Raw genomic sequence first — 72,089 nt, 5'->3', positions numbered from 1 at the left:
TAATAAAATTTATTGAGACAAATGAATGATAAAATAACTGAACCTTTATATATTTTCCCAGGACTTGTAATACAAATCATAAGCTGGTATGAAATAAAATACATAATCTGTTTGAAATATACATGAATAGATTAAAAATTCTAAAGCTACCAAGATCAAGAGGCAGCTATGACCGGAACGCAGGTACATCTTCAAATCCAGCTCCCGTCATACACAGCAACATCAACATCCAACATCTGCACGCAAGGTGCATAAGTGTAGTATGAGTACAACCGACCCTATGTAGTCAATATGTAACAAACCTAACCTTAGGTTGAAAGAAGTGACGAGCGTGGAAAGGGGTCAGAGTCCAAAACCAACATCCAGGAACAACTCATAACAATATAACTAAAGGAGTACAAGTAATAACTCAAAGACATAATGCTCAGCTCATTCGCAGTTCCGGAAAATAGGCATGATTTTCAAGTATAATAGTAGAAACCCAAATCTTTTACCGAAATCACCAAAATATGAGTAAGTTTGTAAAACGGTGATTTTTTCCAAAACTTTCAACAAGTAAATATTTCATTTATCAGATGGCATGAGTAAAGTACATCTCTATGTCTACATTCCAATGTGTATGTGAAGTCATGAATGACACAATACCGTACAGTATGAGGAAAATGCATCTTTATGCCTGTATGTCAAGTGTGCATGTCAAATGCAATGCAACGCAACGTAGTGATAAAACCATATGCACACTCTCAGAGTATCAGTTCGCTCAATCCTCCCAGTCACTCAGTCCTCCCAATCACTCGGCATTCACTCTCGGCACTCGCACTCACACTCGACACTCGCACTCAGTAGGTACCTGCACTCACTGTGGGTGTGCAGACTCTGGAGGGGCAGATCTAGCCCAAGCGCTATAATAAGCCAATCATGGCATAAATTAATAAAGCATGTTGTGGCGTGCAACCCGATCCCATAAACATCCTCATAATCAGGCTCTCAGCCTCACTCAGTCATCAATCTCTCCAGTCTTTCGGTCTCACAAATCTCATGCCAATCGGCCCAAACAATGATAATATGATGTGAGACAAATGATAACGGAGACTGAGATATGATATGAAATGTATGAGTGTGACTGAGTATGTAATTGCAATTTAAGCAAATAGCTCAACAACAAAAATGACCTCAGTGGGTCCCAATAGGATAATTATATATCCCAAACATAGTTTCTAATATGGATCACAGCTCAATTACACTAGCACGTAGAAATCTCATGGATAAAGACAAGATTAGGTAACTACATAGCACCACAGAAACAACCGAGTCATAATTCACACGGTGCATGTCCACACACCCGTCACTTAGTATGTGCGTCACCTTAACACTAAATACATAACACGTATATTCGGGGTTCATACCCTCAGTACCAAGTTTAGAAGTATTACTTACATTGAACAAGCCGAATTCAACACCGAGCAAGCCAAACAATACTCTAGAAATATCATCCCATGCGCATCAACCTCCAAACGGCTCGAAACTAACCAAAAGCAACTGAAATACATCAAATAATGCCTAAGGAAACAAACCCAATCGATAAAGGTTGATTCTTTAATCAAAAATCCCAAAGTCAACCAAAAAGTCAAATCTAGGCCCGCACCTCAGAACCTGACAAAACTTATAAAATCCGACAACCCATTCAATTACGAGTCCAACCATACTAGTTTCACTCAAATCCGACTCCGAATCGACGTTCAAAACTCAAAAATTCACTTTATGAAATTTTAGACAAAACCCCCAATTTCTCTTTTACATTCACCATTTAAATACCAAAATCAAAGATGGAATCATATAAAATAATCAAAACCGAGTCAAAAATACCTATCTCAATTCAAATCCGACTTCAAATTAACCTCTAAATCCATAAATTTTATCCCCTTAAGTTTTAGGGATAAAACTCACAAATCTCCAATCAAAATATTGGTTAATTCATAAACGAACTAGAATAATAATGTTAAAATAAAAAATCTGAGTTTAGATATTGACCGCCATGACAAAAAAGAGAAGAACGCTGCAAAAGTCACCTCAAACGGAGCTCTAGAACTCAAGATATGTTCAAAAAACTAAATAAATGTAGTCTGATTTTTTTAATGCACAGGAAAATTCACTTCTGCGCTCAAAATCCACACCTGCGGTCTGCCAACTGTAATTTACGCATTTGCGGTCCATTTTTCGCACCTGCGGGGTCACAGATGCGGACCCAACTTCGCATCTGCGAAACACAGCACTAGCTTTCTTCTCCGACTCTAAAATGGGCATAACTCCCTCGTACGATGTTCGAATTCGATGATTCTTTTTGCTATGGCTCCGTAATTATGATACAGATCTAATGCTTCAATAAAAACATAAATTGGAGCTTATTTTCTTAATACGGTACTATTTATGCTTTAAGAAACGACGTCGAAACATAAAAAACGAGCGCAATACAACCCAAACCTATCTGAAACTCACCCGAGCCCCTCGGGACCCCGTCCGCACATACCAACAAGTCTCATATCATAACACAAACTTACTCGAGGCCATAAATCACACATAAAAATATCAAAATCACTAATCGCACCTCAAATTAAACTTAATAAACTTTTGAACTTTCAACTTCTAAAACTCGTGCCGAACCATATCAATTCAACTCGGAATGGCCTCAAATTTTGAACACAAGTCCCAAAATGACATAACGAAACTATTTCAATTTTCGAAACGATAATTCGAACCCGATATCGTCAAAATCAATTCCCGGTCAAACTTATAAATATTCCAAACCTTTAAATTTTTAACTTTCTCCAAATAATGCCAAAACCTTCTAGAAATATCCAAATGCAAATCCAGACATATGCCCAAGTCACAAATCACCATCCAGACCTAATGGAACCATCAAAACTTTGATCCGAGGTCAAATATTCAAAAATTAAACTTGGTCAACTCTTCCGACTTAAAGCTTCAAACATAAAATTCATTCTTCCAAACTAATTCCGAATCACCCGAAAACCGAAAGTGACGATGCACACAAGTCATAATACATGATACGATACTACTCAAGACTTCAAATAGCTGAACGGAATGCAAATGCTCAAAACGACCGGTCGGGTCATTACATTTGGTTCCTTAGGACAGACATGACCAAATTTCACACATTTTTTGCAGAACAGAGGCTTCCAATCGTACTCAATGTTATGAGAAAATACTCTGCATGTTGGATCTTTGATGTCCAACTCCTCTGGCATGGGTTGAGTGACATCCATGTCAACTAGGACCCTGGCATAAGATATAAACTTGCAAGTTAAATTGAAGTATTATTATGTAATAAAAATATAAAATGAAAACCTTTGAAGTTTGATCCTTACATACGGTCTTATTAAATAATTTTATGTAGCCACTTAATTTTAATTTTCAAATTTTTAAATTTAAATTTCAAATTTAACACTTTAAAGTTCAAACTTTAAACTTTAAAGTTTAAAAGTTTAATTTTATGTCTTAAAATATGTATTTTATTATTAAGAAGTTTACAAACACTTAAAGTATCAATTACATGGAACAAGAAAACATTATACACTAAAAATAATGGCCCGAATCGAACCGGATAGGCCCGAACCCGGATGGACCCACTAGAACCCGGAATTACCCAGCTCACTACCAGCCCGAAACCCCAGCCCACTAACCATCCCGTCTCACTAACTGGACGGGCTATTTTTTTCCATGACCAGTCCGGTCCAGCTCATCCGGTAAACACCCATAGTTGTAACATCCAAGCTCTTATTATCTTCAAGTGGCAACAACTGCCTCCCAAAATAACATTTTGGTATGGTAATTTTTGGAACTTTTAAGAGAAAATTTTATTTTATATGTATCAATTTTTACAATATATAATTTTGCATTGTAATTGTTGTAGCAAGTAATCTACCTTATTTTTTACGTCGCTAATTCTACCTTTTGTGGACAATTATCAGCTATAGATATCTTTTAGGTGATTTGATAATGAATGTTTTTTTATATTATCAATATCATAGAAGTTAAATTTTCTGAATATATATATATATATATATATATATATATATATATATATATATATATATATATATATATATATATATAAAATCTATGTATAGTATATGTATAACTATATATACGTGTCTAATTTATGTATACCGATTAAAAAATAAACAGTGAATCTGATTGGCTATTTGCGGAAAGATCTCTTCTCTTTTTCTTTTTTCTTTTTTCTTTCTGTGGTCTAGTCTCAATAGTTTTCAAATGGACTGGTTAACCCATGGGCCTTCATCATTTGAATGACAATTAGGATGTGTTTGCTATAATGCACGAAGTAAGTTGATATATGAGTCTAAGAAATACTTTTCTTATTAAGACATAAAGGTCGATCACTTCATTACGTGAAGCCAGGATTTGTTAGGAGGTCTGAATTAGTTGTGTAGCTATAAAAAACGAACTTCGTTTCTATCTAAAAACAATTTAAGTTCTATACACCTAGAGGTTGTCTTGTTCGCGTACTAGTTATGAAGATAAACGTCCAAATATTAGAATTTGAAGATTATCATTGAAAGTTAACCCTATTTTTTTTCCTTATATATTAAAGATGTCCTATATTCCTGATTAATTTCATAAGATATATATATTTCCAAAAGGTACACTAATTTAGTTATTTAAGTAGTAATTTAGTCGTCGATGGTAGGAGTGTCAATGGATTTAAAAACCAACTAAATCGACCGAACCATACCGCACTGAACCGATGTTTAGGTATTTTTTAATAAAACCGTAGTAGTTTTTTATTTTATGAAAATAAATAAAAAAAATACCGAACCGTACCGAATAAATTTACATGAAAAAAATATATTTATATATTAAGTTTAAAAATAATAAAGCATTAAATTTTTTCATGGGCCTTGAAATTATGAAAATGGCTACAAGCCAACAAGTAATTAAACTCAAAAACCTAATTCCCAAACCTATTAAACTACTATTGAAACTAAATTATTTCCAGCATATTCACTCGCAAGACACAAGGTATTCTAGCGATTATGAGTAACAAACTACAATATAATGAATATTTTTTCTTTCGTATGATTTAAATTTATATTTTCAAATATTTAATATTCTATAGACTTTATTCTTGAGTCCCAGCTTACTTAATATCTTTTCACTCGTGTGATTTATATTTTCTTTATCTTTGTTTAGTTTCTTTTACGCTGTTGTAGAATAGTTGATGAATCTATACTCTGGCGATCTTTCATATTTTCTTAATTCATCACTATTTAAATAGTAAAAATGTCAAAAGAGTTTTGCTAAGTCCTATAAAAGTACGTATGTTGTTACATTCTACTTCTACTAGTTATTTTTATGTGACATTTAAAAAAATACCGAAAATTAACCGAACCGTACCGATACCGAAGAGAAACTGACATGATTGGTACAGTTTTTAAAAGTCTAATTTTGGTTATAAATAATAGAATAACCGAAAATAGGTATGGTACAAATTTTATAAAATTATCAACATAACCGAACCATTGACACCCCTAGTCGATGGCATGGGAGTCACGTAGTCAGGGGTAGAGGGAGATTTCAATCAATGGATTTAACTAAACATACTCTTCTCAACACGAAACATAAATTTATAAAGCGTCTCGTACCCGTCTAAATTGAATTATACAAGATGAAACATATGATGGAATTGTTGATGAAATTACAAGTAATTACATTTGAAAAATAATATGAAAAAAAATAAATAAATATTCTCCAGGCTGAGGCGCGGATATCTCGCTCTATTTAAGGAGATTCAAGCCTACTGCAGAAGTATTTTCACTGGTCCACCAGTAATACTCTTGACTTGTTCCTTCCAGGATACAACAGCCCGACAACGTTGTATGACTCGAACAAACTCTGGACAAGTTGTTGAGTCCAAAGCTCCATCAAAATGAACACCCTTCAACAAAAATAATACTCCTTATGTTTTAATTTATGTAAACCCATTTGACTGGGCACAGAGTTTACAAAAAGATAAAAGACTTTTGAACTTGTGGTGTAAAATGAGGTACATAAATTTTGTGTGGCTATAAATCATTGCATAAAGGTAAATTATTTCCAAATAAGGAAAAGAATCATTTTTTTGGCACGGACTAAAAAGGAAATAGGTCACATAAATTGAAACAGAGGGAGTATTCTCTTTTGTAGAGAATAAGTTGGAGATTTAGATTTTCTCCTTCTCTTAACTCTCTTTTTCACTACACCAAGTTTACTTTTTTCATACACACTACCATACTTTCACACACCAAACACAAGGAAGAAACACCACTATTTATAGGTATAGAATCTCTTCCATAAAATAAATAATAAGGTAGTGGGATAATAAAATTGTAGCATATGGTTCGTGGTTATAAAATTTAATCTTTAGTGAGTAACTAGTGGTAGATCATGGCATTAGTAGTTTCATGAGTTACACCAAAATAATGATCACTTTCTTGCCAATTTATAATCACTATCTCAGATAAAATAATGTACTTTAATATTATAATTTTAATATTAAAATGCACTAACACCAACATTCTCCCACTCATTTTAATATTAAAATAAGAGAGTTTACCAGTTGAAAGAAAACTATTATGCATAATGAAGGTGTGCTCTGCATTGAACCTCCACTTAGTGAAACAACGATCTCTACTCGAGAGTCAATAGTGGTCTCAGACTTGAACTATGACTGCTTTAGAGAAATAATGTCACGACCCAATTTTCCCTCCGTGTGACGTCGTGACGGCACCTTGTCTCTACAAATAGGTAAGCCTAATATTTTTGCAGAATAATAAAATAAAAATATAAATTTAACCAACTATTCAAAAATACACAACAAATCCCAAAATTCGGAACATCGTGAATCACAAACTATAGAAGGAAAGATCTAGTGTCTCTATACATCAGAATCTAACAAGGAAAAATACAAAAGATAATAAACATTGAAAAGAGTAGAAGGGGACTCCGACGTCTGCGGACGCGGCAGATATACCTTGAAGTCTCCAAAACTGTCCCGACTCACTGATAGTGCGGCTGATAAGGTGCACCTGGATCTGCACATAAAAAATATGTGCAGAGAGTAGCATGAGTACACCACAATCGGTACCCAGTAAGTGCCAAGTCTAACCTCGGTCGCGTAGTGACGAGGTCGGGTCAGAGCCCTACTGGTAAATATATAATAAAATAATATAGAGTGTAACACCGCAATAAAATAAAGGCTGAGATTTAACAACAATGAAATCATAGAAGGTAACAGCTCAGTACACAGAAACACAACAGGGGATCTCCCGAGATACCGTCTCGTAGTCCCAAACGTAAATGAGCAGGGGGATCTCCCGGAATACCGTACCGTAGTCCCAAAGTAAATGTGCAGGGGGATATCCCGGAATGCCGTTCTGTAGTCCCAAAGTAAATATGCAAGACAGGGGGATCTCCCGGAATACCGTTCCGTAGTCCCAAAGTAAATATACAGTACATGAGGGATCTCCCGGAATACCGTTCCGTAGTCCCAAAGTAATTATGCAGCGCGAATGATAGAAATACAACTACATCACAAAATTCTTACAATTTAGAGTAAGTACCAGTCAGGGAAGAAACAGGAAATTGACTAAGCATGCTGCACATAATTCACATAAACAATTAAGACACGTAGACATATTGTATTAGACAAAATATGATAGCTACACATATTGGAATAACTCAATTAAGAATAAAAATAGATTAGTACTCATTAAAATAGTATAACTCAAAATAACAGGAAAACATGTTGCTGCTCGGTAAGAAATCGGATTTTACCACAACTAGCCTGTGTACGTACTCATCACCTCACGTACACGACGCTCACATAACACAATAGTTCCAAATCTTAAGGGAATTTTCCCCCACACAAAGTTAGGCAAGCCACTTACCCCGAGTCAAGCTCAATTAATCGGTCACAATGCCTTTCCCACGAATATCCGGCTCCGAATGGCCCAAATCTAGCCAAAAGCAATTACACAATGTAAATATAACTACAAGTAACTAATTTAACTAATTAATTCGAAGCTAAAACGTGAAATTAGGAAAAACGCCCTAAAAGTCTCCCGGGCCCACGCCTCGGAATCGGGTAAAAATTATAAATTACGAATACCCATTTACTCACGAGTCTAACCATACCAAATTTATCAAAATCCGACTTCGAATCGACATTCAACTCTCAAAACCCATTTTATGAAGATTCTACTATTTTCTCCAATTTTACACCCCCAATGTACGAATCAAATGATGAAATCAGTGATATAATCATGTATTTTAGCCAAAACTAAATTAGAATCACTTACCTCATTGGTTTTCTTGGAAATCCCTCGAAATATCGTCAAAACCCGAGCTCTCTAGGTCAAAATATGAAAATAAAACCCTGAATCTCATATTTATAATGCATTTCTCGGATTCCAATTTCGCTGACCGTGAAAAACTCACCGCCCCCGCGAACCGCGGTTCGCGGAATTTCCACCGCGGCCGCGAAAAGCATTCCGCTGACCGCAAAACTTTTTCGCCCCGCGGAATTCCACCGTTGTCTGCGGAATTTTCGCCGCCCCCGCAAACTTCCACTGTTGACGCGAAATTCCGCCGCGGTCCGCGTTCCCAACTTCAAAGACCAATACCTGAACACCAGTAGTCTTTTCAACAGTGTTTTCAACAGCTAATTTCATCCGATAACCATTCTAAACATACCCTAGACCCTCGGGACCTTAATCAAACATTCCTAAAACATCATTGAAGCTTAGTCGAATCTTCGAATCACTCAAAACAACATCAAAATACCTAATTACCTTCGAATTCAAACTCAAAGAATTTGAAACTTCTAAATTCGACAATCGATGCCGAAACCAACCAAACCACGTCGATTGACCACAAATTTCGCACACAAGTTATATTAAATATTACGGACCTACTCCAACTTCCGGAATCGAATTCCGACCCCGATATCAAAATTTTCACTACCGGTCCAAAACTCCAAAAATTCGACTTTCAAGAATTTAAGCCTAAATAAGTTACGGACCTCCAAAACACAATCCGGGCACGTCCCTAAGTCCAAAATCACCTAATAGAGCTCGGAACCGACGAAAATTCCATTCCGGGACCGTCTTCACACAGTTCTGACTACGGTCCAAATTTTAAGACTTAAGTTCTCATTTAGGGACTAAGTGTCCCAAAATACTCCGAAACTCAAAACCAATCATCCTGACAGGTCACAATAATAGAAATAGATATGGGGAAAGCAGTTAATAGGGGTTCGGGGCTCTAACTCTCAAAACGACCGAGATACGCCCAAATACAGAGCAAAATAAGAGGACACATAAGAATATGTAGAGCCTGGGTCAAATAATACCGACGCATCTCTATGACAGACCAGAACAATACCTGTAATGACAGAATCAAAAGCAACTGCCTCTGTATGAGCAGGAATTACATAATATCTGGCCTGGCCTCCCCCTCTAGGGCGACCTCTACCTCCCCGACCTCTACCTCGAGCTGGTTGAGCAGGTGGGGTGGCAGCTGGTGCTGTAATCATAGCCTGAGGACCCGGTGGAGCACGCTGTGGGTAAAAAGTCTGTGGAGGTGCACCCCTCCTAATCCTGGGCAATCCCTCACCATGTGGCGAGTGTCGTCACACTCAAAACAAGCTCTGGGAGGGCGTGGCTGCTGTGACTGGCTCGGGCCAGGTCTGCTGGATTGGCCGCTAGGAGCACCCCGTGCAGGGGGCACACTAGATACTGGCGGTGCATAATAAGGCTCCTGGGGTCTAGAAGGAGCTGGAACACCGCTGGAGGTTGGAAGAGCTGAATGAACGGGGTGGCTCACATAACCACTACCATGGAGAGCTGCTGGGGCACGAGCTCCAGAATAATAACCAGCCTCTCGAGACCTCTTGGCCTCCCTCTTCTCTCTATCCCGGGCAAACATGCCCTCGAATCTTCTGGCAATACCCACAACCTGATGATAAGAAATATCCATATCCAATTCCCTGGCCATACTACTTCGGATGTTAGGATGGAGACCCTCAATAAACCGTCGGACCCTCTCTCGAACTGTGGCAACTAAGGCCGGTTCTTGTCAGGCCAAATCACTGAAGCAAACTGCATACTCTGACACAGTCATAGCACCCTAGCGCAATTGCTCAAACTCCGCGTGCCATGAGTCCCTGAGGCTCTGAGGGACATACTCTCTCAAAAATATGTCCGAGAACTGAGTCCATGTAAGTGAAGCTGCCTCAGCCGGACTACTTAACTCATAAGCACGCCACCACTGCTAGGCTGCTCCTATAAGCTGGAATGTGGTAAAAGAAACCCCGCTCGTCTCCGCTACGCCCATAGTACGGAGAATACGATGACACTCCTCTAGAAAACCCTAATCATCATTTGTAGCCAATTCGCTGAAAGTAGGTGGGTGGTACTTATTATACCTCTCAAGTCTGAGTTGCTCTGCCTCAAAAGCTGCTGCCCTAACCTCGGGCTGAGCTGGAGCTATCGGCTGCATTGGTATAATCTCTGGAACCTGGTCGACCTGAACCCGCTTCTCTGGAGTACCGGCGATGGGAGTCTGTGCTCCTCCCCCAGCCTGAGATGTGGCAGGAGCAAGTGGAATCAATCCAGCCTGAGCTAAAGTGCTGAACATGCTCAGAAACTGGGGAAGAGTCTCCCGGAGGGCTGGTGCAGCAACATGTATCTCAAGTGTCTGCCCTCTAGCTTGAGCTACCGGGGGCTCCTCTGTAGCAGCTTGTGCGGGTGCTCTGGCTGCACCACGTGGACGTCCTCGGCCTCAATCCCGGCCCCGGCCTTTTGCGGCTCTAGCAGAGGGCGCGGGTGCCTGTTCATCAGATCCGCTTGTACGTGTCCTCCCCATCTGTGAGAGAATAGAATACAGAAATTTAGAATCTCTAAAGTCATCAAATTTTTGCACGACAAGGAATCAAAGTTGTGAAATTTTCCTAAAAATTTCATAGCCTCCCGAATATAAGTACGGACGTCTCTGTACCGATCTGCGAGACTCTAATAAATCGGTTTGTGACTCACGACACCTACGAACCTAGAGCTTTGATACCAACTTGTCACGACCCAATTTCCCCTCCGTGTGATGTCGTGACGACACCTAGTCTCTACAACTAGGTAAGCCTAACATTTTTGCAGAATAATAAAATAAAAATAAAAATAAAAATTTAACCAATTATTCAAAAATACACAACAAATTCCAAAACCCGGAACATCGTGAATCACAAGCTACAAAAGAAAAGATCTAGTGTCTCTATACATCGGAGTCTAACAAGGAAAAATACAGAAGATAATAGACATAGAAAAGAGTAGAAGGGGACTCCGAGGTCTGCGGACGCGACAGATATACCTTGAAGTCTCCAAAACTGTCCTGGCTCACTGATAGTGCGGATGATGAGGTGCAACTTGATCTGCACACGAAAAACATGTGAAGAGAGTAGCATGAGTACACCACAATCGGTACCAAGAAAGTGCCAAGCCCAACCTTGGTCGAGTAGTGATGAAGTCGGGTCAGGGCCCTACTGGTAAATATATAATAAAATAATATAGGGTGTAACACCGCAATAAAATAAAGGCTGAGATTTAACAACAATAAAATCATAGAAGGTAACAGCTCAGTACACAGAAATACAACAGGGGATCTCCCGAGATACCGTCTCGTAGTCCCAAACGTAAATGAGCAGGGGGATCTCCCGGAATACCGTTCCGTAGTCCCAAAGTAAATATACAAGACAGGGGGATCTCCCGCAATACCATTCCGTAGTTCCAAAGTAAATATACAGCGCGAATGATAGAAATACAACTATATCATGAAATTCTTACAATTTAGATTAAGTACGAGTCAGGGAAGCAGGAAATTCACTAACATGCTGCACATAATTCACATAAATAATTAAGACACGTAAACATGTTATATTAGACTAAACATGATAGCTACACATATTGGAATAACTCAATTAAGAATGGAAATATATTAGTACTCATTAAAATGTATAACTCAAAATAACAGGAAAACATGTTGCTGCTCGGTAAGAAAATCGGGTTTTACCACAACTAGCCCGTATACGTACTCGTCATCTCATGTGCACGGCGCTCACATAACACAATAGTTCCAAATTTTAAGGGGATTTACCCCACACAAAGTTAGGCAAGCCACTTACCCCGAGTCAAGCTCAATTAATCGATCACAATGCCTTTCCCACGAATATCCGGCTCCGAATGGCCCAAATCTAGCCAAAAGCAATTACACAATGTAAATATAACTACAAGTAACTAATTTAACTAATTAATTCGAAGCTAAAACGTGAAATTAGGAAAAACGCCCTAAAAGTCTCCCCAGGCCCACGTCTCAAAATCGGGTAAAATTATAAATTACGAACACCCATTCACTTACGAGTCCAACCATACTAAAATTTTCAAAATACGACTTCGAATCGACATTCAACTCTCAAAACCCATTTTATGAAGTTTCTATTATTTTCTCCAATTTTTCACCCCAAAGTACGAATCAAATGATGAAATCAGTGATATAATCATGTATTTTAGCCAAAACTGAATTAGAATTACTTACCCCGTTGGTTTTTGTGGAAATCCCTCGAAATATCGTCAAAATATGAAAATAAAACCCTGAATCTCGTATTTATAGTGCACTCCTCGGATTCCAATTTCGCTGACCACGAAAAACTCACCGCCCCCGCGAACCGCGGTCCGCGGAATTTCCACTGCGGCTGCAAAAAGCATTCCGCTGAACGCGGAACTTTTCCGCCCCCGCGGAATTCCACCGCTGTCCGCGGAATTTCCGCCTCCCCTGACAACTTCCACCGCTGACGCGTAATTCCGCCGCGGTCCGCGTTCCCAACTTGAGAGACCAATACCTGAACACCAGCAGTCTTTTCAACAGCTAATTTCATCTGATAACCATTCTAAATACACCCGAGGCCCTCGGGACCTCAACCAAATATACCAACCATTCCTAAAACATCATTCAAGCTTAGTCGAATCTTCGAATCACTCAAAACAATATCAAAATACCAAATTACCCTCGGATTCAAACTCAAAGAACTTGAAACTTCTAAATTCGACAACCGATGCCGAAACCAAGCAAACCACGTCGATTGATCCCAAATTTTGCACACAAGTTATATTAAATATTAAGGACCTACTCCAACTTTCGGAATCGGATTCCGACCCCTATATCAAAATTTTCACTACTGGTCCAAAACTTCAAAAATTCGACTTTCGCCAATTTAAGCCTAAATAAGCTACGGACCTCCAAAACACAATCCGGACACGCCCCTAAGTCCAAAATCACCTAACGGAGTTAACGAAACCGACGAAAATTCTATTACGGGACCGTCTTCACATAGTTCCGACTACAATCCAAATTATAAAACTTATGTTCTCATTTAGGGACTAAGTGTCCCAAAATACTCTGAAACTCAAAACCAATCATCCCGACATGTCACAATAACAGAAATAGATATGGGGAAAGCAGTTAATAGGGGTTCGGGGCTCTAACTCTCAAAACGACCGTCCGGGTCGTTACAAATAAAGTATCACTGCTTACACATAATAATCAAGGTGTTGGCATGATCTTTATTAGCCAGTACATTACGGCCTTGTGTTATCCCGATTTTCATGAGCGTTTTTGAGAATCAGCCCAATTCTCATAGAAAGCGGCCTACTTCCACACTCACATAGGTGAAATTTTTCAAGGGTGCTCTTGTAACTCTAACACCCTACTCATATGAGCTATAGATTTTCATTAAGAGTTAATAAAACTCAACCTCGCAAATTAATACAGGATAAATGCATTCACACCATAGGGATGGAACAATAATAAATGTAATAATGCAATTCAAACCAAGCCATCATATGATTCGTTTTTCCCATTGAATCTGGTTATAGGATCTCTAGTCCACAGATTGGGTTTCCTCATATATGACTTATGAGTTTATGGGCTTCGATCTCATCCCCTCGATGTACTCCAGACCCTTTTCTGTTGCCAAGGCCTTGGTTAGTGGATCTGCAAAATTATCACATAATCAACATTAATAGTACCACTTGTCAAATATCTCACAAAATTATATTTCTCTCCTTATAGGTCTGGACTTACCGTTGTAATAACAGTTTTGTACTTTACCAATAGCAGCGGTGCTATCACAATAAATTAAAAGAAGGAATTGGTTTTTTTTAAAATAAAGAATTTAAAATAATAAATCTCTCAATCAATTCGCTTCTTCACTAGCTGAAGCTAAAGCAATTAGTTCAGCCTCTATGGTAATTTTTATTTAACTTTCAACAAATAGCACTACCTCCCAAAAATAAAAATATAACTTGTAGTAGAACATGAATCACCAGATAAAGTATTCCAATCTGCATCAGAAAAGCCTTCAAGTACAACAGGATATCTTTTATAAAATAAGCCATAGATTTTTGTACCAAGCAAATACCTCATAACTCTTGGTATGGCATTTGGCTTGCTTGTAAACCTGCTAAGTACTCCTACTGCGTATGCAATATATCTAGCCAAGTGCAATCAGTCACATATTCTCAAGCTTCCAATTAAGCTAAAATATTCCTTTTGATTTATCACATCATTGTCACTTTGTACAGGAAATAAGTAAACACTTGAATCAAAAGGGGTTACAACATTCTTGCCATCAATAAAATTATATTTTTGCAAATTTTCTCAATATAATGTGACTGGTCAAGGAAAATTCTATCACATGTTCTAGTAACGTTTTTTCCAAGAATGAAATTTGCCTCACCCAAATCTTTCATATCAAAATGGCTACTAAGCATGCTTTTAGTTTCTCCAATAATATTCGTGTCAACCAAATATTAATAAATCATCAATATAGAGGCAAACAACAACATATGAATTATTCCAAGACTTATGATAGATGCAGTTATCACACTCTTTTGATTTAATCAATATTCACTCATGCATGAATATTCAAAATTTTCATGCAAGAATATTTTATTTCTTTTGCCCCCACTATTTCTAGAATTATGAAAATTCATAATCATAAATAATATAATCACATAGTCATAAAAATATAAGGTAAAAAGTTTTTACCTTTTCTCCGCTTGAGCTAAACAAGTAGAAAATTTTTTACCTCTCTATGAATAGAGTGAACTTCCACCTTGATATCCGTTATTTTTTTAACTGCATAAAAAATTTGAATCTCCTTAAAATTGTTGGTGAAATTACAAATAATTACATTGAAAAATAATATGAAGAAAAATAAAAAATATTCTTCAGGTTGAGGCGCATATATCTCGCTCTCTTTAAGGAAATTCAAGCCCACTGCGGTAGTATCTTTACCGGTCCAGCAGTAATACTCTTGACTTGTCCCCTCTAGGATATAATAACCCGACAACGTCGTATGACTCGAACAAACTCTGGACAAATTGTTAAGTTCAAAGCTCCACCAAAATGAACACCCTTCAACAAAAATAATATTCTCTTTTGTAGAGAATAAGTTGGAGACTTAGATTTTCTCCTTCTCTTTAACTCTCTTTTTCACTACACCAAGTTTACATTTTTCATACACACTACCATACTTTCACACACCAAATACAAGGAAGAAACACCATTATTTATAGGTGTAGAATCTCTTCCATAAAATAAATAATAAGGTAGTGGAATAATAAAATTGTAGAACATGGTTGGTGGTTATAAAATTTAATCTTTGGTAAGTAATTAGTGGTAGATTATGGCATTAATAATTTTATGAGTTACACCAAAATAATGACCACTTTCTTTTCAATTTATAAACACTATCTCACACAAAAATACATAGTAGGACACAACTTTTTTATATTAGATTGCCAATTCAGTCCATATTTCCCATTGAGAATCTAAATTTTCCTGCTAATTAAGACTCCAGCGTCTATTTATTTTATAACTTTTACATAACATATATAAAGGTGCAGCATAGCCATAAGCCAGGGAAAAGGGTGCAAGAGACATAATATCCGACTAATCCAAATACATCAAAGAGTAAAGCGCTCCCTATCAAGAAGTTTTCCTTCTGAAACTCGAACCTGAATCAATCTCACCTAATTGCTTTCTCTTCTTTGAAACCTTTTGTGACTCTGTAGATAAGCCAACAAATTATCCACAAAACGTTGTTGTACATCCTTACTACAAGACTCTTTCATCTCTTTAACATTTTGGCTATAAATTTTTCCTTTTTCCTCCACCATTACCAGCCTCAGAGATTTAGCCACACATTCTTTAGTAAATGATCCATCCAATTCATTTCTAAAAATTGGATATCCCAATTTCTTCTCAGTCAAGTGGCTACAAATCATCCCTTGATCGCCTAAAAAAGGCAATAATATCAACGGTTTCTCAAATTGTACTGCCTCTATTACTGAACTCCATCCAGAATGCGTCAAGAATCCACCTATTGATTCGTGATTCAGTAATTTTAATTGAGGTGCCCAACTCGTACATATAAATCCACGTCCTTTTGTTCTCTCTTCGAATTGTTCAGGTAACTCGATCACTTTTGAATCTGCACATCCACGTTGTTTTCTAAACACCCAAAAGAAAGGCAAGTTTGAAAGTTCTAAACCTAATGCTATGATTGTTAGTTCATCTTGGCTTGGCTTTGTCTCGCTCCCAAATGCAATATAAACTACTGAACCTGTTAGAATAATAGAGTAACAAAAATAAGAACAAAGAGATATTATCTGTATACTTTAAGAAAATATAGACAAGTATACAAGTCGTATACATACTGCAAATTATAGCCATTGATTAGAGAAGACCTGAATTCATAAAACTGAAAGAATGGTATAATTTAGAATAGCCTTCTTATTTCATAAACAAACATGTAAAATATAGACAAGGATACGAGTCGTATACATACTGCAAATTATAGCCATTGATTAGAGAAGACCTGAATTTATAAAACTGAAAGAATGGTATTTAGAATAGCCTTCTTATGTCATAAACAAACATGTCCAAATTAAAGTTAAAACTTAAATTTATTTTTTCAATTCAAATTCAAGTTCTAAATAAAATAGAAATATCAAGTCTTTTAATGGATAAAGCTGTTCATCAGTTTTGCCTCTCGATGCTAGATAATTCACTTCCCCCTATCCTAATTATGTGATGTATTATTTTTGAAGAATTAACCCAAATAGCCACCCACCTAACAGGTTAAACTAAAATAGCCGGTGAAGGTATAACATATGCATAATTTATGTATTATGAATGTATAATTGTGTATAATAAATGTTTAATTTACATATATGGCTAGAAAAAATAAATAATGAATATGGCCGGCTATTTGTGTAAAAATCCCCTTTTTCTGTAAAAAAAAAAAAAAGAATAATATCTTTTTGTCTTTAGAAACAATATAACTTTAAACTTTTTATTTTATCTTTAATGAGATGATTTATAATCATACAAATATCTATAGTTTGTTTTGAACCAAAAAATTTAAAAAGTTATTCTTTCTTAAATTTCATGCTCAATCAAAGTACATACATAAAAGGGATCTTTACATAAATAGCGGGTTGGATTCAGTGTTTACTATTCCTAGCCAGTATATATAGATTATGCATTGACTATATATCGTTATACACACACATATATATATATATATAGCTATTTTTATTTTAAGCGATTGTATGATCGGCTATTTAAGTTAATTCTTCTACATAAAATGAGATGGAAGGAGTACAGTCTATGTGAGAGTACCTTTTTGTTGCATATCTAGCCATGCTTTCATCTCTAGCCATGTTTCATTGTTATCTTCTTCTCCATCATCATAGCTAGTTGTGGGAAGCAAACCAATTGGAATAATTGGTTTCTCGTAAATGTTTTCTATGACTTGTAACCACTCGCCTTCGAACTCGTAACAACTCCTTATTGCCACTACATCAACGCCTTTCACGGTCACTGCGAGGCGATAAATATCGGAAACATTTCCTGTCGGAACAAAATTTTAAAATAAAAATTATCTTCTTTCAGAATCTATCATGTTAAATTATCAACAAAAATTTTCTTCTTTCAAATGACGTTATAACACATAGTTACATTTTTTTTCTAATTTAGTCCACTACTAAACTAAAAATTACGCCAAACTATCTACACATACAAACATATATATACTTTATGAGGCGCCTTAGATCCATTTAACGTTAAACTGTGGTATTAACTCAGTATACCACTTTAAATCTGAGTCAACCTTTTCCTATAACAATAATATAGGAACAAGAAATAAGCTCAATGCATCACATCCGTCGCAGCAGAACCCGATCCAACCTCAATATCGTTGTGGCATGCAATCCGGTCCAATCTTAATACGGTTGTGGTGTGCAACCCAATCCAATCTTAACACCGTTGCAGCATGCAACCCGATCCAAACCTCAATACCAATCCATATGGAAACACCCATCAAACAACATGGCAAGGAATATAACATAATACCGTGGAGAAAATGAGTAAGCATAATATACTAAGGATAAATATGACTAGAGCTTAGTAGCCAAACAACATTTCAAGAGACAACTCGCTCTTATATCTCATCAAGGCCCCAAGCATGGCTAATAACATGTACAAGGAGTCTCACAATCAACATAGCATACAAGAATAACACAAGAAATAAACAAAAACATGAACAAAACTACTTCTACCCACATACTTTAACACATGTTAAACGCATATACACTTGTCACCATAAGTTTAAATAATACATAGTTACATTTTTTTTTAATTTAGTCCATCATTAAAATAAAAATTATGCCAAACTATCTAGACATAAAAATAGATATATACTTTATGAGGCGTCTTAGATCCATTTAATGTTAAACCTTGGTATAACCTCAGTATACCACTTTAAATTTGAGTCAAACCTTTTACTATAACAAATAACATACAAATATTGCTAATAATGCATATACGTACATATGCAAGTCTATAAATTCTAATAACTAGAGTTATAATGGAGTGGTAAGTACTCATTTATACTTAATCAGAAATCTCGGGTTCAAGTCTTAAGTATGAAGTCATCTTTGTTAATGAGGACTTTACCCCTACGTGAGATTTTCCGGCACGAACCAAAATTTAGTCGGATCCTAATGCAGGTACGAAAACATTGGATGTAAACAAAAAACAAAGATCTATAAATTCTAAAACATTACCTCCATCTATGACCAAGTCATTGAACATACGTTGAATCTGATAAAAACTTGGCCTTACATTGGTTTCAAAAGTTACCCATTTAGGTTTCACTGTAAAATCTTCAGGCTTAACACGATCATTATCTCCATTTATAATACTAGAAGGAATTCCCCCCAGACTTAAACAAGTTGCAGGAAATATGCTGAAATAAATAGTGGGGATTTGTAATTTTTCAGTAATTGGAACTAACCAATAAGAAGCAAAATCTTGAATTACAAAATCAGGGTAAATGGATTCTATTAATTTGGGCATGGATTCTTGGAGTCTGTCAAAGGCAATTTTGAGGTACCTAACTTTATTATAAGGTAAATCACTTGTAGCTTCTGCATTTTCAGGGAGATTTTCAACATGGGGTAATTGAAGAGTAATAAATTCTATATGGGGTTTTAAATTTGGAGGCAATTTAGGGAGTCGTTGGATGTTTTTTGGAGTGGAAAAAAAGGAGATTTTGTGACCTTTTTCAGCTAAGAGTTTAGCTAGTTCTACGTATGGTATCATGTGACCAAAAGCTAACCAAGGAAACATGAAAAAATGAAAGTTCTTGACATCCGACATTGTTTTAGAGTTTGAGATTCAAAGTACAAAATGATATGAGGATTTTGTTGAAATTTAAGGTTGTGTTGTAAAAGTTATTGGTGAGAGGTAGCCGTTGCTTCAAATATCAAAGGAATACTATATAGTAAAACTTAGATCTGTTCTTGGTCTGTGGAATCTTTCAGATAGTGCTTAAATGGTTGTAGTATTTTATTTTATTTTTGTTGCATTATTGATTACAAAGTGGATTACAGTTTGCACGATGGGTCAGTGTGTCAATTTAAAAAAATTTATAATAATCTTAAGCTACAGTTGTAAATGTCTTATCAATAAAATTTGGAATATTTTTGTTCTCATACAATATTTAAAATTTATTTATTATAATTGTTCTAGATTTATATATTACCCAATATAACTATATTTTCTTGCAATTTATATACAATTCATTATTAGTGTCTTAAATTGGGGAATTCAGTTACATTGTTCTCATTTTTTCTCTTCTCTCCTATTTCCCTATTCTCTACATCCTCTCTCCATATACAATTCATTATTAGTATCTTAAATTAGGAGATTCAATTACACTCTTTTTCTTTTTTTCTCTCCTCTCCTCTTTCTCTATTCTTTGTCGTCTCTCCCTACCCAAAAGCGTGGATAGTTAAATATTGAATCATGGACGCACACAGTGGCGAAATTAGAATTTTTCCCAAGATTATTCAATTTTGAAAGAAGTAAAAAAATATTCCCGACAAAGAGTGTTCAATATGTGTTATATGCCTCTAAAACGTAATATTTTACCTATATACACAATATAATTTTTTGACAAAGGATGGTCAGCTGACCACCCTTGTGACCATGTGGCTTCGCCACTGGACGCACACCTCCATGAAACTCGAAATTTAAGTAAAATTTTCAATACCTCCACCTTCGTGGATGTAGCACCAGCGGCAGCAGCAATAGAAACTCGACGATGATAAATTGTATAGTACAACAATATACAAATTAAAAATAAAATTCCGTATAAATTTGATTCATCTACAACAACATATAAACAAAAAATAATAATAGAACTAATTATATAATATACAATTTTTTTATAACTTATTTACAACGTTCATACATCATTTTTACCTAGTTAAATACAACTACAACATCAAAAAATTTAAATAAATTTTCATACAAATTTTATACAATATGTCTTTTGTATATGATTTGTAATATTTTGATGTGGTGTGTTCTTTTTCCTCTCTGAAATTCCAATCAAAACTTCCTCTCTTAATACAATTTTAATACATACCAACAAGCTTATGTAAAAAGATAGTATTTTTAACTTAAATACAAATTTCATACAATTCATACATTATACAACAATTTTTCAACTTTCATATAACATTCAATTTTTTTTTAAAATATAACTACAACAGAATACAACTTAAATACAATTTACATACAACTTTAATACAATTTTGTATATATATTGAATGTCATGTGTCTTCTTCTTCGAGTTTCAATCTGAAATTCAGGCAAAATCAACTCTAATGTTCACCAAACACCACTCAAAATTGAGATATAAACTCCAAAGAATATTCTCAGTTATTTGTAACAACACTCAATCCAAACAAATAATATTTTTGAAAACTCAAATTCGAATTCAAAGCTTTTTAATGGTTTTCAATGATGGAGAATCAAACACCTTCAAAATTTAATGATTGACAATTTCAATTCGAACACCAATTGTGCAACATGAAAGGAAATTGCTAAGTTAAAACTCTATAGTAAAACAATTGAAATATATTGATAAATTCTCTAAAAAAAAAAAGGATAAAGTAGATGAGAAAATAGAGAAAAACAGAGAAAATCGAAGAAAAAAAAATAGAGTTGGGGAAAGAATAGAGAATGTGTGTGTTAGATAGAGAGAGAGGTGATCGAAAAGAGAGAAGGTAAAGAGAATAAAAGATATTCTTTATTCCGTTCTTAATATAAAAAAATATTTATTAATACTAATTTATATATAATTGATATATTATATATTAATTTATAATTAATTTAAAACATTAAAGGTGAGAGTAAATAAGTGTGCTTGTCCAAATCACTAGAGCTATAATAAATATGAGATGAGGATAACCATGCCTTAATATACGGGGGACTCATGGGAAATTGTGTTGGATTATTGTGAGAGATCACACTGTTATGTGTGGTTATCCAAATTTCTAGAAATTATTTTAACCGAACGTACCCTCTTTTTCTTTAACCATTCTGATTTGTTGGTGTTCGTCAATTAGATTAATTCAAATTCACCCCTCTCTATAATAACCTTGTTATACACATATATTAGCATTTAACGATTAAATATTTTTTGACTATTATAGATAAAACATATCCAAAAATTAAATATTTTTTCCTTTTTAATATTACATATAAAAGATTAAAAAAATATTCAAATTTAAAATTTTAAAAGATATGCATATTTCACTAGTTAAATATTAAAAAAAAACTAATACATTATTAGTAAATTCATAGTTAAACGTATAAAGATTTAAACTCTGAGCCAGACATTTTAAAGTTACCTAGACAAATAAATTCTTTCAAGATTGATGGAAGAACTTTGTAATTGTAGCTTGATCATAGATTTTATTCTTTTTAACAGCGATATAACGCTTGAATTGGCGAAGATTCGTATCCAAATTTTCAGCAAAAAAGTATCCAATAGCTTTTTCTTGAAGACAGTATAAGAGCTTAATAGTTAAATTTTCTATCTAAATATTTTTTGGAATTTGACCAATGGAAAAGATATCAAATGCACATTTTCAGACTTCAGATCTTATATTTTTTGCAAGATAGAAACTTTGTTTAATGGAAAAGATTATGTGCATATTTCTAGAATTATTATTAATAATCTTAAAGATTCTATATGGCTGTTACAGAGGGATAAATTTACAAAGAACGTTTTACTCTAAATATGGATGTTGTTGTTATGGTAAAAAACTGTTATAGAGAGGTAAAATAAAACTTAAAAAATCGATTCTGAGGAAAACTTGACTTTTATAGTGAATGGCTGCTATATAGGGATGTTGTTATAGAGAGATGTGATTGTAGTATATTATTTATTAAAACAAGAAGTATAAACTCAAAATCTTTAATCAAAAAAAAAATTCATTACTATTTTTTATTTTTTGTAATATAAAAAAAATATGCTAGCAAACAAACTTGTCTTATAACTAGGGGTGTCAATGGATATTTAAAAATTGACTAAACCGAACGAAATGTACCGTACCGAACCATTTTTCAGGTTTCTTTTAATAAAATCGTAGGTTTTAATATACATTTATAATTGTACCTATAACTAGGGTATGTTTTTTATTTTATGAAAAATAAATTGAAAAAATACTGAACTGTACCGAATAAATTTACACGTGAAAATAATTTTTATATATTAAGTTTAAAAATAATAAAGCATTAATTTTTTTCTTGGGCCGTGAAATTATGAAAATAGTTACAAGCCAACAAGTAATTAAAATCAAAATCCTAATTTTCAAACCTATTATGCTAATCCTATTAAAATTGAATTATTTACAGCATATTCACTAGCAAGACATAAGGTATTCTAGCGATTATGAGTAGCAAACTGCAATGTATTGAATATGTTTCCTTTCGGATGATTTAAATTTATCTTTTTGAATATTTAATTTTCTATAGACTTTATTCTTGAGTCCCAGATTGGTTTATATCTTTCCACTCATGTGATTTATATTTTTTAGTATTTTCTTAGTTTCTTTTATACTGTGTAGACAATAAATTTGCGTCGGGAAAATAAAATCGAGACCGAAAAATATTGCAACAATCGTAGTATTTGATTTCAAATAATTTGAGTGTACAATCTCTATGAATCCTCTAATTCTTCTTTCCAATAGTAAATAAATCCAAAGGCCTTTGAGCTTGATCTTGAATATATAGTTGTTGCCACGAATGATGATCTTGAATTCAACTAGCACGACCTTTGATTTGAACTCGTACTCCTTGAATCTTGATTTGTTCTTCGTTCTTGAGCTTGAACTTGATTTGTTCTTCGTTCTTGAGCTTGAACTCGAACTTGTGGAGGAATTTGCAGTGTTTGATCCACGAGCTCTTTCTTGCTTCTTGTTATAACTTTTGGTGTCTTTTCTGGGTTATGAAAACCCCTATTTATAGTTGTGTTGGGGAGGGGGGGGGGAGGAAGTTATGATAAGAACAAACGCTTTTCGACCAATCAAATTAAAGTGTGACATGACCGCATTTGATTGGCCAGAACATGTCACTTGCACATGTGGCGCGATTTCATTGGTCTTTTAATGTGACTTGGCATGCCTTGTCATTTTGACACATGGCATGATCCGATTGGCTCTTTCGCTTGACTTGGCGTGCCACGTCATATGACATGTGGTACCAAACTAGGCCTCTAGGAAGATGACATTTTGGGGTTAATGAAGTGGGCTCATCACTTTAGCCCAATTAAATGGGCTACCCCAATGGATTAAGACTTATTTATTTAATTTATATATATTTGACTTATATAAGTAATTCAGTTATATTAGCCCATAATATTTATTTGGACCAATATATCTTGAATTTTAAAATATAATTCAAATTATTTTATGAATTTAATTTTAATAAAATTTATATGCCTACAAATGTTCCCTACTTAAACTTTTGAAGGCTATTGACTTGAAGTACTAACATAGCACTGAATTTGGAGTTCGAATCGAATAAAAATTGCCCCTGCAATCTATTCCTTGAGACTTTTGATATTAGTTCATATTCGTGTAGAAATAATACACAGTACGTAGGCATCTAATTCTTGGCACTTGAACCAATATTGTCCAAGATCCCCTCCACGTATGACTGGAAACAAACGCATCAGCTAGTCTTAATTATCTTGCCAAAGAATTAAGTAGAACTTAGACTAGTACCAGGAAACTTTTCAAAACCATAGTGGACAATTATATAAGACGACTTTCATGAGACATAGGAGTTTGTATTTTACTCGAAGACAAATTGCTTCAGCTGATATCTACTTGATCATGGAAGCATTAAATCACCGCCTTTACCTTTGTTATGTGGGCCGGGCCCGGTCCTAAGTGGGCTTCGCGGGCCCGGTTCTAAGTGGACCAGTTCTAAGTGGGCCGGTCCTAAACGGTCCCGGACTTTGCGGGCTTCTTGTTAGAATCGGTTCGGGACCGGAACCACGAACTAACGGTCCCGTGTTAAGTGGGTCGGTCCCGGTCCTAAGTGGGCCCAAACGGTCCTAAGCGGACCCAACAGATACTTTTTATTTTTTAAATTATTTTTATACAAGTTAGAGAAAAAAATGGTAATAAAAATATCTAAGGCAATTCCTAGTAAATTATATTATAGAATTGTCACCTAAATTTTTTAATTGAAATTTAAACACAAAAATATTGTAAAGAGATATTCAAAGTAATGCGTTAATATATATATATATATATATATACTATATTATACTATATGTATAGCTTAAGATATATAAAAAGATAAAAATATTGTAAAGAGATATTCAAAGCAATGCGTTATATTTTTATTATAGCATTAAAACATCATGGCAATATCTTTCTTAGTCTTCCTCCCTCCTATGGAATGAGCACAAAAAGGTACTAATACCACCATTGAGAAGAAAAAGAAACTAATCAAGATGTGCCAAAATACAAGTTACATATTAATTTACATGGTATCTCTTACAAATTTCATAAATCCTTCAAGGTCCGAAGGAATTTCCGTTGGTGGTGGCGGAAATGAAGCTTGGTCATCACCGCTTCCAGGCGAAGCATCATCCTCCGCAAGTTCAGCTAGCATTTCTTCGTAAGCTTCGTCTACCTCTAGTTGTGATTCAGCAAGTCCAAAATTTCTTCTTTCCGAACGGATCCAATCTCTGAAAAATACTGATTTTTCCAAGCTCTCCCTCATAGACGCTCTATAATCACCGAGTTGAAGTCTTGCTTGACTGAAAGTGCTCTCTGATGTCACTGTTGAAGCTTGAATAGTTAAAATGTCTCGGGTCATCCTTGAAAGAATCGGAAAGTATTTTTCTTTGTCCTTCCACCATTCCAAAATATTAAAGGAGCCGTCGGGATTCACTTCCTCAATTCCCTGTGACAAATAAACTTCAAGCTCATTTAGTTGTGAAAAATCACTAGTACTAGAACCTTGAGAACCCCTGAACCCTACCCAAGCACTAAGTGCTCTTACTTCCGCAGTTCTTTTAGATGATTGAGAACTACAAGAAGAAGGAGTTGGAACATTTGGTCTAGCATGATCTAATGCAACTTGATAAGCATTATAAATAGTTTGAACATTTATTTTAATTGAGACTATTGCGTCTGGAAGTTTAGACAACTCCTCATCTTCAAGTGCTAAACCATTATAAACAGTTTCATACCAAAATTGAGGACCTCCTAATTTCATAGTAGGATTTAACAATGCAGCAATACCATAAATAGGGGGAATAAGGAAAACATATTTTTTAAAATAAAACTATAACTTTCCAAGATCAAACAAATTTGCAAGTTCTGCAATATAAACTAAACAGTTAGAAATAGTATGATAATATTGCCCAGAAAATTCATTTGTAGCAATATAAAATTTTTCTAAAAAATTTACAAGCATTTTAACATGAGCCCAATCCGCATTTGTAAGGTGCTCATCATCATCACTTACATGAGCATTAAACGTTGAGTTTATGGGGTTTCTATATTCATATGCAACAACTAAACTTTCATACATGTAATTCCATCTAGTTGGACAAGGTTTAGGAACCTTTCTTTCTCTTAGGCCAAATTCATCGCATCTTTTAAAATATTCTCTAAGTCTACTTCTACGGTTTGAATAAAAAAGCCAATTAAGAGCCATTTTAACCTTTTCAATTTCAACATTTAAAATTCGCATACCATCACCCACAATTAAATGGTAAATATGACAAATACATCTAACATGAAAAATGTTACTAAATGCAGGACTTAGTGTAGTAGTAAGCAAGGCTACAACATTTGTGTTACTAGTAGCATTATCCATTGAAACTGATATTATTTTATCACTAATGCAAAAATATCTACAAATATCCGTAATCGTGCTAGAAATAAACTGCCCTGTGTGACGTGAATTAATTATTCTATAAGCAATAATGCGCTTTTGCATTATCCAATCCTCATCAATCCAATGACTGGTAACAGTAAGGTAATCACAGTCATTGAAGGCGCGAGACAATCGAGCTTGATAACATTCAAGACTCTGTTGAGCTTCCAACCTCTTCTCATCAAGAGCCTCCAAATTTGCTAATCGAAGTTGAGCATTTTCTTCATCAGTGATCCCTTCTTGAATAACCAGTCGTAATGAAGGTATTTGACGCTCGAGTGGGAAAATGGCTTCGACTTCATAAACGAGTGAATAAGGAGTTGCTTGTGTTGGCGTGCGGTGAGTCATCCTATATGCCCATAGAGCTTCTTCCATACGGTCATTCCAATCTCGTTTGGATTTAGAGATGACTTTCTTTAACAAGTTGCATAGAGTTTTGTTGAATGCCTCAGCTAGACCATTTGCGGCAGCATTGTACATCGAAGAATTACGCTGCTTGAAGCCAAAAAGATCAAAAATCTTGTTCATCAACCTATTATCGAATGGCTTTCCATTATACGTTATTATGTAACGAGGAACGCCAAAGAGATATATTATGTTTACTCGGATGAAACTTTCAACATTTTTCTTCTTTACCTCCTTAAGAGCAACAACTTCAGCCCATTTTGAGAAGTAGTCAATTGCAGCCAGGATGTATAGGTGCCCACCAGAGGACTTTGGCAGTGGTCCAACAACATCCAATCCCAAGCGTCAAACGGCAAGGATGCCACAGTCGGGTGCAACACTTCAGGAGGTTGATGAATAAAATTCGCATGGAATTGATAAGCCTTGCATCTTCGAACGTAGTCCAAGAAATCTTTTACCATCGTTGGCCAATAATATCCCATCCTTTTTATATGGAAGTGGAGCTTTGGTCCAGACTGGTGTGACCCACATACCCCAGAATGTGCCTCTTGCAAAGCTTGGAGTGCTTCTTCTTCCCCTAAGCATCGCAAGAGTACTCCCACGAATGACCTTCTGTATAGAGTATCTTTGTGGTAAAGGAAGCGAGGTGCACGATGACAGATTTCAGTCCTTCTCCTCGGATTTTCTGGAAGTATCCCATAGCTTAAGTAGTTGATAATGGGTTGTCGCCATTCTTCTTTCTCAGCTTCAGAAACAGCGACAAGATGCTTGAGATCATTTCCTTCACATTCAACCTCATTTGGCAGCGGTACTACCCATTTTTGGCAGACACTAACTTGCGCTTAATCAGGCAGGGTTAACGATGAAGCTATGGCAGCTATGGCAGCTAAAGCATCATCTTTCTTGTTTTCTTTCCTTGGCACATGTTGAATAGTCACGTCACCGACCCATCCCATTAATTTTTTAGCGTAATCATGATATGGGCGTAGTTTAGGTTTCTTGATCTCGTAACTACCCAAAAGCTGGTTGATCACCAACTGAGAGTCACCAAAGACTTGCAATTGCAACCGTTTCATTTCGAAAGCCATTGTTAGATATTAGTGCTTGATACTTAGCAACGTTGTTAGAGTAGAGTTGCGTCAACGTAAAAGAGTAGGGCAGAACTTCACCTTGAGAAGTGACAAATACCACAGCAGCATCATCTCTTTCGCGATGTGCAACACCATCAAAGTACATCTTTCATGGAGATTGAACTTCAATGACCATTGTGTCCTCATCGGGTAGTTCGTCAGTTAGCTCCCAATCATCAAGTATAGGGTGATCTGCCAATTCTTGTCCTTTTACAGCCATTTGAGGGATGTACAAAGTCTCGAATTGTTGAAATTGGAGATACTATCTCGCTAGTCGATCACTAAGAACAGGTTTTGACATCACGAACTTGATGGGATTTTCTTTAGAAATAAGACGAACAGCATGAGCTTGAAAGTAGTGCTTCAACTCTTGAATTGAGAAGACTAGCGCTAAACACAACTTTTCAATTGGCGAATAATCCAGCTCGTCTGGTGTCATTATCCCGCTCAAGTAGTAAAGAGAGTTTTCTTTCCCCTCACTATTTTTATTGGGCCAACAACGCTCCAACAGACCTTTCTTGTGCTAAAATATATAGTATCAACGGCTTTCCAAGTATAGGGGATGCTAAAACCAGAGGCTTCATCAAGTAAGATTTAATGCTCTCAAAGGCATTTCTACACGCTTGGTCCCATTTGAAAGGGACACATTTTTTCATAAGGCAACTGAATGGTTGGCACCTCCCAGCTAGGTTTGAGATGAATCTCCTAAGGTACGCTAATTTTCCTTGCAGACTTTTCACTTCGTGAATATTCCAACTCTCAGGCATTTTCAAGATTGCATTTACTTTGGCTTGATCAATTTCAATCCTCGATGTCGGACAATGAAACCAAGGAAATTTCCGAAAGTAACTCCAAAGGCGCATTTCAATGGATTCATCCTAAGTTGGTACCTCCAGAGCAACTCAAATACCATTCTCAAGTCTTTCAAGTGGTCGCCTCTCTTTCTTTATTTTACCACCAAGTCGTCCACATAGCATTCGACATTTTTGTGTAGAAGGTCGTCAAACATATTCTGCAAAGCCCTTTGATAAGTAGCACCAGCATTCTTCAAGCCAAAAGGCCATTACCTTGTAGCAATAAATACCCTTGGGGGTGCGGAATGCAGTAAGCTCTTCATCTTTTGGTGCCATGCGAATTTGGTTATAGCCTGACGAACCATCCATAAATAGCATTGCCTCATACCCAGTAGTAGCATCGATCATCAGCTCCTGAATAGGAAGCGGGAATTCATCTTTGGGACACGCATGGTTGAGATCCCTTAAGTCGACGCACACTCGAATCTGGCCATTCTTCTTCCTTACAGGGACAATACTTGAAACCCATGTTGGGTATTTAACTTCACGAATAAAGCCAGCTTTGATGAGTTTGTTAACTTCGGTTTCAATCAAGGGAACCAAGTCCGGCCTAAAGCGCCTTTGGGGTTGTTTAACAAGGAGAGCACCATTCTTGACATCAAAGTGATGGATTGCTACTTTCGGGTCCAAGCCAGGCATCTCTTTGTAGCTCCAAGCAAAGACATCCCTGAATTTCTTGAGTAACTCAATATAAGTGCTTTCTTCATCCACTTCTAGTAAAACACTTAGGTAGGTGGGTCTTGGTTCTTCATCAGTGCCAAGGTTAACTTCTTTTAAGGCATCAACTGTAGTCTTCACTCCTTCTTCAAGTTCAGGTGGAGCATCTTTCGCATCTTTATCTTCTTAAGAGTCTCCATCGTTGAAGGATATGTGATAACACGGTTAAACATCGTCCAATTTCTCGTCATCCTCCATTAAAGATAAAACACCATGCTCGCCTTATACAGTAACATGATACGAAGAACCACACTTTCTTCGTCTTCATCACGTTCTTTAGTGTATACCACAGTGTATGGCTTCACCTTTAGTACTTCATCACACGAAACCATGACTTTTGTTTGTCACTTCATTCTAGAAGGAACCAAACTTTGGAAATCTTTAGAGATCTTCTGAATTTTGGGCAAAGCGACTATTTTTGCAATTCGATAATTTCTCTGGAACTTATTCCCCTTCTTTAATGGACCCAATCTCTCAAATACAGAAGTTCTCACAGTTGATTTTCCAAGTCGATCAAAGACAGAAGGCCTGTTAGAAGCGGCAGATTCGTCTTCTACAGTGATATAATTATTGCTCGCCCTTCTTATGGAGATGTGCACTGGTGACGGTTGCTTGTATCCCAAACCTTCATGTGGTTGCCTCATCGCATCTTCTGATGGGAGCTTCCCTAACTTTGACGGCTCATTGGGATTGTATCCAGCTTTTGCAAATAGCATGTAAGCATTAGGATCAAACCGTCATTTGTTCGCTTTGTAGGGAGTGCCATATTCTATAAATGATTTTGGGCTACAAACCCTGCAAGTGGCTTTGAGGACAACTTTACTGCCTCAATTCATTTTACCGAAAGAGTTAACTCCTTTAGCATGTTAGTTTGGAGATTAGATGATTCACCTTCATCTTTCTTTCTTTCTTATAGGGACATATTGGAGTGCATGACTTACTTTCTTGCCATAAGATGCAATATCCACTCGATGATATTTATTCGCATTGGGTTGTACCTCATCAGTAATGCCTTTGGCTCTACCAGCAATCACCTCAGCTCTTTTAGTTATGGGCTCGTCATTCTTGCTTTTCATGCCATTATCAGCTTTTAGCTCCTTCACAATGCGGTTCTTCAAGTAAATCTTTTCATCGGCGAAGTGTGACTCAGCCTCGGTGAATGGCTCATCATCAGCAACTATCTTCTTCTCGACTTCACCCTCATAGTACTTCAAACATTGATGGTAAGTAGATGGAACCACTTTACTCTCATGTATCCAAGGCCTTCCGAGGAAGACGTTGTGTGAAGTCTTTGCATCGATCACATGCAGCCATGCACTTGATTGCATATCTTCAATGGTGATTCCCAACCTGATCGCACATATGGCTCTTTGCCCCCCTTGGTTGAATCCTTGAATCATCACACGACTTTCTGAGAGTTCGTTCATGGGAATAACAAGTTCTTTCACAGTGCGAATTGGCAAAATGTTCACTGAGGATCCTCCATCAACCAAAATTCGATTTACCCTTTCATCACACATATAGCCAACCAGGTATAATGGACGGTTATGAAGAGTGTCACCTACAAGAAGATCGTCATTTGTGAACGTGATTTTTTTCTCACAAGCATTAACTTCTTGAGGAGTGGACTCGATGAGCTTTTCCGAAGATGGTGCCAACGGTAGGTCATCACTCTTTTCTTCCCCTTCGTAAGCATGGAAACAAGAGGCATCAATACCCCCATTGGAAATCTTTGTGCAGAACCAACTTGGTAAAAACTCCTCCAAGGTCACTAGATGTCGTGGCTTTTGAGGGTGGTGCACCTCCAATTTTGCTTTATTTATTTGCTTAACTGGATTCCATCTCTTTGGTCTTTTTACCATCATTTTCCTTGTTGGTTGTTCTACTGATTCTTTTCGTGGGCTCCTTCTGTGGTGCCTACGACGAGTCACCAACATCCAACCTTCGTCATCCTCAGGTTGATCGTCTTCAACTTTGTTGTTGTCTATTAATTCTTCATCTTTACTTTCTTTAAAACTACATAATTCGTCTGGACTAAATGAGCCAAATGTGATAGAGACTTGGTTTGTGCTTGCTTTCTCATCTTCAAGCATGATCTTATTTTAACGAGCCAAGTCCATAACTTTGTCGTTGAAGACAAAACACTTCTCCAGAGTGTTGCTCACAAGTCGATGATATTTGCAGTAATTTGGGTCATCAGTTTTCCCAGCTTCATTTGGCCGCTTCATCTACGGAAGCTCAATGAGATTTAACTCGAGGAGTTCTTCGAAAATGGCTGGCACATCAGAATCCAGAAATGGGTACTCTTTCTCTTGCATTTCTTTTAGAGTTAACTTTCCACTTGGCTTATCTTGAAACGAAGTGGATTTCATACTCTGCCTTTTGCTCACCTTCGTCGTGAACTTCACAGGTGATGTGTTGACATTCATAGCTTCTTTGTTTTCAGAGCTTGGTACAAACTTGCTCTATTTTCTGACTTCTTGCTTGTCGTTCCCTTTGCGAGGTTCATAGATGGGTAGCCTTTCATTTCCAGCGGAGGCCATGCTCAATTCCATGTCATGGGCACGAGTTGCAAGTTCTTCAAATGTGCTAGGCTTTATACCTTGCAAGATATAGCGCAATCCCCAATGCATGCCTTGGATGCACATCTCTATGCCAGAAGCTTCATTAAGCCTATCTTTACAATTGAGGCTTGCGTTCCTCCAACGATTGATAAAGTCGATAACTAGTTCACCCTTTCGTTGACGAGTATTTGTGAGTTCCACCATGCTCACAATGCGCCTTGTGCTATAAAAACGATTGAGGAACTCTTGCTCTAGTTGATCCCAACTATCAATAGATCCCGCCTCAAAGTTTGTATACCAATCAAAAGCATTTACTTTTAGAAAGCGGACAAACTGTTTGACAAGGTAATCTCCATAAGTCCCAGCATTGTTGCACGTCTCAACGAAGTGCGCCGCATGTTACTTTGGATTGCCTTTACCATCAAACTGTTGAAACTTTGGAGGTTGATAGCCAGCAGGCATCTTCAACATATCGATCCTTGTAGTGTACGGCTTTGCGTATGTAAGGGAGGACTTGGAAGCAACTTCATATTTATTCTTAATAGTTCCTTCAATGAACTCATTCAGTTGATCGATGGGAATCATCCCTTCATATGAGACATGGATAGCCTTAGTGGATGCTACTCGTATCGGGGGAGAATCAATCTCTGGAACTTTTGGGAGCCTGCCAGGTGCATGGGTGGATTCTTCTTCCATCAAGATTCCCACCATGTCTGTTAGCTTGTCAATTCTAGCTTCTTGATTTTGCATGCATTTGGTCAAGCCAGCGATTGCTTCCGTCAAGTTCGCCAACTGTTCTTCCACCGATTAAGTGTTTGTCACCATAGGTTGCATGATTGTTGTAGATGATGAGGAGTAGCATGGATTGTCATACAGATTGATTCTCGAATGGCTCACGCTACGCTGTGTAAGTGGGGAGGATCCATCACTTAAAGCATCATCATCTTTCTTCACAGCCGAGTTCTTGGATCCGAAAAGGTCAAGCAGAGCAAGAGTTTTTTTGAAGCCATTTCAATGTTCTTGAACTTTGGTGATTTGAAAAGTTGAGATGAAAGGTAGAGATTGTCCCACTAGGCGTGCCATAATTTGTAGACAATAAATTTGCGACAAAAAAGTAAAATCGAGACCGAAAAATATTGCAACAATAGTAGTATTTGATTTCAAATAATTTGAGTGTACAATCTCTAGGAATCCTCTGATTCTTCTTTCCAATAATAAATAAATCCAAGGGCCTTTGATCTTGATCTTGAATATATAGTTGTTGCCACAAATGGTGATCTTGAATTCAACTAGCACAAACTTTGATTTGAACTCGTACTCCTTGAATCTTGATTTGTTCTTCGTTCTTCATCTTGAACTTGATTGCTTGAACTTGAACTTGTGGAGGAATTTGCAGTGTTTGATCCACGAGCTCTTTCTTGCTTCCTGTTATAACTTTTGGTGTCTTTTCTGAGTTATGAAGACCCTTATTTATGGTTGTGGGGGTGAAGAGTTATGATAAGAACAAACTCTTTTCGACCAATCAAATTAAAGTGTGACATGGCCGTATTTGATTGGCCAGAACATGTCACTTGCACATGTGGCGCGATTTTATTGGCCTTTTAATGTGACTTGACATGCCTTGTCATTTTGACACATGGCATGATCCTATTGGCTCTTCCGCTTGCCTTGGTGTACCACGTCATATGACACGTGGCATCGAATTGGGCCTCTAGGAATATGACATCTTGGGCGTAATGAAGTGGGCTCATCACTTTAGCCCAATGGATTAAGACTTATTTATTTAATTTATATATATTGGACTTATATAAGTAATTCAATTATATTAGCCCATAATATTTATTTGGACCAATATACCTTGAATTTTAAAATATAATCCAAATTATTTTATGGATTTAATTTTAATAAAATTTATATGTCTGCACACTGCTATAGAATAGTTGATGGATCTATACTCTGGCCATTTTTCATATTTTCTTAATTCATCACCCTTTAAACTGTAAAAATGTCTAGAGAGTTTTTGTTAAGTTCTATAAAAGTACATAGTTAATTGCATTCTATTTCTACTAGTAAGTCTTACATGATATTAAAAAAAATAACCAAAAATTAACCGAACCGTACTGATACCGAAGATAAACCGACATGATTGAGACAGTTTCAGAAAGTCTAATTTTGGTTATACATAATAGAATAGTCAAAAAATTGGTATGATACAAATTTTATAAAATAACCGAATGAACCGAACCATTGACACCCCTACTTATAACACGTGTAGAGAGATGGGCCAGTGAGATCCAAGTGTTTAGCTAGTGCGCCTTGTTTGTACCCATACGCAAGGAGAAGTGCACAAATACTCGATTTTGGGGTCACTATTTAAGCTATATTTGAAGTTAATTTTTTCTTTTTGCAAATTTCTCCACTTTGAAACGCACTTTAGAATTCGCATGTCATCTGTTTAGACTTAGCATCTGAAGTTACATATTCAGGGTTCAGAATCGAATCTGAAGTTCTTCTATTGTTTCGTATCCGATCTGAATTTCTTCCATAGTTTCAAAGCGCAAGTTTTAATCGTCTCAAAGTGCAATTTCAGAATCAGATCTGATGTTCGGACCATTTCAAAGTACAACTTTAGAATCCGGATACGAAGTTCTTATCACTTCAAAGTGCAACTTCAGAATCAGGATATGAAGTTCTTCTATTGCAAGTGTAAACTTCAGAATCGACATCTAGAGTTCATGGACAATGTTTGGTTGCTCAGTTTTGGCTTTGGAGATGGACCGTGGTATTTTAATATAGTTTAACGGCAAAACTCGCGACTGGTTTCAGGTAGTTTCCTTCTAGATATTTTCTCTCGACTGACTTTCTATGCAAGTCATCCCTCTCCCTAATGAGCATCGGTGCAGCTCAATATTACGATGTAGTATCGATGCTTCACTAATCAATATTAGAAAGGGCCACTAATGATTCTCTAGACATTAAGCTATAGCTCAACTCACATGGTAGGGATAGAAGAATTTGAAGTACTCACTAAATAAGGTTCTATCCTGAGCCGAAGGTCTATTGAAAACAGTCTCTACCTTCACAAGGTAGGGATAAGGTCTGCGTACACACGATGTGAGATAATACTGGGTATGTTGTTGTTATTGTACTAAATAAGGTTCTACTTAAATTTCTTAGAAAAAATAGGTACATGTTTAATTGGGACGAGCAAATAGGATGTCCCATAAATATTTTACCATACAGAAGTCACTTTCCTCTAACTTTAGTAAAATATTCTCTAAGAAAATAATTTTCTAAATATTTAATGCAACCAAATAAGGAAAAATAGAGAATATATTTCACATGTTTTTCTTTGGGATTTTTATCTATCTATACTATAATAAAACCCTATTTGCCACATTTATTTAGGTTCCTTATTAATTACTTTGTATATCTATATTTACTAGTTATATACAAAACCATAAAAAAGAAGAAATTCAAGATCCGTTAAATCTAGTCTATTAGTTATCTGACACCAACCCCCATTTCCAATAATCTCCCTTATATTTAAGATTCTTTCCTTTTCCAAAGGATTACAAAACATCTTCTCTCTTTTTTAATAATTACCCAAAATTATTCTTACCTACGGTAAGAAATTTCGCTTATCCACTGTTATCCAAAATCTTGCTTACCCAAAATCTCGCTTACCCACTGTTACCCCCGACCTCCCAAATTGCAGATTTATTTCCTCTTCCAAATCTTTTAAAATTTAATTTCTCTCTTTTTTACTAATCACCCAAAATCTCTATTTCTTATTGATACAATGCAAACGAAATTCAGAATATTGCTCTAGAATCAAGTTGCAGGTAAATTTTAAATCTTTTTTTCTTTCTTTCTAAAATCTTTATTGTATTCGACTTGTATATGATACATCAATACCCAAAACAATGCTCGATACAATACTAATACAATTATAATACGATTGTATTAAATTTTTAGTGTAGAGTTGTGATTGAAACTTGAAGAAGATGGAGATCATAATTGTATCACAACTTTTCAGAAATGTACCGCGATTGTATTATAATTGTATATGTATCATAATTATTCCAGGAATTGTAATACAAATGTATGATAATTATATATTCATTGTACATTGTTACGAGCAGTTGTGAGTTCGTGACGAATTTTACATTTTGTATCACAAATATGATAATTGTATATTAATTTATTAGTATTGTATAAGGTATTATTTTGGGTATTAATGTACTAGATACAAGTTAGATACAATTATGATACATTTATGTTTTAGGCATTGATGTATCTGATACAATTCAAATACAATTATGAATACAGTTATCATACAATTTATGAATATTTTTTTAATAATATAAAGCTGTCAGAAATGGTGGGAAGAGAAAAAATGGAGATTCTGGGCGTAAATTAAGGGATTTTGATGTACGAAAAAAGAGAAGAGAGGGAAAAAAAGGAAATGATGTAATTGAATCCCTTAATTGAAGGCACTAATAATGGGGTGAAAGCCTTTTAAGAAGAAATGTATATAATTTGTAAGAAAAACCTAGATACTTATTAAAAACTGCAAAACATAGAGAACATAGATAAATAAGTTTTTAATATAATATACCTAGGTAAAAAATCCCTTTTTCTTTTTCTTTCTACCAAGACAGACCCGTAAATTTGCGAGTTAACCGTTGAGATGGCAATACTTTTTATTATCATGAACAGTTGACCTATAGTATTGCGAGTTTAACCGGGTAAATAAACAACAACAGTAGCTAGTATAAGATTATAAATTTTCTTAATAAATCCTACTACTAGATAGGTCGTAGTTTTTGGACCATTTGAACCAAGTAATTTTTCATGTTAATACTTGTGTTCTTTACTTATCCGTACTTACTTTATTACTCTTATATGACGTAAGTTAAAGAACCAAGATCTATTGGCAAAAAATAATGTAATAGCTTGGCCAGTTCTAGGTATGGCCAGAAAAAAAAAGGTTATAGGTATGGAATCATGTGACCGAACGCTAACCTTGGAAACATGAAAAGATGGATGTTCTTTACATTCGCCATTATTTGGAATGCAAGGTTCAAAACCTATAGTCGTCCTTTCGGAATTTTTTGTTTTTCGCTCGGTGTTCGTTATTCATTTTGGAGCCCGATTAATCCAGATTCGCATAAAACCTATTTAAGGGAAAAACGTTCTCTATCAAAATTGATTTTTCATTTCCAGGACTGAAAGCTCTGATTAAGGATGAAAAAATCATATACATCCTACCCAATCCTATAAAATTTAGTACCTAATGATCTTAAGATCATGTCTAAACTTACAACAACCCAGTATAATCCCACTGGTGGGGTATGGGGAGAGTAGTATGTACGCAAACCTTACCCCTACCCTGGGGTAAAGATACTGTTTCCGATAGACTCTCGGCTCCCTCCCACCAAGGACTTCCTTTTGCATTATAGACTGATCAATACACTCTTTTGCTTTAGCTCTACTTTCATTCGAAAGGACTTCGTTCTTTGTTGCCCTCTATATATTGGTTGTAATCGTAGTTTGGTTTTTGGAGATGGTATGTTGCAATGCCATAATGATAAATTTCCTGACCAACCGATCAGAAAACATATAAACACAATCGATGTATTGTAACGATTTTGAAAAAAATGATCAGACTTGCAAATAGTCGTCATCATCTTTTTCCATAGTAGTCACCAAAGAAAGGAAAAGATCACTTAGTGCAGTGGAAAGAGAGCATCAAGCGCAGCTTTCATGTCACCACTTCTTCAACTATTCTTCTAGCATTTCGGCAAATAATTCTTTACACAACTTTCTTATCTCACGTCACGATACATTCAGCAAAACCTGAACTCGCTAATAGGTGTAGGTGTTACAACAGGAGAGCTAATTTGTATCTTGGACTTAACTGACAAATCAAGAATCCAATGACAACTATCCTATAGGAATCAGGGGGGAAAGAGATGTGAAGAGGGATTGTACAAGAATCAAAGAATTTTGCATCTCTTTTATAATTTAAATGGATTGGTGAGAGAGTTATTTTCTCTATAGTTTCTTCCAAATTGGTTTCGATATTACAACTAAAACTAAGCATTCCAGAAAATGATGGGAATCAAAGTGTCTTCTTAATCATCCTGGTCTAACAAACAGTAATGTAATTCACCTTAGAATCTCAATAGTACTTACGTGGCACAGTGTTTGGAGACAGCTGAAATGTGCTCTCCCCGTATGCGGACAATATAAAACAAGTCTGCAAGCAAAAAAGTTTTAAGTTGTAGACCTGCAGATGAAATACAGCGTGTTTAAGTGCATTTACAGTTTTGCCTACATGTTTAGTATAGAATCAACAGCTGGGGAGGAAAGTGTTTACCATATTCTGTACCTTTATGCAGTGACAATCCTCTAAAGCTGGCACAGCAATTACTTTGTGGCCGACCTCCAGCCCCCCCGGCACAATACAAATGCACATCAAATTCAGAGAGAGAACTTAAAACTGCATAGATAACCATGAGCTTCATAAACAAGACATCTAATCGTTTCTGTCCTCAATCTTCTGCAACATCCACGAGTTCATTTAAATGAACTAATTTAGCAGTTTGATAGTCCTGTATATTCAAAGTGAGAATTAAAGAATGTAAACTCCTTAAATTTTTTCAGAAACAGAACAGTTTCAAATTTTAAGAACCATCAAGCTAGGAAATTTGACATCTTCTAACATACTACTTTTTGTATCTATACACTTAATCTGATACTGGGAAGACATGTATTGAACATTTTAAAAACTTAGTATTACCTTGTCTTTCTACTCCAGCATGTTTTGTTGCGGGAGAGCATTTCCATTTTATGCAAACAAAGGTGAAGCAGTGAGTTGCACATTCACCTTATCGGTTTTTTATGGGGCATTCGGCTACATTGCTAACAGGCCATTGGATTGTAGAAATCTTTGCCTGAAAGATAAAATAATAAAACTTGGTGAAGAAGCTTCAGAAAGCAAGAATTTTTTCTCAAGTAGGCAAAAGTCTTATGAATAGCAAAAGCAGCACTAAGAATCTAAGATAACACTGTGTAAGTAGAAAATGATGACTGAATCAGTCCCTAGCTATTCCTGTAGGTTGTTAGGCCAGTTATCTACTTTACTGACATTCCTAAGGTTGTACCACATTGCTAGTTGGTTCAGACAGTTATATTTCAGATTATGTACAGATTCAGCTTTCCTTTAAAACATGTTTGATTTCTCTCTTTCCACAAGACTCACAAAGCATTGACTGGCATAGTGGTCGAAATCTTCTATTCCTGTTAAATTTTCTTCCTGAGCAGTATATACAGAGGTCCTTAATAATCATGGGCATCACAAAATGCATCCCGATGCTTCTACTAGATTCTTGATTAAGGCTTCCAGTAAATTTTTTGCTGCTCAAGTCATCTAGTCACCTTTTGTTTACTGCATAGCTAAAACTGATTTGCAGCTTAAGATTAGCAACTTAACCTTCAGCAAGTTTGTAAAAGCTCTGAGACCAGTTAGTTATACTCCTAAAACATGGAATTAAAACTTAACATAAGCTCTTAGTTAATGTATTATACTTCCTAATTAGTGCTCATCAACATGAATTTGATTAAAAAGAATCAAATTCATATGATTCCAATAATTTGAGATGACTTTCAACTGATAAATTAAGCACCAAATTTCATTAATTCAAGGACTAGCAAGAGCTTCATTAAACAAAATAACAAAAACATAAATAATTTCACAACATTTGGAAAGGGAATCCAATTAAACATATATTAGCACCAGAAAGTGAGACATCATATCTTCTCACCATTTATCTGCCTTCTACTTGAAAACGCATCAAGAGCATGAGAAAGATGAATAATAGATGGAAGAATGCAAGAAAAAGTTAAGAAAGCAAAATAACTTGCCTGTAACTTGTAAGAAGGAGCTGCATATACCAAGTGATGATTCCGAAGTGATCTCTCAGGAGGCAAATTCCTCTTAAACAGAATAGCCTACAGGCATGGAACGAGAGATCTTTATTCGAGCAACAGGGTATCAAGGTGCACATGAAGATCTCCATTGTCAATGAAGATCTAGTTGTGGACATCCTTGACTGCACAAACATATGCAGCAGAATCACAGAAGTAGGAACTTCATACGTTATTTGTTGTCTGTTCTATCAAGTCCCTCTAGCAGCAATGAATATGTCTGGGTACTAAGCCGAAGACGATTTTTCTCCATAATATCCAACAACTCTGAACATCTATTTACAAAACCCCTCTTAAGTAAGCCATCAATTAGAAGCTTCCAAGCTACTTCGTCATTATTGTACCCACAATCAAGAAGCCAGAAGAAGGTCGCCTTAGCTTTCTCATTGTTTCCGTCATCATACAACCCACACACGAGGAGCTTGTATGACTCTAAGCATGGTAAAAAACCTTGTGTAAGCATAGTTTCAAGATATCTTGCAGCATCCTCAAAAAGTTTCAACTTGCAACAACAATTTACCATTGAGGTATACATATCTTCACTAGGAGATATTCCGCAGTTCTGCATATGATCAAGTAACCTCGAAGCTTCCTCAAGGCGTCCTTCTCTACAGAGGCCAGTAGCAACAGAATTAAAAGTGTTTGTATTAGGAGGACAGCCATATTCCCCCATTTTATCAAAGAGTTCAAGCAAAGTTTCGTATTTCACCACTTTCCACACGTCAGCAATATTAATGGAACTGGCCTCTGTTTTGATGTCAAGTCCTCCTTGGGACAAATGTTTGATCAAAATGGAATAGGTGTAATGAGAAGGTTCATGTCCAGCATGAAACATACATTTTAGCACATCAAAGGCTCGATGCAGTAATCCTGCACGACCATAGCCATCAATCATTACTGTATAGGCCATCAAATCTGGCCTAACTTCCTCCTCTGCCATCTTAGCCATCACTTCCTCTGCTTCTTTCAATTTCTCTTCATTGTAATATGCAACCAGAAACGAAGTGTAAATGCAGACATCGGGCTTGTGTCCCATGGAATCCATTAAATAAAAAACCTTGTACGCATGGCTAAAGGCAGATTCCTTTAATAGCTGCTCGATCAGGATACTATAGGATTCGATTGTGGGTTTAACACCACTTTCTGGCATCCTTTCAAGTAATTGGTCTGCTTCCAGCTGCTTACCTTGTTTACACAACCCGTTAATCAACACATTATAAGTGCATGCATTTGGGGAGCAACCTTCCTCAATCATTTCCTTAAACAGCGTCAAGGCAAAATCAACTCTTTCAGCTTTGCAAAATCCATCAATTAGAGCAGTGTAGATCGCAACGTTAACCTTTATACCCTTCTCTTTCAGAGAACTAAAAATGGTGTGAGCTTCTTCAACTCTGCCTCTTTCACACAAGCCATCAACTAGAGTACCATAAGTCCACTCATCAGGAGCCAAACCATTCTCTTCCATCAATCTAAGCAACCTAAATGCACTACCTATTTCTCCCTCTTTACACTGTCCATGAACTAACAAGTTAAAAGTGACATCAGTAGGAGACAGTTTGCGTTCGAGCATCCTATAAAGTAGTGACATTGCCTTATGCACCTTCTTTATCCTACAAAAGCCAGAAATCAATTCATTGTACGTACGGACATTCGGGATACAATTATTCGATTCCATTGTGTCAAAAACATCTAATGCGACATCAACCAAACCTTTCTTACAGTATCCATCAATCAAAGCATTGTATGTCACCACATTTGGAACTAGTCCATTTTCCGACATCACATTCACTAACACTCTCGCTTCGTCAAGCTTAAAGTCTTTACACAAGCCATCAACAAGCACAGTGTAAGTATGAACATTCGGCTTGCATCCTTTCTCCTTCATCTCATCAAACAATCGCAACGCTTCCACCCTCCTATCCAATCCACACAACGCATCAATGAGAATCGTGTATGTCCTCACATTCGGACAACAAGCATCCTCATCTCCCATTTCGACAAACAACCTCATCGCCTCATCCATCCTCCCCGCTTCACACAACCCGTGAATCAAATTATTGTACGAAACCACATTCCTTCGACAACCCTTCTTAGGTATTTCCCCAAACACCTTGTAAGCACTATCTACATCCTTTCTCCTACAATGCCCCAATACAAACGACGTGTAAGTATGTGTATCGGGACTCAAACCAGCTTGCAAAATCTTACTCAAATAAGATTCAGCCTCAACAATATTACCTAATTTACAATAAGCATTAATCATAGTATTAAAAGTATAAATATCAGGCTTAATTAAATCACTCAACATTTCATCAAACACACATTTCATTTCCTCAATCATAACGAATCGCGATAAACACATCAACAACGTGTTATAAGCCCACACATTGAGCTTAAACTCATCATATTTGTTCATATCAAGTAACAAACGCATCGTAAAAACAGCGTCGTCACGTGTTTCGCACGATTTAAGCATGTTAAGTCGGGTTTTTTGGGCGACCCGAAAGAGATTATTGGAAATCAAAATGCGTAAAAGGGACGCGTAGGATTGAACATTGAGTTTGAAGGAAGGGACACAGGAGAGATAATTAAAAAAGGAGAGGGCAATTTGGGGATTTAGATTTGGGTTTTGTGAGAGGAAAGAAGAAAGGGAATAAGGGGATAGGGAAGGAATAAGTGTTTTGAGGGAAGGGTGTTTTTGCCAATTCGGATGTGAAAGGAGGGAGAAGAGTTGGTGATTAATGGAAGATTCTGGAAATTCTTCTGAGGTTGAAGATGAAATGGAAAATGGGAAGAATTTAATAAAGAAGAGAGGAATTGAGTTAACTGAACGGAATGGATTAATCAACGCCGTTGATTGGATCATTGTATTGGGGAATCGGACGGCGGCTGTGACGACTCCATGCACAAAGAGAGAAAAATATTTTAAGTGTTGAAGATGGAGGATGAAAATGGAGCTGAGAAACGCAGTTACTGCTGAAGCTGAACACAGTATAGAGCTGTAAAATGGGCCGACCCGAACCCGAATCTGTTGACTCTTGCCCCGTCCTTAACCGGGCCGGGCCGGTTCAATTTTGCCGGTGTGGATTTGACCCATTAGTCAAAACATGTTGATTTGACCCGAACCCGTAATCCCTTAACCTGGACCCTAATGGGCAGAATCCAATTTAATTAAAAAAGTTAAAACTAATAAATGATAAAAATTTCAAACTTTATACATAATTACGAATTTGAAATTACTACATGTCCTTGAAGCTAGTTAGAATAAAAATGAAAGAAAAATTATACTTTATTAACATTAAAACTTGATAAACATATGAAATTCGACTATTTTTATAACTAATAGTCTAAAACATATGGAATTCGACTATTTCGACAAGACGTCTTATAGTCTCTGGTACTATATTCTTTCTTCAATATTTGGATTCAATTTTTTATCACTTGTCTGAATATATATATGTGAGCTAGTCCGGGAAGGTTTATCTGTGGGTCAGCTACCGATTCGAGTCCGGTCCAGTTCAGTGGGTCAAAATATTATAGCCCAACCCATGCCCCTTAAATTAATGGGTTGGTCCAATTAGGGTTTCGTGGGTCATGGGCCGATTAAAGGGTCAATTTTAATGGGTTATGTGGGCCGATTTGTGGGTCGACCCGATCCATTTGACAGGTCACGTTGACTTTCGTACTTTATTTTTTTCCTCTTTTTTTTCTTTCTTTCTTTCCCGTTTTTCATATAGCACTACTTTTTATTTCTTTTTTATTCAATAGTTACTTATTTCTTCAATACTGCAACACCCAACCTTGGTAGAAAAGTTAAAGAGATGTGAGAACTTCTCTCTCTTAACGCCACTACCTTTTTCCAGTCATAAATTTCATTGCACTTTTTCAAAGCACTAACAACCTACCTCAAACACAAATTTACTACATACACTGCACAACTTCAACCAATGAATGATCCTATTTAACACTCGGATATACAAAACTCCATTAATGAACCACCTGACATAGGTACCATGCAAATAGATGATGCTAGCCCAACTACAACACCTGCAACTTTCCTACAAACTTTGATATCCAACAAATACCTATCACTAACGCTCAGTAATCAACAAAATTCAATCACTTAAACTGGCCTCTCTCTGACGAAATCATTCAAAACAATATAGATGAGGACATTTTTATACTAATTACTTCCATCGATAAATTACGTTTATATGCACCATAGAAATACTCGGTAATAATAAAGGTCTTTGGCAGGAAGGTTGCATACCACATATTAAAGAACAAGCTCATATCTTTATGGAAGCCGACTGAAGATCTTCCTATCATTGATCTAGGATCCGACTTCTTTCTTATCAAATTTCAAAGGGAAGAAAATATGATTAAGGCTCTCCATGGAGGACCATGGTTTATACTAAACCACTTTCTATCAGTTCGAAAATGGGAGCCCAAGTTCATAGCCTCATCAACACAATTCACTTATTCAGCTATCTGGGTTCGCCTTCCGGAACTCCCAACTAAATTTTATGATTTAGAAATACTACAAAGGGTTGGATCTAAATTCGGCCATTTGTTAAAGGTAGATACATGCACTTCCACAACTACCATGGGAAGGTATACACGTATTTGTATTGAACTACCCTTAGAAAAAACCCTAAAAACACATGTACACATAGGCCATCATATGCAGATACTCCTCTATGAGGGTCTTAATTTACTCTGTACAAATTGTGGAGGATTTGGTCATGCAAAAGGAAACTGCTTCTTTATTGCACATATATCACTGGATCAAATTAACAAAAATGAAGTTGCAAACTCCTTTACAACGGAAAACATTGAGCAACCACAGGAAACAGAATGGAAAACAGTCAACTTCGCAAGGAAAGCTAACTACAACAACAAAAGCAATAACACCACCACAAGCAAGGCGGCTATAGTGGCGGCGCAACATATGGGACAATCTACGCCAGGTAAGTCTTCAAACCCTACTAGGCCATCTTTGGGCCAGCTGACCTTGCCTAACTCATCCGCTCTTAAGAGGCCCAATAAGGAAGTCCTTAACAAATTTGAACCATTAGCTGACTTGGGACAAACCATAGACAGTGATGAACAAATGAGTACAAGCCCAACGAGTCTTGGCCCAATTAAGGAATACATATCATCTCCAAACAAGCAATCAATGTTGTAGCCCTCCCATATCTAATCAACACGTGACTTAGCCCCACAACTTTTTCTAACCAATGAAAAGGTTCATAACCCTACTACTGAATTTTATAATTTACCATCTCAAACTTTACCTTGCTTGACCGACCGACACATGTCTTCTAATACAACACAGACACATCACATTTCCCTTCCACATAGCAACCCACTCATACCCCAAGACCAATCATTAATAGACAACTTAATTTTTAACTTACACAACTCGGCCCCCTCTACAATACACCTAAGCAAGAATAACAGTAACTTGCATGCTACATTGCCCTATATTCCAAAAGAACATAGCCCTTCTACAAGTCCCATGCAAACAAAATGATTACAATTCAAGTGAAGATTTTCATGATAACCCTAACATTTTCAATCCGCTTTGGTCGTTACCAATACACGCACCACTACCATACTTAATAAACAAAGACAATCCCAGTTCTTCAATTACACCAGAACTAATACAACCTCCAAACACTCCTACCATTACTCAAAATACATCTGCAGACACAAATCATGCAACGCCCAACTTTTCCAGCCAACCACAACAATACATACCTAAGAGACAATATTCACAACAACTAATTCTTTCATCTTCCACGGCTAACTATGCAAGGACCGCAACTACCACACATCATAACCCTACTGATCTATACATCTCAACCGATGACAAATGGACCAACCACTTCAATCATGGTTGGAGATGGGCCTACAAGGTTATGCCTTGATTTTCACTATGGAACTGAACAATCAAGAGGTTGTTCTCCTAGTACAAAACCCAACACACCTAGGAGAGATAATAACAGAGGGGATGCGACTAGGAATGGAGGCATACACCCAGAATCAGTGGTATACAACACAGACACCTCTAATGTTAGAGCATCAACCATCCACTTCAACTCCAGCACTGGACATACCCCATGAGTCTGATGACCTCACATGCGAATCCAACAATGAACCTTCTGCCTTTCTACCCTCCACATCACATGGGGAAGGTGTATGCTCCTTGGTTCCAACCACTCAATTCATTCAATCCCCTATCTCCCTACTCGACCCAACCAGTCTATTCGAAACTCTAACATCACAGGAAAGCCCACCACAAACACCACCACCCTTTCCAAATGCACTAGACACCCAAACAAGACAGAAACTGGCAGAGATACTAGCAGAGATGAGGAAACAAGAATGGCATTCTTGTGGCTAAAGAGCATCCGGCTTTACAACCTCAAAGAGCAGTACGAAAAAAAGTTCATTCTCAAATGCCCACCAGAGCTAATCACATGCAGCCTAAATTTTCGTCTAACAACAAATCACGAAGTAGGGAAATATGCCATGGTCATAATTCCAACACTTCGTCAGAATCCTCAGGCAATGAGTTCGAAACAGACAACAACTCTTGTTGTCAATTCGATGACTCCAAGTTCATCAGGTCCACTCAACAATCCTAATACTTATATGAATTTCATAGTATGAAACTATAGAGGATCATACAATCCTGAGTTTAGACGACACTTTAGGTCATTACTTGATAATCATAGACCAATGCTAGCTATTCTACTAGAAACGTACATGCAAAACCATACAAGGCTTCGTGAGGACTTCCACTTCACACATATGTCTCAGGTATCTGCTAATGGGCTCATAGGTGGTCTAGTAGTGTTGTGGAATGAAGATCTAATCAATGTGCAGGAGATGAGGATTTCTGTAAAAGAAATACACTGCCTTGTCCAGGTATGTCCCACTAAACCTAAATGGTTATTATATGCAATGTATGCTAGCAATTATTACCAGTTACGTAATATACTTTGGAATAGTTTAATGAACTTGCATGATACTGTTAATACGCCTTGGTTGATAGGGGGACTTTAACGCAGTTCTAGAGTCACGAGAAAATTTTTGGGGCCTTCCTATTAGCATTAATAGAGCGGATAATTTTGGTAATTGTCTTAATTATTGTAATTTAATTGACCTAGGGTTTCAGGAAAGTTGTTTTAAAAGGACTAACAAACGTAGACATGGTCACACAATTCTAGAACGACTTGATCATTTTTAGCTAACTATGACTGGATAAACTTATTTTCAGAGGCAACAATGCAACACTTACCACAAACTTATTCTGATCATTGCTCGCTACTAATAACATTAGAACCTAGTCGACTGTTACAATATAAGATCTTTAGATTTGAAACTATATGGGCATCACACCCACAGTTTCAACAACTAATGCATAAAGTATGGGCTGATAACTCATCTCTAATTGAAACTACAAAAAATTTCCGGGCAGTAGCCACCCATTGGAACAAACATAATTTTGGGAATATTTTTCATCAAAAGAGAAAAATATTAGCTAGGTTATTAGGGATAGAATCATCGATCCATTACCCTACCAGTATATTCCTCCAAAATCTGAAAAATCAATTGACTATTGACTATAGTAACATATTACGTTTGGAATAAGAGTTTTGGAAATTAAAATCACGCATCTCTTGGCTCAATTGTGGTGATGCTAACACAAAATTTTTCCATATGTCAACAATTCATAGGCGCCGGAGGAATAGGATAACCGCTTTAAAAGACTCGGTGGGTAACTGGACTTTTAACCAAAATGAACTGCAAAATCAAATTCTTTATTATTACAAAAATCTATTTACTACTGATGTAATACACTCTATTAAAACCCATACAGACTCTAATTCATATCAATTACCTACCAATGATTTTCGATGTTTAGAGGATCCTCTTAATGATTAGGAAATCACTTGTGCTTTATATAACTTTAAACCTTATAAGGCTCCTAGGCCACACGAATTACATCCGTTCTTTTACCAAAAATATTGGATTGATGTGGGCAATAAGTTAAATCATTTTTGCCATCTAATCTTCAATACAAAGGTCATTCCACATGATCTTAATAGAACATACATATGCCTTATTCCAAATGTAAGACATGCTAACACTATTCAACAATATCGACCCATAAGTTTTTGTAATACAATCTATAAGGTAATTACTAAGATTATTGTCAACAGACTTAAGCCAATTATTGCTAAAATAATAGGACCTACACAAACTAGCTTTCAACAAGGTAAACGAGCTTCTGATAATGCTATAATAGTACAGGAAATATTAAATTACTTTGCAAAAATGAAAGGCAAGTCTGCTTCTATGCTATTAAAGCTAGATCTGGAAAAAGCGTTTGACAGACTGGAATGGTCATTTATACGGAAGACACTCCTTTATTTCAACATTCCAACATATTTGATCACCTTAATCATGTCTTGTATTACAATGACATCCATTTCTATTCTAATCAAGGATTCCGAACTCAATATTTCACACTATCAAGAGGTATTCGTTAGGGTGATCCTTTGTCAACATATTTATTCATAATGTGTATGAAAATATTTTTACGTAGCATCTCAATATTAGTTGACTATCTACAATGGCAGTCGATCTGTCTATCCAAGTTAGGTCCAACTCTTTCCCATCTTTTCTTTGCAGGCGACATCATCTTATTTTCCAAAGTCACTTACAAGAGTTGTCACGCTATAATTGATGTACTAAACTACTTCACACAATATTCATGACAAAAAAATAATTTTGAAAAATCAAAAATATATTTTTCAAAAAAATTATGCAGAATCTGATCGAAAATTGTCCTTGACTCTTTCCAAATTAAGGAAAGGACATCCTTTGGAAAGTATTTAGGATTCCCAATTTTTCAATCACGTCCTAAAAAGAGCGACTTTCAATTTTTGTTGGACAATTTTAAAACAAGACCTGCCGGATGGAAAACAAATTTCCTAACGATGGCAGGACAAAGTACTCTTATAAAATCAATACTAAATAACTTACCCAATCATATTATGCAATACATTCACATTCCAACAAACATCATTAATAAAATGGAACAATACCAACGCAACTTTCTACGGGGAACTACTTCAACAAGAAAAAAGATGAACCTTATTAAATGGAAGAATATTACAACTCCTAAAGAAGTAGGAGGCTTGGGAATTCAAAAACTTCGTCAAAAGAATTATGATTTACTTGCAAGTCTAGCTTGGAGAGTCTTTCAATCACCACAAACTCTTTGGGCAAAAATACTCATCAATAAATACCTAGACAGAGCCACAATAGCATCACATTCAAAAATTTGGACTAATATCTTAAGAGGATGGCAACACTGCCAAGTTGGACTAAAATAGAGGATAGGGAAGGGCACGCACATAAAATTTTGGAGTGACCCATGGGTGAAGGTATGCACAACACTTAGGTCTTTAATTTATGGAATCTTACCGTCAATACATTATAATATTAAAATATCTTTTCTGTTTAGTTCTACTGGATGGGATTGGTACGGGATACCTTTCGAATTCCCAGCTGATATAAAACTGTTGATCTTTACTACTTATATATCCATGGATAATAACAATGTATACCACATCTTTTGGGATTTAACATCAAGGGATAATTTTACCGTAAAATCAATGTACAATGCTTTGGAAAAAAGATTAGAAGAAACCACGAATAATTCTACAAAATTCAATTGGATATGGAAGTTACCTATACAACCAAAAATCAAAACCTTTATTTGGTTGCTCTACCATAATAGACTGCCAACATGCCATTTTCTTGCAAGGCTCAATATAATATCAAACCCCATTTGTCCATACTGCCAACAGAAAGATGAAACTCCTAATCATCTCTTTCTTAATTGTCCCAATGCAAAACGATACTAGGAAGAATTGGGACTCCAACGACATATTAATGCACTAATGCACTTGAACAATCCACAAAACTGGATTCATGAATTAATAAATTACAAGGGCTTCAAGTTACCATATAACATGAATTCACATACCTATCTACCATTAAGTCTTTGGAATATTTGGATAACCCGAAATCGAAATATTTATAATACAACTCGTGCAAGTGTTAGTGTTAGATACACCACACAACAAGCAGCTGAATTCTCATATTTGGCAGCTTCCTTTCACAAAAAGAAGACGAAAGTCATAACCCATCTAAAGTGGATACCTCCAAATCACAATACTTATAAGTTAAACACAGATGGGGCACACTCATCCACAACTGTTGTCATTGGAGGACTGATTAGGAATTACAAAGGTGAATAGATAATAGGTTTCTCAGGAACCATTCCACGGAACACCTCACTTTCTACAGAATTGTATGCGTTGATATAGGGACTTAAATTAGCATTTGAGCATAATCTAACACCACTCGAAGTGGAGGTGGACGCAAAAGAGGTTATCACAATGCTACATTCCGATAATATTTCATATGCTAATATGATAATTGATTGCATGCACTTCCTACTGAAGCTACGTAATCCAATAGTACAACATGCGTACATAGAACAGAATAAGGTAGCGGATCAACTAGCAAAGGCAGGCCGCAATTTTGGTAACAACTATATGCCAAGCGTTTTTAAAACAACACCAGTTTTTGTTGAAAAAGCTTTTTGACGATGACAAGCAAGGGATAACAACTGCACGCTCAATCCATGGGAATGCTTTTCACAGTGCCAACTGTGATTTACATCAACCACCATCAACTGTGCAATGTTGTTGTGATGATAGTTCCATTAGAAATACCACAAACAACTTAGATACTAATAGTAATAGTTTAGTAGTTTGTAATAGTTTAGTACTTTGTAATATGGTGCAAGCTACACACCACTCTCTCAGTACGCATACGCTCAATTAATGAATATTATCTTTTGCACAAAAAAAAAACGTATTTCTTCTTCTTTTTTCTTTAAACAATTTTTGTTTTCTTTATTTCTTTTCTGTTTTCGTGCTTATTTAATTAGTTCTTTTTATTTCTTACTAAGTTTTTTTCCCTTTTTTCTTTTATTTATTTCTAAATTTTTCTTAGTGATGAAGAATATCAATGAGTAATATTAACCTAGTATCATGACTACGCTTATACAATTTTATTATTGTTAAAAACATATAATTTTTTAAAATTATCTATCAAAATATCATTAAAACTTATAAAATAATATTTGTATAAAGTAGTTTGATTTGATTATTTCAAATTTTGAATCAAATCGATCACTATCATTTTTTAAAAAATAATTAAAATCAAATTAGGTCAGATATTTTCTCCTTTATTGTTATTTTTATTTTTTGCTTTTCTTTATTTTTATATTGTTACTTAATCTTGACAAATATTAACTAAACATCAAGAATATGCCAAATTTTATATCATTTGGAGTCAGCTAATTAACTAGGTCGATTAATCAACCTAGTTAATTAACATGAGAAGTCTCTCCACGTGACTATGTCAATTAATCAACCTAGTACATTAACATGAATAAGTTCCTCGGATAACTAGGTTGATTAATTAACTATTGAAGTTGAGTAATAACAGTTATGATGTTTCAACGTAAGGAGGAGAAAACGATGAACCGGGTAATGTTGTAAAATTGCCTTCAAGTTGAGAATACAACCAAAACACCTAATATACCACCGGACATTAACCCCATGGATGAGGATGCTAACTTAACGCATTCCTACAAGGAAATGCTATTAGACAAGAAAGACACATCCCAAAACGGAATACTACGCAAATGAGCTTGACAAACAGGAAGCGATGAAAAGGGCAAGGAAAACCTAGGCCCAATCATCCTCTCTCAAGATGATAAAAATCGATTATATGAACCATGGTGTTTCTCTCTCATTATCAAAATTTTTGGTAGAAGAATGTCACATCATCTCCTTCGATCCAAACTAATTGTACTATGGAACCCATCCGAACAGTTAATTTTGATTGACTTTGGATGGGATTTCCTTATAGTCAAATTTGAAAAAGAAGAGAATTTGATAAAATCAATACACCAAGGTCCATGGTTCTTATCCGGAAATTTTCTCTCAATTAGAAGGTGGGAACAAAAATTTGTCCACAAGAGGCCACCATGTCCTTTACTGCTATATGGGTGTGCCTATCACAACTACCAACTAAATTCTACAACAAAGAGATACTTGAAAGAGTTTGAAGGAAATTAGGAAAACTTCTCAAAATTGAAACGTGCACATCAGTTATGTTAAGGGACAGACATGCGCGAATTTGTATACAAATTTCACTAGAAATACCAGTTGCGACATCCGTCACTATTGGAGATCACAAACAAGCGGTGGTACACGAAGGAGAAAACATCATATGCATAGGATGTGGGAGGATAGGATACACATAAAAAGCGTGTACTCACAGGCAAAAGCCCCCTTCCTCAACCCAGGACCAACCTGAATACTCCACTTCTAAAGTCAACACTAACGAGAGAGATTAATGAAAAACAGTCGTCTTTCCCAGAAGAAAGAAATAGGGACACCCTCCACCATAACGCCAAACAACAACAACACATGAAAGGAAGGAGAAAAACCCCAATTCAACTGGAGGCATCCAAGTCAGAATGTTTGATGCAAACTCCGGTAAGTTCCTTGAAACTAAAACTTTCCGATATAATTCTAAGTCTAACCCTATGCATGCTACCAACACAAACCACAGGCCAAGGGAAAATACTCCTCTTTCGACGAGCCAGTCCACCAGGAATCAGCCCATACGAGAACAACCCAACACAAGAACAAAGAGGAAAGTGGGCCCGAAAGGGGAAGACCCAACTCCTAGCAAAGAGAAAGGACTTACAAATCAAAAATGGGGTGTCCAAACGGCCCCTAGAGCAAAAAAAACAACAGGCCCAACATGCCACACCAACTAGACGATCACCACTACTAATGATGGCCCCTACAGAGCTACATCACCCCTTCCAAACAACTCAGCAAAAAACCCCTCCATGGATACTCAAGTGCCATTTATGATAAACCACCAAAGCTCAGGTGATTTGACACTCTCCGTCAACTCAGCCGGATTCACATTTAATTCGAAATCTAGTATATTAGACACAAGTTACGAAACACACAACACGATTGTTGATTTAACCCCGATATCAGTGATGACTCTTGATTACCCCCAAAATCCCTTAATTAATACCAGCCCAAAAAAGGAAAAACAAAACCAAAAATATTTTATCCCACCAAACCCCGGTCGTTCTGACTTCTATCCTTCCGCCACAAGACCACACTCTGGCGTCTTGACTAGAGATAACACTCCACGGCCATGGCCTATGCTACAATTTTCAGCTGGGAAACTAGCCAATCACTCTCATTATCCAAAACCCTGCCCATCTGGCAAGGGTCACAACAGAAGCCCTAAATAGGGGTTTGGCGATGTTTGGAGCTTAGCTTTGGCAGTCAATGATTCTACAAAGCAGCTTCAACCCTCTGCAGCCAACCAATGACAATCCGTCAGTGCAACACCTCTTGGAACAAATCTTCAACTCCATCCCCTTCTTCCCAAACCCAGTAACACCAGACCCATCGACGATACCCCAATTCTCGAAGATAGAATAATGGCCTCAATAGGACATTTCATCTTAAACATTGGAGAAACAATAATCACCTCCACTGGGAAATTTCTCGAAGGATAACAAATGCATTAGAGATACTCAAAGGTCAGGAAACCACCAAGGAGGTGGAAAATCAGAGCTCATATTGCCCAATATGAACAGTCTCCCTATGGTTGGAGGCAGTAAGGGCAATGAAATTCAGCATGGACTACAGTGAGACACTGATACTACTCTACCCCAAAACCCGTGCCATATGTGGATTGAACATGTCCTTTCATCAGAGCGAGGGTGTGCTGAAACCACTACTGACTTTGACTCCAGTCATGAGATCTCAAACGCCAACAACAAGGAGGAAGGAAATGATGCCTACCCAGGGGAAGGAAAAGGCACCGGCAGTGACTCCCCAAACAAACCACGACCCTCTAATAAACTTCATCATATGGAATGTTAGAGGGGCAACCAGTGTGGAGTTCAGAAGATACTGCTCTGAGATGATCAAACTGCATCAACAGGCCATGCTAGTGTTGCTAGAGACCAAGATGCCGAATCATAAAAAGATTACCTAGGAACTGCAATATGACCTTCACATCCCGTTCCCAGCAATGGGTTACTCTGGGGGTAGCGTTATCATGTGGAAAGAGAACATCCTCCAGGTAGATGAAGTATCAATAACACCACAAGGTATTCATGCAATGGTCAAGGTATTACCCTCTAACTCCCCTTGGTTATTTTTGGCTATTTATGCAAGTAACTATCTAGAGGATAGGAAAATCCTTTGGGAAAATTTGATAGATACATCTAACAATATAAATGATAGTTGGTTTGTGGGTGGGGACTTTAATGAAGTCTTGAAAATGAGAAACAAATTTGGTGGAAACTGCATTAACACCAACATAAACAATCTGTTGTGAAATTGCATTAACTAGTGTAAAATAGTTGACCTAGGCTATAAAGGTAGTAAATACACACGGACTAACAAGAGATACAGGAACAAGTCTAGCCTAATCCTAGAGAGAATTAATAGGTGTTTTGCTAATAACTATTGGATCAATGAATTCCATGAAGCTTCTGTAACCCACTTAGCTAGGACCCACTATGATCATTGCCCCCTCTTGTTAAGTTTAATAATGGCACCCAATCTGTTAAAGTCAAGCCTTTTAGATTTGAGTCCATGTGGTGCAGTCACCCCGTTTTCCCTGCCCTTATCTAGGATTCATTTTCAACTCACTCCACCTTAATCCTCTTATCTCAAAGGTTCAGGAATAATGCCACTAATTGGAACAAACATACCTTTAGAAACATATTTCATAAAAAGAAGAGATTGTTGGCTAGGATTATTGGCATCTAAAAATCTCCAAACTATCAATTTAGCCAATTCTTCCTAAACCCAGAGAACACTATAATGGAGGAATTAGACTCCATCCTCAGAGGAATTTTGGAAGTTGAAAGCTAGAATCAACTGGCTCTCTGATAGCGATGCTACCACCAGGTTTTTTCACACTTCTACTCTAAATAGAAGAAGGAGAAATATGATAATCTTTCTCAAAGATGAGGCTGGGAACTGGCAGCATGTGCCACACAAAATCAAAGAATCTATTACTAGTTTCTTCAATGACCTTTACACTTCTTCACAGACTTAGTCCCTCATCTCTACTACCACTCCAACCCCCAAAGTCCATCACTGTCCACAATACAAAAAGCCAATCTGGCTCTTCCTCTCAGAGATTGTGAGATCAAAAGAGCAATTTTTTCATTAAAGCCCTTCAAAGCCCCAGGGCCTGATGGATTGTACCCCTTCTTTTACCAAAAGTATTGGGATATTGTGGGGAAAGATGTTATCTAATTCTGCAAAGAATGCTTCTCATCCAAAATAATGCACCCCGACATGAATGAGACCCTCATTTGCCTCATACCAAAATGCACCCAGACCTCCATGCTTAAGAACTTCAGGCCCATAGGGCTTTGCAACATTGGCTACAAAATTGTGACTAAAATCCTAGTCAATAGAATCAAGCCATACCTAGCCCATATTATTAGTCTTAGTCAGGAAAGCTTCCTGTCCAATAGGAGAGCTTCTGACAATGTTATTATTGTCCAGGAATACATCACCCACTTTGAAAAAATGAGAGGCAAAATACCTTACACGATCCTAAAGATTGACCTGGAAAAGGCTTTTGATAGGATCAAATGGTCCTTTACAAGGGACACCCTCCATGCTTTTAACTTCCCCACTGACATTACCAATCTCATTATGTCTTGTGTAACCTCTTCCTCCATCTCTATTCTAGTGAATGGGGACCAACCCCCCCTTCAAACCAACTAGAGGCATCAGGCAAAGTGATCCTCTTTTCCCTTATTTGTTCATCATATGTATGGAGAGACTTTCTAAGCTAATTGATAAAGTTGTTCAGAATAAGGAGTGGTGCCCAATCAGCATCAACAGGTCTGGTCCTAAGATCTCCCACATATTCTTTGCTGATGACTTCACTTTATTTGACAAAGTTGACCAAAAAAACTACTCCACAATCGTCAACACCTTAAGTTCTTTAAATCAGGCTTCAGGCCAAAATATTAATATCACAAAATCAAGAGTATTCTTCTCTGCCAATTGCCAACCCCAACAGATGGAGACCAACTCTAATAACTTATCCATCTAAGCCTCAACTACTTTTGGCAAGTACCCGGGGTTCCCTATATTCCATAAAAGGCGTGTTAATACTGATTTTAAATTCATCATGGTCAACATGCATTCCAAACTAGTTGGTTGGATAACTAACTTTCTAAACATGACTAGGAGGACTACTCTAGATAGAGCCTCCCTAAATAGCATTCCAAGCCATACTATGCAATTCATCAAGTTCCCCTATAAACAACAAAGGAAATTGATAAAATTATGGGTATTTAACGGGCGGGCTGGGATGGGCTGGACACAAAAAAAACTAGCACGTCCGTTTAACGTTCCGGGCTGTTAGCGGGCTGTACTTTTTCGGGTTTTTTTTGTCCGTCCGGGTTCGGGCTTAGCGGGCTGGACCGGGCTATGCAATTATTATTTTTTAAAGTAAATTTTATTTTTCTTATTCAATGTTATTGATACTTAAGTGTTTGCAAACTTTTAAGGCTTAGAATTAAACTTTGAAGTTTTAAGTTTTAAATTGGAAATTTGAATTTTATAATTTTAAAATTAAAATTTGAAAGTAAATAGCTACAAAAAATTATTTAATAAGACCAATAGGCAATATGTAAGGATCAAGCTCCGAAGACTTTTATTTGATATTTTTTATTGAATAATATATAATACTTCAAATTAAGTTGCAAGTTCTTTTTTGATTTTGTTATTTTTGAACTTGCAAATTAAAAGTTTACAACAATTATAAAATAAAAAAAATAGTACATCACATGCTTTGCATCATTTTTGTAAGTTCATCCATGTCAACATGAGATTCTTGGTTTCCGGCATTGGTTGAATCAGAACCATAAACCATTATATCTCCAATTTCTTGATCCTCCACTTCATCTACCTCGTCACGCCCTTGATTTCGCCGTTCTGATCTTATCCAATCTCTGAAGCACACTAGAATTTTCAAAGCATTATTGCCCAATGAATTACGGGTATCTCTTAGTTGCTGCCTTGCTTGGTTAATGCGTTCTCTGATGCGACTGTTGAAATCGGCACATTTAGCACGTCTCGAGCCATGGCAGAAAGAACAGGAAATTGATTTGAATCGCTCCTCCACCAAGAGAGTGAATTGTGAGGAAAAATGAAGAAGAAGGGGGGATATTTATAGTTTTTAAAAGGTTAAAATTATAATTTATCAAATATTAGGGGTGTGGGGGCTAGTTTCTTAAGGGGGTAGGCCGAAATGACCATTTCTGCAAAAAATGGTCGTTGGCCAACGGTCATATTTGAATTTGACCGTTGGCAACGGTCGAAAAAATAAAAAAATAAAAAAACTCCCGTTATAAACCGGGCTGAACCGGGCAGTAGCCCGTTAAAAATCCATTAACGGGTTAACAAGCTTAGCGGGTTCCGTTACACCGGTATCAAAAAACTATTTATTTGAAACTCTCTCCCCGCCCAACCCGTCCCAGCCCGCCGCCACGCTACAGTGCCAAGGTGACTCGGGTTGAACCGGGTTGTAAATGGGTCTGCCCGACCCGATTAACAGGTATAGATAAAAACCAAAGGAACTTCATCCAGGGTACTATACCCAATAGGAAGAAAATGCACCTAGTAGGCTGGGACACTATCACCAAGCCTAAGGTCCAGGGAGGGCTAGGAATACAAAAGGCTGAGTTGAAAACAAAGCTATTCATTCGGGCCTTGCTTGGAGGCTCTTTCATAACACCTTCTCACTTTGGGAAAAGACTCTGATTACCAAGCACTTCAACTGGAGACACCCCCACCCCTCCCCTCCCCCCCAAAAAAGTCAAATCCTCTACTTGGCAGTGCATTCTCAGAGACTAGGAAACATGAAGGCAAGCCAGTAAATGGGTGGTATACAAAGGAGACAGAGTCAACTTTATCAATAACTCTAGGATCCCCAATCACCCACCAGTCAGGACCATAATAGAAGGCCCTCTGACTCAAGCTGACCTTTCAGCCGCAGTTGCTACCATCTATAACAATGGGGCTTGGAATACCTCCTCCATTTCCTTGAGCATCACCCCTAACATCAGAAATATCCTCTTAACTACTTTCATTCTACCCAATCCCATAAAGGAGGACAAGATGATCTGGGGCAAAACCAGTAATTTTTCTCTTCAACACCAAATCAGCCTATACCCTTTTTGCCAACATAGCCCCTCAAAAGGTGAAAGAGGATAACAATAGCTACATTTGGATCTGGAAACTGAAGGTCCCCAATAAGATCAAAACATTCATATGGCTCTTTTACCATGAAAGGCTTCCCACGGGGGCCTATCTCTATAATATTAGGGTTCATTGTAATCCAATGTGCTGTTTTTGCACTGATGCTCTTGAGACCTCTACCCATATTTTCTTTGATTGACCTAATAAAAAATTATTCTAGAAATAATTAACCTCAAAGAGCACCACTACAGCACAAACTCAACCCCTCACATTCACTAGCAGATCCTGGGCTAGTCATCAAAAGAAAGTGTAACGACCTGTCTGGTCTTTTTGAGAAATTGCGTCTAGGTCAACAGTTTGAGGTCATAAGTAGCTTCAAATAGTAGATTATGACTTGCGTGCATCATCGTCTCTCGCTTTTGAGTGGTTCATAAATGATTTTAAGGGGTGACTCTCATTTGAGAAACTCGAAGTCGAAAGAATTGACCAAGCTTGACTTTTTGAGTATTTGACCTTGGATCAAAGATTTGATGGTTCCAGTAGGTCTGGAGGGTGATTTTGGACTTGGGCGTATTCCCGTATTTGCATTTGGATGCTTCTAGAAGGTTTCGACACCATTTGGCGGAAGTTGGCAATTTAAAGGTTTAGATTTTCCCAAGTTTGACCATGGTTTGACTTTAAGGCTATCGTGTTCGGATTTTGGTTTTGGGACTTGGAATGGTCTGTTTCGTCATTTGAAACTTTCCTACAAAATTGGAGTCATTTGGAGTTGATTTAATGTGGTTCGGACGCTCGGTTGCAATTTTAGAAGTTCTTGAAGTTCATTGGAGTATTCAGGCATTTTGGCATCCGATTCTTGATTCTAGACGTTATTTTGGTGTTTTGATCACACAATCAAGTTTGTATGATGTTATTACACTTTTGTTCATGTTTGGTTTGGAGCCCGGGGGGTTCGGGTGAGTTTCATATAGGCTACGGACCATTTCGGACTTAGGAGAATTGTTGGTTTTGGTTATTTCTGATATTTGGCGTCATGTGCTTTGCGATCGCAAAGCCTGACCCGCGGTCGCGAAGGAGAATCTGGTCTAGGGAGGAGTTTATTCTTCGCGATCGCGAGGAGTTAGTCACGAACGCGGAGTAGTGAGGGGTTTACCTTTCGTGAACGCGTCCTTCCTCTCGCGAACTCGTAAGGTTATGGGGTCATAAGAGGGAGCCTGTTAGTTACTCTTCGTGAATGCGTTCACTGGACCGCGAACGCGATGGCAGGGAGAAGTAAGCATCCGCGAACACGAAGAGTGGCTCGCGAACGCGAAGGTAATTGGCCACTGCTGCTTCGCGAACGCGTCAGGCCCTTTGCGAACTCGAAGAAGGCGTGAAGCACAGTCAATTAAATATACCAAACACGGGATTTGACCCATTTTCACTATATTTTTATTAGAGCTCGGCCTAGAGGCAATTTTGAAGATAAAATTCATCACCAATTCATAGGTTAGTATACTTTAACTCATTTTCTTCCATTTCCATCAACACCCATTAATTTTTAACCTTAATATATGTTCTTTCATGGTAGAAAATTGGGGATTTGAGAAGAATTGGGGATTTTGTAAAATTGAGATTTAAACCTCAAATTGAGGTCGGATTTTGAAACTAATCACATAATCAGGCTCGGGGTGAATGGGTAATTGGGTTTTGGTCAGAATCTCGGGTTTTGACCAAGCGAGCCAGGGGTTGAATTTTGTTGACCTTTTTGAAAATTATATAAAGATTGTCTAACTTTGTGTGTGTGGGGGGGGGGGGGGGACCACCTCTTAGGATTAGAGTTGATTGTGTTATTTGTATTATGTGAAAGCCGTGTACGCAAGGTGACGAGTGGGTACACGGGCTATATGTGGTATTTGACCAGTTTAGGTTATCTAGACGCTTCCCATGCCTTAATTGAATTGTCATAACGCGTGATATGTCTCATTGCTAATCTACTTCAACATGCTCTATTTGACGTTGTAGCACTTTATCTACCTCCTACCTGTTATTTTGCCCTTATATACTTTAGTTGAAGTCATTGCCATCCTTATTGTCTTGTTACCTCTTAATTGTTGAGTCCCTTCCATGACTCAGTGCCTATTTGCTACTTGTCTTAGCTATTTTACTTGCACACCTTGGTTGTCACGCGCTTTACTTGTTGTCACGCCCCGAACCTAGGAGCGAGACCGGTACCCGGTACCTCACCTAACCTAGCGTACCAAATTGCGACTAAGGGACTCTGAACATATAATGTCATAATATGGCCATGGGGCCACATTGCAAGACAATTTGCGAAGAAAAATATAAAACTGAATGGAAACCAGCGCTAACTAAACATCAATATAAAGCTGGGCCGACAAGGCCGTTATAACTACTACAACTGACAAACCACCAAAATATACATACCAGGCCTACAAGCCCAACATACTGCACTAACTGACATGATATGTCTACAAGCCTCTACTAATAGATGTATTATGATCGGAACAGGGCCTCGACCTACCCATAACATATATACATACATACAAAATATGTACACGCAACCTTAGACCCAATAACTCTGAAGGACGTGGACCTTACCGATCAGGCTGAACTCGGGGAGCACCTATTGAGGAGGTCTACCCGTATGTCTATCTGAACCTGCACGCATGAAATGCAGCGTCCCCAGAAAAGGGACACCAATACGAAATAATGTACCGAGTATGTAAGGCAATAACATAACTGAAAAGTAAAACCGAACTGACAATATAATAACTGAAAGTAAATGAGAGTCAAAGTTGATCTGGAGATTTACTTACGTGCTGATACTGACTCAACTCCTTCAATATAGTAAGTAAAATAAATGTCCGGCCCTATAAGGCTCAGTACGTGTAATTGGTCGGCCGTAGTAGGCTCGCTCATCGGCGCTCGTCCATACTAGGCTCTGTATCTCAGCCAACCTGGGCTCGCTCATATGCGCTCGGCCACTGTAGGCGCGGTATATAACTTACCATCTAATAAGAGGTTGCCCAATAGGGACCCGCCTATCGATTATAGCTCGATGGTGGTGAAAATACTATAATACTATAATACTATAATACTATATATATATATATATATATATATATATATATATATATATATATACACACACACACACACACCCCTGCTCTCTTGACTGGAAGAAAACAATACTTAACTGAATATAAAGTCACGATAAGGGAGAATACCGTAACTTCTGAGACTAGGATAATATGACTAAATTCATGAATACAAACTTCTCTTTATGTTTCATTGTCAAACATATGTAGTTACAGGATAATGCCAAATGAAGGAAATGTTTAGCCTTAACATACCTTATCACAATCTTTCCAATCACCAAGTCGAACTCGCCTCTTCGCACCTTAATCTACAACAATGATAATAATACTATCATTAAGTTATGAAAGGTATAACTATCGCACAACGAACGACAAGCTTATTTTATATTAAAACAGGCAACATCTCCCCTATAATCCTTACTTCCTCCAAATTCAAGATAACACTAACAACACAAGAACGCAACAATAACAACCTATATACATTATTTTCCAACCTTATATACACCACAAAATACTATAAAACATCCCAACACACCCCAATGTCTTCATACACGAAACGACCATCATAGTAGTGTCAAACAACCCGAAAATGTTATGACGAATGACCAATCCACCACCCTGAATCTATGTAGTGTTTCTCCACACCCTTCCTCCTCCAAAACTCCACAAAACAGTATTAAAACATGCAGCCCAACAACAACACAAAACAATCCACAAAACAGTCCGCTACAAGTGAATAACTCGAACTCACGGCTTTTGATCACCGTCCCGTGAGTTCTTACAAGTATAGAACGACTTACTATGCATCTACAGCAGAAAAAAATGGATGCAATAGAGCAGTAAACTTATCTTATTTGTTGGATAACTCAGCTCCTATCTTGGTTCTTCAAACTCTAGGCTTTACCTCCAATTAGAACTTGAAAGGGAGAGAAAATCAATTGGGGTTTGTGGAAAATGTTTGGGAGGATTTTCGCAGAGATTATGTATGGTTATTTTGCCCTATTATAAGTCTAATATATGAAGGGGGTAGGAATTTAAAAAGGCCTCTTTGGACGACCCGAGCTGACCTATTTTTGGATGACCCGAACTGGCCCATATTTGGATTCTCGTTTAAGCAAGTAGGTGACAGTCTGCGCAGTCTCGCAAAAATGCTCATATCTCTCTACTCCGATATCGTATTGACAAAAGGTTTAATGTGTTAGAAAATAGAGCCATAGATATTTAAATTTATGGGGTGAACACCACATAACTCTAAGTATATTGGGATAAAATTGCAGTTACATTTGACCCAAACTTTCAGTAAAACCTATGAACGTAACCTGTGATGACTTTCATTGACTTTTGTTCCACCACTCGCTTGACTTCAAAACATAACACATGACTATCATACGATTAACATAACTCATAACATAACCTCCGTATCATGTTAAACACCCTGGTCTCACCCCAAAATTACATGCTATAACATTCCCACCATGTCGACTTTCGACGAAAAATTATTTTCTTCAATTCCTTTAGCTTCTGAACCTTCAAACCCTCTTTGTACTTGTTGTTAATGATCTTCAATATTTGTAACCTCCTAGGTAACATGATTAACTTACTTTATATATTTTCAAGGATGATCTCATTTTTGGTCCTACATTAGATTGCTCACGACGCAGTTTTACGTACAAAAATATAGGGTGTAACATCATTCCCCCTTGGGAACATTCGTCCTCGAATACTTACTCTTAGAGAATTTGGAAAGTTTTTACCAGAGTCTCCTCCATACACTAGACTATAAACAACCTACACTCAACTAGAAAATATACTATACATGCCACACATGGCCAATGTCATAAATAACAACACTTTGCCTCACACAATCGTAAATCATAAATACTGAAAGTTAGGAAATAAGAGCTTACGTGATGACCTACTATCCTGAATAGAGTTGTGCTGTAGCATCCCATCTCGAGCCATATCTTCTGTTTGAAATAGGTGGGGGTATTTATATTTTATTTCCTCCTCCGCTTCCCATGTCATCTCTTCCACGCTCTTGCTTCTCCATATAACCTTCACAGAGGCTACCTCCTTATTTCATAGCTTGCGGATTTGTCGGTCTAGGATGGCAACTGGAATTTCCTCATATGACAAGTCCTCCATAATCTGCACATCATCCATGGGCACCACTCTGGTAGGATCACCAATGCACTTCCGTAGCATAGATACGTAAAAAATCGGATTGACTGACTCCAGTTTCGAGGGCAATTCTAATTCATAAGCTACTTGTCTCACTCTCCCAATGATCCTATAAGGCCCAATATACCGTGGGATAAGCTTGTCTTTCTTGCCAAACCTCATCACGCCCTTCATAGAGGATATCTTTAAGAATACCTAGCCATTAACCTCGAACTCTAAGTCTCGTCGCCGCACGTCAGAATATGACTTCTGACGACGTTGAGTTGTCAATAGTGGCTCCCGAATAATCTTTACTTTCTCTACAGCCTGTTGAACTAGGTATGGCCCATGTAACCCAGATTCTCCAACAATAAACCACCCCATAGGAGATCTGCACTTATGCCCATACAAAGCCTCGTACGAAGCCATTTGGATACTGGAGTGGTAACTGTTATTATATGCAAACTCGACAAGAGGTAGATGTTCATCCCAATTTCTTTTAAAATCCAACACACATGCTTGTAACATATCCTCGAGCGTCTAAATTGTGCGCTCGGCTTGTCCATCAGTATGTGGATGAAAAGATGTGCTGAGATTCACCTGAGTCCCTAGACCTCTCTGAAATGACCTCCAAAAATATGCTGTAAACTGGGCCCCACGATCAGATATAATGGATATTGGTACTCTATGTAGCCGCACTATCTCCTTAATATATAACTTTGCATAATCTTCTATTGTATATATAGATATGACCGGTAGAAAATGAGCTGATTTTGTGAGCCTATAGACTATCACCCATATAAAATCGAACTTACGTTGAGAACGAGGTAAACCCGTGAAAAAGCCCATGTTTATCGCCTCCCATTTCTATGTCGGGATCTCTATAGTCTGCATTAGCCCTTCGGGCTTCTGGTGCTCTACCTTCACCTGCTGGCAACTAGGACACTGGGCAACAAACTCAACAATGTTCTTCTTCATATCGTTCCACCAGTACACATCCTTAATATCATGATACATCTTCGTTGACCCAGGATGAATGGAGTACCACGAATAATGTGCCTCTGACATAATCTTGTTCCGTAGCCCTGCTACATCTGGAACACACAAACGACCCCTGTATCTGAGAATCCCATCTCCATTGAGCTCTAACAACGACTTCTTCTGTTGTAGAACTCGCTCTCTCAACTCGACCAACTCTGGGTCCTTGTATTTCCTTTCCTTGACTTCAGCTACGAGAGATGATTTTGCAGTGTTTTGGAGTACACCTCCACCATCGTTGGAATTTACTAACTGAACCCCCAAACAAGCCAAATGATGGATCTCTCTAGTTAATTGTCTTTTCTCGGCCTCTACATGTGCTATGCTACCCATAGATCGGCGACTTAAGGCATCTGCTACAATATTAGCTTTTCCTGGATGGTAAAGAATGTTAACATCGTAATCTTTCAATAACTCAAGCCATCGCCTATGTCGCAAATTCAACTCTTTTTGCTTGAAGATATATTGCAGGCTTTTATGATCTGTAAAATACATCAACATGAACACCATATAAATAATGTCGCCATATCTTAAGTGCATGGACAACCGCATCTAACTCGAGGTTGTGGGTTGGATAATTCTTCTCGTGCTTCCTTAACTGCCTTGAAGCATACGTAATTACCTTCCCATGTTGCATAAAGACACATCCTAACTCGATACCTGAGGCATCACAATGCACGGCATAACCCTCTGAACCCTCTGGAAGTGTTAGAACTGGCACTGAGGTCAACCTGTTCTTAAGCTCTTGGAAACTCCGCTCGCAAGCCTCCGTCCACTGAAACTTAGTCGCTTTATGCGTCAACTTCGTTAATGGTGCCGAAAGGGAAGAAAAACCCTCTACGAACCTCTGGTAGTATCCTGCTAAGCCTAGAAAGCTACGAACTTATGTCGGAGTGGTAGGTCTAGGCCAAGATTTCACAGCCTCGATCTTCTGAATGTCTACCTTAATACCTTCATCGGATACAATATGCCCCAAGAATGCTATAGACTTCAATCAAAACTCACATTTAGAAAACTTAGCATACAACTTACGATCATGAAGGGTTTGGAGTACCGCTCACAGGTGGTCCGCATGCTCATCCTCTGGACTTGAATAAACCAGAATATCACCAATAAATACTATCACGAACTGATCTAAAAATGGCCGGAATAGGCTATTCATCAAGTCCATAAATACGGCGGGTGCATTCGCCAATCCAAAAGACATGACAAGGAACTCGAAGTGGCGGGTCTTGAAGGTTGTCTTCGGAATATCTTTCTCCCAAACTCTGACCTGGTGGTATCCCGACCTCAAATCTATCTTTGAAAAGAATCTAGCTCCTACAACTGATCAAACAAGTCATCGATCCTAGGAAGTGGATACTTATTCTTAATGGTTACCTTGTTCAGATGCCTATAATCAATACACATCCTCAACGAGCCATCTTTCTTCCGCACAAACAGCACCAGTGCACCCCAAGGTGAGGTACTGGGCCTGATGAAACCTTTCCCCAACAAATCTTTTAACTGCTCCTTCAACTCCTTCAATTTGGCAGGTGCGATTCTATACGGAGGGATGGATATTGGTTGAGTTCCTGGAAGCAAATCGATGCTAAAATCAATCTCTCACTCTCAAGGAATACCTGGAAGCTCATTTGGAAACACATCTGCATACTCTTTGACTACGGGAATAGACTGAAGTGTAGGTATCTCAAAACTTGCATCTCTAACTCGCACAATATGATAAATGTACCATTTTGCGATCATTTTCCTCGCTTTCGGATAGGAAATAAACCTACCTCTGGGTGTCGCTATAATACCTACCCATTCAAGGACTGGCTCATCCGAAAAATGAAATCTGGCTACCTTTGCTCGGCAATCAAATATGGCATAGCAAGATGCCAACCAGTCCATGCCCATGATTGTATCAAAATCCATCATCTCTAGCTCAACTAGGTCAGCTGAGGTCTGATGACTACAAACTGTCACCGTACAATCTCGCTAAACTCGTCTAGCAATAATCGGTTCTCCGACTGGTGTAGATACTGCAAAAGGATCACTTAGTATTTCAGGCACTATACCAAACTTACCCGCGACAAATGGGGTAATATATGATAATGTAGATCATGGGTCTATCAAGGCATAAGCATCGTGAGAGCAAATGGTCAATATACTTATCACAATGTTTGGTGAAGACTCCTGGCCCTGTCGACCACTAAAGCATAGATACGGTTCTGATTACCACCTGAACTGGAACCCCTACCTCTGCCTCGACCTCTAACAGCCGAAGACTGAGACTCGCGCCCTGAAGGATGCACAGACATAGATGATCCTGTTGCTCAACTCGCTGGTTATGCCATACCCTCAGAATCCCTATTTGGGTAATCTAGCATCATATGCCCTGGACGCCCACACGTATAACAAGCATCAGAACCTGCTCGGCATTGCCCCAAGTGTCCTCTACCACAGATGTCACACCGCGGCAGAAATGACCGTGTCTGCCTTGAACTTTGCTATCGCTGCAAACCCAATGCCCGTGAGCTCTCACTTGGTCCTGTCTGGCTATATCGATCATCCCTATAACCCAGTAATTGAGATGGCGGAGGCCTAGGTGGCCGTCCGAAGTACTGGGGACTATAACTACCCTAAGACTGCTCCTGAGACCTGGGAAAACTCATCCTCATACGCTGCCCTTGCTTAGTCCTTGCTATGCCCTGCTGCCGACGCCTACCCCTTTCTATATTTTGAGCGAATGCCTGAATCCGAAAGATATCCATACTATCATGCAATGCAGCGGTGTCACATGCCTTGATCAATTCTAGGGCTAACCCTGCTATAAACCTGCGGATCCTATCCCGCATAGTAGCAACTATGGATGGTGCATATCTGGCTAATGAGTCAAAATGGAGACTATACTCTCGAACACTTATATTACCCTGTTTGAGGGCTAGAAACTGATCGACCCGAGCCTATCGGATCTCCCGCGGTAAGTATTGGTCAAGGAAGGCATCTGAAAAATTCTCCCAACTAGCCGGAGGTGCATCAAGTGCTCTAGACCTCTCCCATCCCTCGTACCAAAGGATGGCTGTATCTCGGAGTCGAAAAGCTGCTAGCTCAACTGCCTCTTTCTCTATGGCATACATAACCCGAAAGATCCTATGAAGCTGATCAATGAAATCCTGCGGGTCCTCCCTCTAATATGTCCCCGTGAACTCTGGGGGACTCAAAGCAATAAACTCTCGGACCCTTGAACTTCCAGACCCCTCAGAAGATCCTGCGCTAGTTGATGCCCTAGCTTGTTACTGGGTAGCTACCAACTGTGTCAAAAAATGCACCGCACTCTTCAAGTCCTGAGTTGATGGAAGTGGAGGGGGAACTGGATGTGCAGTATCCGTAGGAATCTCCTCAGGTGGTGGAGGAGCCAATAATGGTTGAGTAAGGGTCTCGTCCTGGGCCTCAGACTGGGACCCATCTACTAGGGGTACCCTGCTGGTCCCTTCACCTGCTGCTGTATCTCCCTTCTGGCTAGCCGTAGTATTCCTAGTCACCGTCATCTATGTATGCAAACACCAACACGTAAGTTTAACTCAAATTTCCTATAACTCAATTCTACAACACGATTTAGATTTGAAAGAAGGGTAACCAACTCCTAAATGCCCTATAGTTCCCTGCTTATATAATGTGGTGCACAACACATCTATAAATAATACCCTACTAGACATGGCTTGTAGACTCCCTAGGACAGAACTGCTTTGATACCTAGTTTTTCACGCCCAGAACCTGGGAGCGAGACCGGCACCCGGTGCCTCACCTAACCTAGCGTACCAAATTGCGACTAAGGGACTCTGAACATATAATGTCATAATTTGGCCATGGGGCCACATTGCAAGACAATTTGCGAAGCAAAATATAAAACTGAATGCAAACTAGCGCTGACTAAACATCAATATAAAGGTGGGCCGACAAGGCCGTCATAACTACTACAACTAACAAACTACCAAAATATACATACCAGACCTACAAGCCCAATATACTGCACTAACTAACATGATATGTCTACAAACCTCTACTGATAGATGTATTATGATCGGAACAGGTCCCCGACCTACCCATAATGCACACGAAACCCTAGACCTGATAACTCCGAAGGACGTGGAACATACCGATAAGGCTGAACTCAGGGAGCACCTACTGAGGAGGTCTACCCGTCTGTCTATCTGAACCTACACGCATGAAATGCAGCATCCCCAGAAAAGGGACGTCAGTACGAAATAATGTACCGAGTATGTAAGGAAATAATATAACTGAAAAGTAAAACTGAACTGATAATATAATAACTGAAAGTAGCTGGGAGTCAAAGATGATCTGGAGATATACTTACCTGCTGATACTGACTCAACTCCTTCAATATAGTAAGTAAAATAAATATCCGGCCCTATAAGGCTCGGTACGTGTAACTGCTTGGTCGTAGTAGGCTCGCTCATAGGCGCTCGTCCATACTAGGCTCTATATCTCGGCCATCCTGGGCTCGCTCATAGGCGCTCGGCCACTGTAGGCTCGGTATATAACTTACCATCTGATAAGAGGTTGCCCAATAGGGACCTGCCCATCGATTATAGCTCGATGGTGGTGAAAATACTAATATATATATATATATATATATATATATATATATATATATATATATATATATATATATATATATCCTCTGCTCTCTTGACAGGAATAAAACAATACTTAACTGAATATAAAGTCAAGATAAGGGAGAATACTGTAACTTCTGAGACTAGGATAATGTGACTAAATTCATAAATACGAACTTCTCTTTATGTCTCGTTGTCAAACATATGTAGTCACGAGATCATGCCAAATGAAGGAAAGGTTTAGCCTTAACATACCTTATCACAATCTTTCCAATCACCAAGTCTAACTCTCCTCTTCGCACCTTAATCTACAACAATGATAATAATACTATCAGTAAATTACGAAAGGTACAACTATCACACAACGAACGACAAGCTTATTTTGTATTAAAACGGGGAGCATCTCCCCTATAATCCTTACTTCCTCCAAATTCAAGATAACACCAACAACACAAAAACCCAATAATAACAACCTATATACATTATTTTCCAACCTTATATATACCACAAAATATTACAAAATAGCCCAACACACTCCAATGTCTTCATACACGAAACGACCATCGTAGTAGTGTCAAACATCCCGAAAATATTACGACGAACGACCAGACCACCACCCTTCATTTATGTGGTGTTTTCCCACACTCTTCCGCCTCCAAAACTCCACAAAATAGTAGTAAAACACGCAGCCCAACAGCAACACAAAACAGTCTGCTACAAGTGAATAACTCGAACTCACGGCTTGCGATCACCGTTCCGTGAGTTCTTACAAATATAGAACGAATTACTATGAATATACAGCAGAAAAAATGGATGAAATAGAGCAGTAAACTTACCTTATTTTTTTGGATAACTCAGCTCCTATCTTGGTTCTTCAAACTCTGGGCTTTACCTCCAATTAGAACTTGAAAGGGAGAGAAAATCAATTGGGGTTTGTGAAAAATTTTTGGGAGAATTTTTGCAGAGATTATGTATGGTTATTTTGCCCTATTATAAGTCTAATATATGAAGGGGATAGGCATTTAAAAAGGACTCTTTGGATGACCCAAACTGACCCATTTTGGACGACTTGAACTGACCCATTTTTGGATTCTCATTTAAGCAAGTAGGTGACAGTCTGTGCAGTCTCGTAAAAACGCTCATATCTCTCTACTCTGATATCGTATTGACAGAAGGTTTAATGTGTTAGAAAATAGACTCATATATATTTAATTTTATGGGTGGAACACCTTATAACTCTAAGTATATTGGGAGAAAATCGCAGTTACATTTGACCCAACGTAACTTGTGATGACTTTCATCGACTTTTGTTCCACCACTCGCTTGACTTCAAAACATAACACCCGACTATCATACGACTAACATAACTTATTACATAATCTATTTATCATGTTAAACACCCTGGTCTCACCCCAAAAGTACATGCTATAACATTCCCAACTTGTCGACTTTCGACAAAAAAATATTTTCTTCAATTCCTTTAGCTTCTGAACCGTCTCACCCTCTTTGTACTTTTTGTTCATGATCTTCAATATTTGTAACCTCTAAGGTAACATGGTTAAATTACTTTATATATTTTTAAAGATTATCTCATTTTTGGTCATACATTAGATTGCTCACGACGCAATTTTACGTACGAAAATATAGGGTGTAACACTTGTCCTGTGTTTTTGTAATATTTGTTGTATTCCTGTGATTATTACCCTTGGATTGTAGAAATTCTTGTAAATTGAGTTATTGGATTATTGTTGTTAATTTAAATTACTTGTGGATCGGGTTGCACACCGCAACAGGTAAAATAAGGGAGGATTGTGATATTGAAATACGGTGGGATTGGTTGCATGCCGCAACGGATGAAATACGGAAGGATTTGATATTGATACTGTGGGATTGGGTTTCACACCACAACGGGAGAAATAAGGGAGGATTTGATATTGATACGGTGGGATCGGATTGCGTACCGTAACGAATTAAATGTATTGTATTCATTGTTGTATTGTGTTAGCTTTCAGTATTTATCATATGAGATTCTGAGGACCGATATTTTTAGATCTACTGATTTCGAGGATTGAGATTTTTCATTAGTTTACTGCTTTGCCGTCATTTCC

General features: G+C 37.5%; 4 protein-coding genes across 11 annotated transcripts; all 4 read right to left on the bottom strand.

Moving 5' to 3' along the window:
- Window positions 1–15,961: 15,961 nt before the first annotated feature.
- On the bottom strand, window positions 15,962–19,983 carry LOC104107805 (UDP-glycosyltransferase 91A1-like). The gene is made up of 3 exons (XM_009616710.4): window positions 19,257–19,983; window positions 17,812–18,042; window positions 15,962–16,750 (listed from the first exon to the last, which is right to left on the bottom strand). Exons 1-3 carry the CDS (start codon window positions 19,849–19,851, stop codon window positions 16,158–16,160), a joined length of 1,419 nt encoding a protein of 472 aa, XP_009615005.1. The 5' UTR covers window positions 19,852–19,983; the 3' UTR covers window positions 15,962–16,157.
- An 875-nt stretch (window positions 19,984–20,858) lies between these two features.
- On the bottom strand, window positions 20,859–27,815 carry LOC138909227 (uncharacterized). The gene is made up of 3 exons (XM_070200415.1): window positions 27,586–27,815; window positions 27,122–27,481; window positions 20,859–20,862 (listed from the first exon to the last, which is right to left on the bottom strand). Exons 1-3 carry the CDS (start codon window positions 27,813–27,815, stop codon window positions 20,859–20,861), a joined length of 594 nt encoding a protein of 197 aa, XP_070056516.1.
- A 10,256-nt stretch (window positions 27,816–38,071) lies between these two features.
- LOC104092142 (pentatricopeptide repeat-containing protein At5g65560-like) lies at window positions 38,072–43,558 on the bottom strand. 8 transcript variants are annotated; one of them, XM_070199539.1, is made up of 5 exons: window positions 40,552–43,558; window positions 39,428–39,581; window positions 39,005–39,239; window positions 38,821–38,884; window positions 38,072–38,221 (listed from the first exon to the last, which is right to left on the bottom strand). In XM_070199539.1, exon 1 carries the CDS (start codon window positions 43,478–43,480, stop codon window positions 40,787–40,789), a length of 2,694 nt encoding a protein of 897 aa, XP_070055640.1. In that variant the 5' UTR covers window positions 43,481–43,558; the 3' UTR covers window positions 38,072–38,221; window positions 38,821–38,884; window positions 39,005–39,239; window positions 39,428–39,581; window positions 40,552–40,786. The 8 variants fall into 8 exon arrangements, with proteins under 8 accessions (XP_070055640.1, XP_070055637.1, XP_070055639.1 ...); XM_070199536.1 differs by having other exon boundaries at window positions 38,821–38,914; window positions 39,017–39,239; XM_070199538.1 differs by having other exon boundaries at window positions 39,017–39,239.
- Window positions 43,559–59,022: 15,464 nt separating this feature from the next.
- On the bottom strand, window positions 59,023–66,006 carry LOC138909226 (uncharacterized). The gene is made up of 4 exons (XM_070200414.1): window positions 65,982–66,006; window positions 65,381–65,733; window positions 62,417–62,469; window positions 59,023–59,260 (listed from the first exon to the last, which is right to left on the bottom strand). Exons 1-4 carry the CDS (start codon window positions 66,004–66,006, stop codon window positions 59,023–59,025), a joined length of 669 nt encoding a protein of 222 aa, XP_070056515.1.
- Between the last annotated feature and the right edge of the window lie 6,083 nt (window positions 66,007–72,089).

The sequence above is a fragment of the Nicotiana tomentosiformis genome, chromosome 4 (genome assembly GCF_000390325.3).
Source record: "Nicotiana tomentosiformis chromosome 4, ASM39032v3, whole genome shotgun sequence".
In the NCBI taxonomy this organism is placed as follows: domain Eukaryota; kingdom Viridiplantae; phylum Streptophyta; class Magnoliopsida; order Solanales; family Solanaceae; genus Nicotiana; species Nicotiana tomentosiformis.
This window is presented reverse-complemented; position numbering and strand designations above follow the sequence as displayed.

Bases quoted from the DNA above. Each gene is read 5' to 3' on its own strand.
- LOC104107805 (XM_009616710.4), bottom strand. From the start codon at position 19,851: ATGTCGGATGTCAAGAACTTTCATTTTTTCATGTTTCCTTGGTTAGCT. The intron at 18,043-19,256 runs GTAATGTTTTAG...TTGTTCCGACAG, and splicing joins TGACTTGGTCATAGATGGAG to GAAATGTTTCCGATATTTAT. The intron at 16,751-17,811 runs GTACTCTCACAT...TTATTCTAACAG, and splicing joins GCTAGATATGCAACAAAAAG to GTTCAGTAGTTTATATTGCA.
- LOC138909227 (XM_070200415.1), bottom strand. From the start codon at position 27,815: ATGGTAAAAGATTTCTTGGACTACGTTCGAAGATGCAAGGCTTATCAA. The intron at 27,482-27,585 runs GTAAAGAAGAAA...ATTCGATAATAG, and splicing joins AAGTTGTTGCTCTTAAGGAG to GTTGATGAACAAGATTTTTG.
- LOC104092142 (XM_070199539.1), bottom strand. From the start codon at position 43,480: ATGATCCAATCAACGGCGTTGATTAATCCATTCCGTTCAGTTAACTCA.
- LOC138909226 (XM_070200414.1), bottom strand. From the start codon at position 66,006: ATGTGTCTTTATGCAACATGGGAAG. The intron at 65,734-65,981 runs GTAATTACGTAT...TTTACCATCCAG, and splicing joins TCTTTATGCAACATGGGAAG to GAAAAGCTAATATTGTAGCA. The intron at 59,261-62,416 runs GTATGTTAAGGC...ATTTTTTATTAG, and splicing joins ATTGGAAAGATTGTGATAAG to GTCAATCAAAGAAAATATGG.